Consider the following 72,089-nt stretch of genomic DNA (forward strand, 5'->3'; position numbering starts at 1 on the left):
CATGTTCTTGGAATGTGTGCTCAATTCAACAAATATTCGTGGGCTTTCCATGTGCAAGGCATCTTGCAAGGTCCCATAGGGACCACATAGGGACCTCAACATATAAGGTATAGCGTAGGGCTGACGTGTAGACAGGTGACAGCTGAGGCATTGAGAATGCTCTCAAAAATACATATTTCCAGGCCACACTGGAAGCCAATAGAAATCATAATCTCCAAAGTAAGATCAAGAATCTGTATCTTAAACATACTCATGAGATTAATCTGATGCTGAGCAGGTTTCGGTTAGGCGAAAGTCTGTGGCAAGCGACAGACGTCCAAGTCCAGCTGGCTTAAACAAAAAGGGAATCCATCAAGTCGAGTTACTGAAAAGTCCAGCAAAGAGAACTGGTTTCAGGCACAACTGTATTCGAGGGCTCAAAAACTGTCATCAGGGATTGACTGTCCCTCCATCTGTCATGTGTTCTCCACTGCAATGGCTTATTCTTTACCACCACTGAAGCAATGATAATTACAATAATAGTAATAGATTTTTACTATGTTTCAGGTACTGCACTTTAAATGGATTGTCTCATTTAGACTTTACAGTGATAACATATGGGAGGAAATTTATTTCCATTGAATCCAGGAAGAAACTGATTCTGAAAGGTCAAATGATGTATCAAGGTCACACACAGTTATGAGAGAGATAGTAGAGTTGGAGAGGAGACTCGAACACAAGGTTGCCTGATTGCAGCACCTACTCTCTTACCCATTCTCATATATTCTCAGGTAAAACAGGCCTTGGATTAATCAAAATACTGAAAGAAAAATAAGTATTAGAGTGCAAAAGAAAGGCAGGAGAATACAGTTCAGAGTGCAGTCCTTATTTATGCTTATAAAATAGTCCATAAGCTCTCAGAAATCTGGAGATTCAAGTTATGATAGATTCAGAAGTCTGCATTTTGTATATTCCCCAGTTGGTTCTGATTCACAACCCCAACATCTGCAAAGCTTTTGCGAGTGCTGCATCACAGCTCATAGGAGGTCTGCTAAAGATTTTGCATCCATAGGCATCATGTGTAGGACTATTGCTAAACTTTTAACAAAGATCTGGGGAATCACCCACTGAAACAAAGGCAGAGAAAATGACTTGAGGGCTGCTGAAGATAGCAAAGTCTCTGTAGTCCTCACTGATAGGAGCTGATAAAGCCTGCACTGGTGATCTGGCTATAGTAAAAAAGAGGAAAACAGGATCTAATAGTAAGAGGAAGCATGAAGACAGCTGTTAAAAACAAACCATAAAAACAGTTATGGGTAGCAGTGAGTCACAGATTTCTAACTTGGTCTGTTCCAAGAATCTGTGGAACACTGCAGACCCCATGAACCATGCCTCCTGGTTTTCTAACCTTGTGTTCCCCTGGGCTTGGTCATATTAATTTCATCGATGGGACATTAGGAAGCATGAGCAGAGATTTGATAAGCACTTGCATATTGGAGCTTGGAATGCTCCCTCTTGGATTGCTCCCTTGAGCCTGCCATGCTGTGAGGAGGCCCAAGTTGTCCATGGGGAGATGATCTAAGATATCCCACAGCACAGCCCCAGCTGAGCCCGGCCTCCAGGGATCCACCAGCTGTGAGTCGTCACATGTGTGACTCCAAACAAGGGCAGCAGGACTACTCAGCAACCCACAGAATATGGGAAATTATAGATCATTGTTGTTCCAGCCACAAGTTTTTAGCTGGTTTGTTCTGCAGCTACTGATAACTGAAACAAACCAGAATGCTTTCTTCTAGATAGTAGTGTAAGCTGTGATTTAAGGGATTGTGTTTTCCCCTTTGTCCTGGCTACTACCAATCTCATAGCTAAGTTTTGTGCTCATCGTCTATAGCTTTCTTCAACCAGGTATTCTCATTAGAGTTTATCCATTTCTCCTTCAGGTTTTTGTCTTTAATATTGGTTTGGGTCTTATTGTGTCTGTCGCTTTGTTTTAAACTAATTGAAACTGTAGGTAAAGTAGTTGGGATATATGTAAAATAATAAATATTCTTGATAGGTAAGTAAAAGAAAAAGGACTAAGGAGGAAATAACAATAAACTACCAATATGTACGAATTTAACAAGTCATATTTTCTAAGCCAGGCCCTGTCTCCTGAAATTTGCATGCAGTCTGTGATAGTTTGGAACTCATGTTCTTAAAGCAAATCCATTCCTTTGGGTGTGGGCCCATTGTAAATAGGATCTTTTTCATGAGGTTACTTCAGTTAAGGCGTGCCCAGGGTGGGTCTTAATCCTCTTACTGGAGTCTTTTATAAGAGAATGAAATTCAGACACAGAGAAAGCCACAGAAGCAAGAGGCTGAAAGCAAGGAAATCCAAAAGAGAAGGGAGAAATCAGCAGATGCCCCTGGTGCCTTGCCGTGTGGCAGAGGGGTCTGGGATTTTTCAGGAAGAAAGCATCATCTTGATGATGCCTTGATTTAGGCATTTTCATAGCCCCAAAGTTTTTATGGCTTACCCAAAGTCTCTCAAGTAGTAAGTGATAGAGCCAGGGTCCCAGTTCAGGCTGCCCAACTTCAGAGCCCACATTCATGACCATTAAGGAGCCCTCCTTTAAATGTTTTTTTTTTCTGTTATGTTTAGCCTATTTGCTGTTGATGGTGCTGGTGTTTTTGTGAAATAAAAAGGGAAGTGATTATATCCCTTTTTAAGTGCAGTAATTGTCACCAGGTTATTAAGTAGTTCTAGAAGGAAAAAAATTTTGCCTTGGATATAAAGCTGTGCTTACCTTGGTAAGGCAAACGTTGCATTCAAACAAAATTAACTCTATCTGAATTAAGAACTTGAGCCACAGCCTCCAATGACACAGTTTTTGCATTGCCAAGGCTGTTTCACTGACATCATTTTGTCCTTTGATAGACAAGTGTCCTTTCAGATGTGTATTCTCAGAGAGACATAAGGCTTTCCTAAGTCTATCCAAAGCACTTCAAGAAGTGAAAGTAATGTAAAAATACAGGATGTTATTACATGCAGGTGTTCCCTACACTTTCGACAACCAGTGCATTCATTACACACTAATGACATTGCACACTAATAACCTTTAAGCTCTTAAAGTATGAGGCAGTATACACTTTACTACATTGACTGAAAAGCCTATAATATTCTATGGTGGCTGTGCCTTTTAACCACCTGAACAACAGGATCACAAATTTTGCCTATAAAAATGCTTATCTATTTCTTTAAATACTTTATTGAATTTAGTTATTAAATTTTATTTTTAAATGAATGCAAAGTAGAAAGCAAGCATCCTGACTCTTATGACCAAATGCTTTAAAAATTAATAAAAACCACAAAGTTGAAATAAGCTATATGGCATGCCAAATGTGGAGAATTTTTAGCCTCAGTAGGATAATTTTTGCTCTCAGGGAATCAAATGAGAAAGAAAAGAACAAAATTTTAAAACTTATATGAAAGTGTGGTAATATGTCATCAAATTTTATATCCAAAAGGTGAAATATAATTTGAAATTTTATAATTTTTACATTATGAAGTGGAATGTTAGCCTAACAGAATTCTTTTCTTTAAACCAGACTGAAAAATTACTTAGCATTAATGAGAGAAACAAATTATATTTCTCAATTTAAATGCAGATCCAATGCCAGATTGTTAAAAGTTGTCCTTTCAGGGAGGAAGCCTCCCCTGTAGGACTTTCAGTTTTCCTGTCTCCTTTATGGAGTTCTACCCTAAGGCAGGGGACTGGCCTAGTTGACCTCTTGAGACTCATTTTGTCTGAATGACTCCATCCACCAATCTATGAGAACTGGCTTCCCAGTCCCAGAAGAAAACTTGAACATCAACAGCCCAGATAGGGGAGACACTGCTCTGTGCTGATTTATTCCGAGCAACCAAGTTCTCACAGGGCAACTGGGCCAGTGAAGAAGACGTCCACCAATTCTGCCCAACACAAGTGTTGATGGGGATTGTGCCCTACCCCTTTGGTTTTTTCCAAACTGCAAGTGAGGGCTTTCATTGCATGAAGATAAAACTCTCCTCTTCTCAGATTCTAACTGACCGAAACATGGACAAAAATACCTTGGCAGAATTATTTTAAACGTTCACTCTTAATGTAGCATGAGAAGCAAATGTTTGCTAACATAAACGTAACGCTAATGAAATGCTAACACTAGCTCAGCCTACAGCATATAGTTAATAATTCACAACTTGGCCACCTCATAAATGATTGTGAGTCTTCTGATCAGAATTTGTGAGTGGTGGAAAGCAGATCTTTCCCAATTTCCCTTTCTGCAGTGTATCATTTCTCCTTGTCTGTCTTCTTTCCAACATCAATACATTTCAATCACCCCGGGTAGGGAGAAAGAGTTCTGTTGAGAAGCTTGTGACTTCTTCCCAAGGATAAGAATGTTCAAAGGAAAAGAAAAAGCAGTCTGTCTTTATTTTTAAAATAAGCTTCACTACTCCCTACACTGGAGAGAGCAGTTTCTTCTATCAGTAAGGAATAAATGCAGGAAAAGTTAAGTAACTCCCCAAGGTTGCCGGCAGCTTTTGCTCCCATCCTAGCATCCAAACCACAACAAAGAGTCACTTCAAAGTTACCATACTACAGAGTTCTCAAATTTTACCTAATAATAAGGTTTCAGCCCACAGAGTCCATTGGAAACAAGAAAATTTTTCTCTAAATGAAAAAAAGTCATGTTTAAAAAAATGTGTATATCTTTCCCACCCCCCCAAAAAATATATAACTTACTTTAAAATATAATATTTGAAGAGAAAACAGAGATAGCTCATCCCACACACAGGATTGTTTTTCCTATGTGGTTTGGGGAACTGGTAGCTTGATTCAGAGCAAGAGAATGTCTTGAAATTTTGCAGTGTAAGTGGGAACTTTTTCTTCTAAAATCATAGCTGTTGTTTTCAGGATGAAGGTTTAGAAAAGGATGAAGAACTTCTAGAATTGCTACTTGGCATGACTAGACAAAACTTTAAGTATGAGCAAAATATCCACACATACGGATGCTACTAAAACAATGGATGCTATAATTGCAATACTTTTAAATCATAATGGCAAAAGTAAACAGAAAGGTGATCCCTCAAACTTAGAAAAAAGTCAGAGATAAGATAGAAATAATTTCTTCCAGATGTTGACTTGCTCTCAGAAAGAGCGGATGCTATATGTATCTCAAAGAGAAGAGCTTTTCTCTTATTTTATTTTTTATCCCAAATTGAGTGTGATAACTTTGTCTGGGTTGAGGAGAAAAGAAAATAAAAGCTCACAGCTGATCCCATATATCAATTTTCCCGGTAGGGGGCCACTACAGATGGGAGTGGGAAATATGTCATCTGAACCATCAGCGACCATGGGCAGGGCTGGAAGTTCAAAACTCATCCACTTTTCTGGAACTAAAACAAAACCAAACAAAGCAAAAACTTTTCTATTGTGGAGCTCCCCGCATGAGAATAAATATTTTGAGTTTTCAAGAGACAAGATGTCAATCCACTAAATAGTTTATCAGATCTTCTTCCCCTTCTCTCCCCACCCAAACCCCTAACATCCCTCCATGCATCCCCATTTCCACCCCATTCCTGCTACATACCCAGACATTCATAGTTGCTACAGTGGGTTCTATAATCACATGGAGAAAGCCACATAAAAAATGTTGACAAGAATTTAAATCCCCACCCTGTCTCCCATGAGCTCTGTGACAAAGAGTCAAGTCGCTTAAGCTTTCTGAGTCAGTTTACCATCTGGAAAATGAGGAAACTATAATTTTTAACATTGGGGATTGTTGTGAAATTTCAACCACATAACCCATACAAATATCTACCATAAGCCTAGTAAGTAGGAAGGGTTTAAGGTTAACTGCCGACCCTTGTCCCTTTCTCCCTTCAATTTCTAACTCCATTTTGACCAGCCCCTACAACACTGACTTAACATTAGGGGAAACATGGAAGGAAATAAAAGAGATCAAAGGAGGATGAGAACTAAGCCAACAAGTGAAGTAATCTACACTCTCCCTCCCCCCGCCACTTCTTTTCTCCCTCATGTTAACAATAGCAAACAACAACCAATGATAATAATAACATTTATTGAGCACTTGGTAATACCTAGAACTGCATGCAATATTTATTTAATATTCACAAGAAATATAATTTGTTAGTTAATCACATACCACATTAGGATGTTGGCAGCCCTATCCCACAATTGATTTCACACTGAGCTCCTGTCTATTTCAACTCTTAAATTCTTTTTGCTTCTTATAATTGCACAGGTAGTGTTTGGACCCAGTGTCAGAGCTTTACACTTATCCATGAGAGGTTTGACATAGCTAGATTTAGTTCATTGTTTCAGTCTCTTAAACTCCATTTGTAGTCTAGTTATATGACAAAGTTTTCCCTTTACCTCCCAGACTAATACCATTCATAGATTCAGGATGTCTGTCTTCTGAATTGCCATATAAGTCACTGATAAAACAGGCCTCTTTCTAGATACTCATTCAGGTAGTCCTTGTTCTTCCAGGGGGGATATTTGGGTCTCCACTGGAGTTTGTGGATAATTTCCACAATAAATCCCCACTGTTACCAACGGTTGTCTAGGAACACCAGCTATCTTGGGTCTAATGGTGAGTGACAGCATTTCTTTGATAGGAAAAGGAGCCCACTGGCACAGGAGAAACTATGTTTGGGTGCTTCTGCTCCCAGTGGGAGTAGGAGGCCATGAGTTCCAGCTGGTTCTTTTCTGGCCAGCCAGTACTGAGCTCCCAAAGCCATATTTGGACAATTCTCCAATCTTAAAGATTCAAAAATATGAATCTCTATGGGCTTTCTTGGACCCTATAAAGAGTACATTTCTGCTTTCTTCCTTCCTCTCTTTCCTTGCTCCTACCATCCCCCCCAACACACATATATATCCATCTTTTCCTTACCTCTCAGAAAGGGACCTTGTCTGCCTCTTCCATGGTTTTCCCTTGTAAGAGTTTCTCCTTGCTTCTCAGTTCATGACAGTGTAAGACATGCTTCAGGTCTTCCTCTTAGGAAAACTCAGCAAGCTTTCCTCTTTGCTTCCTTCCTTTGCTCTCTCTGGACAAGCTCTATTTCCTATCTCCAGACAGATATTAATCTTTGAGATTATGGAAAAGTTTGGAATTCTTAGGGATCCCCAAATCATAAGTTTCTATTAAAATACTTCTAGCTTTCTTCATACTCTTAGCGCATTATGAATATCCTAAAATACATAAAGTTTAGTGTTATAAATAATTAACTGTAACCTTGATTGAGTATACAAACCCAGGAAAATGTCAGCAGATACTATTAGGTGGTTTTCAAATAATGTAACTTTCAGATCTTCTAAGAAAATGAACAGCACTATACAGAATTACATATAGAAATTTCCAATTTAAAGATGTATTTTGCTTCCAAAACCTTTCTTGTGATACCACTCGTAGGATTAGTATAATATAACAACGTAAATAATCCTATTAGCATTTACTTTATATGTAAGAAGAATTCATGTTAGCAGTAGATAGGGCCATGAACATATATTATTTGAAACATGGCACAGCAACAAGAAAACTGTTAAACTGTGGTCACTTCTCTCTCCTTGGCCTCCATCCCAGTTCCCAGAGATGTTAACCCTGACCTTTGCATGTGAGCTTTTCCTGCTCTTGCTTTCGACTTGACATCAAGAGATTTCTCCAAAGAGTAATATCTTGATGTGGAAAATTATTCTTTAATTCTTGCAGGGGGTTTATAATACTTTTATCAATTTGTGGACTATTTTTTCTCAGTATATGGGATTCAGAAAAGCCAGAAGGGAATTCCAATGTGGAAACAATTATTATAAAAGATATCTATTGTTTTGATCTAACCAGGAATATTTTCCCCCTTCTTGTAGAAGCAGCACCATAGTTTTTGTTATAGAACTTCCCTGTCCCACTCTGTGTGTCTGTCAACCATGGTGCCCTACTTTCCATTATAGTACACCATTCTACCATGTTCATTGTAATTGCTACATCCTAGTCTATAGACTGTGTGTACCATGATGTAGTTAACTGGTCAGTTATTGAGAGTCATTTAGTACTTCTTAGTTGTGGTCATGGAAATCCAGCCACGGTATGAGAAATGGAGTCAAAAGATACTTGAGAGGCCCCGCTCCAATCAAGATGGTAAATTGCAAAGCTTCAGGGCTCCATCTCCCCAAGAAATCTTGGAACAATCAGCAAGAACTGGCAGAAACTTATTTCTCAAATCTCCTTAAAACAGTTAAAGAACTGCAATAACAGGATGAATACTGAATCAAGCAAAAGACTATTTAAAAGTAGTAGGGCCCTCCCTCACGCTTCACTGGCTCAGTAAGGAGCCTGCTCACAGTCCTAATGTGGATCCCTGGTCCTAGGTCCCGCAGGAGTAGAGTAGCCCTCATGTCTGATGGTAGTCTGAGAGACTCCCCATCCCAGAATGTGCTCTGTTTGTAGAAGGTGACTTATATAGCTCCCCTCCAGAACACTGTAGAGCAGTCAAGTCATGCTCCGTAGCAGAAGGGATTGCTGGCTGTAGGACATATAGTGTAATGCCTGGGACTTTGAGGGAACTATTTTCTTGGAAAGAAGAAACATTCATTATCTGTTGAAAAAGAGAAATTCCTAGAGCCAAATGTGCATGCCCAAGACAAAAATATGCACAGAAAGGTCCAAAGAGAACCCTACTCTTGAGTCTGGAGCTATTCTCTAAATTCAATTATAGATAAACTCTGAAGGAAACACTGGCAGAAGTCAATCTACGAAGATTAGGAAAGTTGTTTCTTTTCTCCCCCTCCTTCTATTTTGTCTATTAGCTCCAAGCATTCAAAAAAAATTCTTTCATAACACTAGCTAGATAGAGCCTCAAGGAAAAGATGCCTCAGAGTCTAAATTCCAGCAGTAATACATTAAAATATCAAAATGTCCAGATTTCAACAAAGATTACAAAATGTACAAAGAAACAGGAAGTGGTGACCGAGGCAAGGGAGAAGATTAAAGCATTAGAAGCCATCAATAATGACGATCAGACTTGGGACATTCCAGAGGAAGATATTTTTTTTAATAGTTCTAAATATGCTCAGAGAGCTAAAGGAAAATATGGGACAGAGAACTAAAGGAAATTAGAAAAACAATAGATTAACATAAAGAGAAGAGTAATAGAAAGATGGAAATTATGAAAAGCCCTCAAACCAGGTTGAAGACCATAATAACATAAATTTAAAATTCCCTGGAGGGGTTCAACAGCAGATAATTACTCAAAGAAGGAATCAGTGAACTTGAAAATGAGACAATTGAAATATCCAGTCTGAAGAACTGTAAGAAGAATGAATAAAGAAAAGTAAACAGATCCAGAGGAACCTGTGGGAAAACACAGTGCATACCAATATATGCATATAGTTTATGGGAGTTCCAGAAGGAGAGGTAAGAGAGGAAGGGACAAAGAGAGTATTTGTAAAAATGGTTGAACTCTTCCCAAATTTAATGAAAGACATGAATATGCACAGCCAAGATGCTCAATGAACTCCAAACAGGATAAATCCAAATAAACCCACACCATGCCATGTTATAATCAAACTGTCAAATGCCCAAGATAAAGAAAGAATTCTGAAAACCACATGTAACATACAAGGGAACCTCAGTACGTTAAGTTCTGATTTCTCATCAGAAACCACGGAGGTAAGAAGGCAGTGGGATGACATATTGAAAGTGCTGAGAGCAAAAAATTGCTAACCAAGGATTCTATATCCAGCAAAACTGTTTCAAAACTGAGGGAAGGATTAAGACATTCCCAAATAAACAAAAACTGAGACACTTCATCACCACTAGACGAGCCTTTAAAAAAATGCTACAGGAAGACTTATAGGTTGAAAGGAAAGGCCATTAGACAATTGACTGAGGCAAATTGTATGATCTACGGTAAAGTAAATGACATGGGGAAACATAAATGTAACTACTATTGTATATTTTATTTGTAAGTCCTCTTGTTTATTTTCTATAGGATCTAAAAGACAAATGCATAACATGTAGTGATAAATTAATGGTTTTGGACTAAAAGTGTATAAATATATAATTTGTGACAAGAACTACATAAAGGTGAGGAGAAGGAGGGATAGAGGAACAGTTTATGTATGCTTTTGAACTTAAGTTGATAACAAAACCGATGAGATTGTTATAGATTTAGGATGTAAAATGCAAGACTCATGGTAATGCAAGACTCACTTAGAAAATATCAGGGAATATGAAAACTCATAGGGACAGAAAGCAGAGTACAGATTACTAGGAGCTGGGGGAAAGGCAGGGAAAATGGAGAGTTAATGTAAATGGAGTAGAGGGTTTCTATTTAGAGTGAAAGGAAAACGCTAATAATGAATGGTGGCAAGGGTACTGCAACATGGTAAATTTGATTAACCCCACTGAATGGCATGCTTGAGAGGGGTTGCAATGGGAAGATTTATGCTACATATATTTCCACAATTTAAACAAAGATAAACTAAAGAGGTAATAACAATTAAATGCAATATGATCCTGGATTAGATCTAAGAATGGAAGAGAAAAGTCTCAAAAGGACATTATTAGGACATAATGAAAAATGGAATATAGAATGTAAGTTTTATATTGATGTTAAATTTCTTGAACTCGATGACTGTACTTAAAGTGATACCATAAGTGAATAGCCTTGTTTGTAGGAAATGTACAAGGACGTGTTATGTGGTCAAGGAATACAATGTGCAAACTGCTCTCAGATGTTCAGAAACCAGATGGAGGGAAGGAAATAGAGAGAGAGGGAGGAAAGAAAGGGAAGAAGGGAGAAAGGGAGAAAGGAGAAAGGAGAGAAGAAAAGAGGGAAAAAAGAAATGATAAAGTATGGAAAAGGCAGCAAAATGTTAGAATTGGTGGATCTGGGTATCTGGGGGTGTGGGTGTTTGTTGGTGTTCTCTGTATGTTGTTTGTATTATTTTTTTCAACTGCTCTGAAAATTTGAAATTATTAAAAAAAAAAAAAAGTAAAAGAATGAATCACAGCAAGTAAAAAAACAAAGAATTAAGTATCCTATAGAGGCAGCAACTTTAACCAGCAAGTGACAACTGACTCCATAAATGTAAAAAATGATAAAGTAGAAAATTATGTGGTAGACAAAGGAACAATAGCCTTTGTATTTTAGAGTCTTTTCAAAAAAAAAGCCAGTAGTTAAAGTTGAGTCTTCTCATTGACTAAACCTAGATTCCTGGAGTTTCACAGTTCCTTTTCTTCCCAAATTCCTTGTTGCTTATTTCAGTGACATCCCAGTCAATTACTGATTTTGCTTGTTAGTGAAAGTTCTTTTGTTTACAACTGAAGAAACCAAACTAATTCTGCTGACAAGAAAACAGGCTTGGCCCAAAAAGGTTTGCCCAAGTGACCCATAACATTTCTACTCAAGATACCTAGACTCTTTCCAACGTAGGGTTTTGCATCTTTTAGCTGGCCTGAACACTCTGCCTGGAGTAGACTTAGCCTACCAACAGAGTCATAAGATTGAATGTGCAGGCGTTTACTGTGGATTTCAGGGAACAGCTTAAAAGTCTACCCTATGGCTTTGCTTCTAGATCCCAGACTAGCTTTTAGCCCAGGCAAAAGGATCCAATCCTATAAAGCTTATTTTCTTTGATATGCATAGTATTCTCTCTTCAACTTTCTTTTTAAAAATTACTGTATTGATTAAATGGATTTAACTTTTAAAATCTGGATTTTAATTTTCATTAAACAGATAAAAATATCAAGAAATCCCAAGCCCATATTTCTATATGATAGTCTTTCAGGTAGACCCTACATTCGTTACTGCACCCTGGCTGTACCCAGTAAGCTTTGCCTCTTTGTATTTATCTGCCCAACCACTGTAGGTGACTGAGTTTGCAACCTCTCCTCTACCTGATCTAGTCGAGGTCAGGTGAGGATTAGAAATTGAGGCCAAATCCTCATATGCTCAAACATTTCCCTTGTGGGTTAATTGGTGATCAGTTGAATACAGAGTATAAAAACCCATTGTTCTCAGCCTAAGGCAGCTTTTCCATCTTTTCTCATTTCCAGCAGGATATTGGTTAGTGTTTAAGATGAGATGCTGAAACAAAGAAACAAGCAAAAAAACCACAAAAATTCAGTGGTTTAGATAAAAGCTCATGGAAGAGGGGAAAGAGAGAAAGTGCAGAGGAAGCAAATCACATTTAAGGAAGTTCTCAGAAGGTGCACATGTTACTTCTGCTCTTACTCCATTGGTGGTAGCTTAGTCATATGCCTCACCTAGCTACAAAGGCACATTTCTAATATTTCCAGTTGACAGCCATGTGAAGTGAAGTGCTATTAACTGAAAATAGAAAGGGTGAATGCACGCTGGAGAATGTTACCAGTCCCTGGTCTAAGACACCTCTAAGAGAAAACTGGAGGCAGACGTGACTTCCTTCGTGGAGACTACACGCACACACACCCACAAACACACATACTCAGATATATGCGCACAATCCACACAAACACATGCACAAACCACAACCACCACAGTCAGAGATATCTAGCTCTGAGTCCTGGACATTGTTTTTCTTCCCCCAAGCAAAGAGCAAAAGCCATGAAATCATCAGAAAATGTTCTTTCTATCAACTGTAGATTAGACGCTAAACTCAGACTCTCCATATCTCTTTTCATATTTTCCCTTCTCTCAGTTTTCCTGATGAGTAAGACTTCTATTTTCTCCATCTAGAAATTACACATTTTCTGAAATGCTTAGAAAGTGGGAGAAGTAACTCCCCACCCAAGTTTTATCTTCTTTATTAAAAACTATCCTTAAAAAAACAAACTAAACCTTAAGCCGCATATATGCATGTGTTGGTGTATGTAAATAAATATATATGAATGCATATAGTACACCATATTCATTAGGAAAGAAATTACACAGTGATTTTGCCCATCGATTTTCCAGATCTTTGATCAGAGTTGCCTAAGAGTCCTTTGGATCAGCTGGCATTCTCATCCAATAAAATACTTGCACACACCATTTATTTTTCAATCCTTTAAAGCTACCCCTTATGGTTTTAATTCCACTGGGAGTGATTTAAGAAACTTCACATTTAATGCCAATTTTTTAAGATGGCTCGAAAGAAAAAGTATTTGGTCCTCACTGGGAGCCATAATTTTCACACCTTTTTCAGCCTTTTTGCTAGTCCCAGAAATCTCATTTAGGGTGCCCCATTATGTAAGACAGATGAAAACACTGTTGCTCTGGTTAAAGCAGGGGTTGGCAACCTGGAGCTCTAACAACTTAACTCCCCATCATATCTCCCCCCATGAAGCCTTTTTGAGGAATTTGCTGTGGTTCTGTGAACACAATTTGAAAATGATGTTTCTTTTATTCTTTGTTCATGGAATGAGGTTCAGGGGCAGGTAAGAAAAAGAAAAATATTGAGAAAACCAGAGCCTTTTCCATAGGATACTAATGCAACTTGCTATTCTGTCAATTCAGTATAATAAAGAGAAATCATCCAGATCATGCATTATACAGACAGAGCGATGGTGTGGTAGCAAGCATGCAGTTTTTCAGGTGTCAGCTGGATTTGCTGGCCTCTGCTGGTTACAGTACCCATCTGACCTGCATCATTTTATAATGTAAAACAAATGCTGTGGTCGGATCTGGTTGGACTTGACACCTCTTATGAAATGAGACTTTGGGAAGCTCAGTTTTTCCATCTGTAGAAGGGGCTACACCTCTGCTCTTTCTGCATGGAATGTCATCCCCTGGACCTGCATGGGGCACCCTCCCTTGCTCCTTTGACCTTGCCAGAGAGAGCTCTGTGACCTCTCTATTTAAATAATTTCCTGTAATTCTATTTGATTACCCTGCTTTACTTTTCTTCAGGGTACTTATCACCACCTGACATCTTATGTATTTATTTCTTTATCATCTCACCCATCACTATCACCAGAATTCGACCTTATGAGAGTAGGAACTTTTATTGTGTTTGCTGCTATTTCTCTGGAGCCCAGGAAAGTGCCTGGCACATAGTAGGTAGGCAATAAATATGAATTAGCTGTTGAATAAGTTATGAAGTTGTTGTGAAGGAGCAAAGCATGTGTATAAGTATCAGCATGGTACCTGTCACATAGAAAGCCCTCGGTACAAATTAGTTATGTGCGTTATTGTCGTTAGTTTCTGCATAGATGCTAGGATGATGCCTGACTTTGTTATTTCACCAAGTTCCTTCTTGCTCAGTGGAATTCTTTAATGAGTTTCCCATAGTACCAAAAGATACTTGCAATAGATACATTGTTTCTCCATTTCTTAAGTCAACACATGAGGTGAAAATCACATGTAGTTTGAATTACCCTTGAAAACTCCTTAGGAAGAGATTATTTTGGAGCTAATGCACCATTTTTCAGTAAGTCCAACCCAACCATGTTTTCCTCTAGCTTTGAAACAGATCAGCAATTCCTTGGTTGAGCATGTGGTGGCTTGCATTATGCACCACAGATTTACGCATGTTCTTGGTCTTGACCTGCATTGCTGTGGATGTGAACCCATTATATAGGATCTCTTGGAGATGTCATTTTTTGTTGTTGTTAAGATGTGGCCAACTCAAAGAGATTGGGTCTTGATCTGGACTAGTGAAGTCCTTTATAAGCAGAAGAAATTCAGTAACAGTAAGACTAAGCCACAGTGAGGAGCCAGAAGCTGGAAGTCAATGGAAACTGGCAAAGAAAGTAGAGGACATTGCCACATGACAGAAAAGTCAAGGACCCAAGGAGCTCTGGTAGCCAGCACCAGAACCCCACAGTCTTCATTGCCTTGCTGATACCTTAGTAGTTTTGGACTTCTCCTAACCTCAAAACTGTGAGCCAATCAATTCCCATTGTTTAAGCCAACCCATTGTGTGTGGGTTGTTTTTGTTTTTGTTTTTGTTTTCAGCTGGGAAACTAAGAGTATTTGGCTTGTGTTAGAGAGTAAGCTATACCAAAAATAATAAAAATAAAAAATTTCAAACATCAGAATCTTTAACACTAAGTCTGTTTAAATGCAAGAACATTTCTGAGCAAGAGGTTGAGATGCTTAGATGATTTGGGGCACTTAGGTTCTAAAGACCAAATGTGGGAGATAAAGATGCAATTCTCACACCACTCTAGGTATGCCCTCTTACGTTTGAAGACTGGCTAGAATTATCATCAGCATTGTATTTATGTGTTTGTTTCTGCCTCGGTCTTCATCTTTTCTCTCCCTTTCTGTCCCCTCTTCTGGTTTTCTTTCTGCCACGTATAGAATTGAAATAGTATATGAGTTAAATGTGTGCATCATAAAATCATAAGCAATGTCAAAATAGTATTATATTCTGAACATCTCCCACTTGAAGGATCTTTAGAAGATATCTCATTCAGCTTTTATATTTTACACAAGGCATATAAGAAAAGTGGAAATAATGTGTCTGAAGGCCCACAGTCAGTGATCCGGTAGGAGAACCCATTTCTGTGGCTCTGCAATCCAATACATTTTCTCCATCTTGCTCCTCTGCCTTCCAGGGTATCCCATGGAACACTTCCATTCTCCTTTCTTCCTTCCTCACTCCTAAAAACATTCACCTTAGAGGAATATAGCTGCTGTTAGTTCATATCCCTCTTAGCTCGGGGCCTAGGCATGCCTTGTTGAAGGCAGGCATTCTCCTTCTTTCTTCTTCCTTCAGTCTCTTGGCCATCCCCACTTCCCCAAGAGTTAGCTGGATTTCCACTGTAGCCTCCGGAAACTCTGACTCATGGGGCCTGTAATCAGGCCCGGGCCCCCTCCTCCAGCTTTTGGCAGCTATTGCAATTCTTGGTGGGAAACATCATGCGTGAAGTCTCTGGCATGGGACTCATGACAACACGGGGCAGCAGAGTCTAACTTTTTTTTTTTTTTTTGAGTCATGCTGAGCAGAGCAACTTCCTCACACAAAGATAAGGAAACGCATCCAGACACACAGCACGAATGGGTAATGAAGAGGACTGAGAGTCTCCAACAGTATAAACAGAACTGCTTTTTTGAAATAATGAGCATTCCCAGAGAATGCCAGATCATTGTTCTACATTAGATTGTGGCTCAGAATGACCTCACATTGCACTTATGCCCCGAGGAGGGTTTTGATGGGGTGAGACATTACACAGAAGAACAGTTTGTTGTCGGAGAGCCAACAGAGTCCTAGAAAATGTTTGACCACTTCTAAATTGGATCCTTCTTTTGTGTTTCAGTTGGAGCCACTGGGCCATTTCCCCAATGATTCTAAGCACGAATCCACTCCACCATCATCTCTCTCTCTATTTACTCCACACGCACAACCACACACATGCATACACACCTTCTCTTCCCAAAACTTTGCCAACAAATACACACATCTCATTTCCTCCTCCTCCAGATGTGGTCTTTTATATATTCCCTAGGGTTAAGCCCACAGAAACTAAAGGGAAGGTAGAATCATAGAAACTGAAGGGAGCTTTGAAGGGAAGGCTTGTTGGAGCATTGCTGTTCAAGTACTTCCCCAAGGTCATTTGAGGGTGCTGGGGGTTAATGACCTAGCCCCCAACCCCTTTCCCCAGATTTCTCTTTCCTTTGGATTTCTATTAGTGTTCTGAAGGCTTCGCACATGTTTCATGGACTCCTTCCCCTCCCTCCACCAAGGAGTAGTAGAGGAAAAGAAAAGGAGAAAACTGCCTAAATTTTCCATCTATACAACTCTTCCTTTAACCTTTGCTAATGCTTTAGGCAACATTTCTAATGGTCTTTTTGAAGGTGAAAGTGGATTTGAGTATATTCAGAGCCTCTTTGATGACATTTGATGTTTTAAAATAGTTTTGCTTCAGTGGATGGGAGTCGATGGGAGAACCCTGATACATGAGGACCACTTATGCTAAGTGGATAATAATCAATGGGGACATGTAATTCTGTGCAAATCAACTGTATGTGTTATTTTTAGAGCATTCACGTGATACGATTCATCTTAAAAGCATTTCTAAGTGTTAGGATCTGAAACCATCACTGTGATTTACTGAAGTCATGGAGAACACATGTGACTTTCTTGTTTTAAAACTGGCATTACGTGAACACCATTGCTTTTTTCCTAACCCTTTCAGTTTCTTACGGAATTGTTGGGCCAAACCAAAAGGCCAGCATAAATTCTCTCTGGTACCCTGCTGTCTGTGTTCAAAGACTTGGAGTATTTGGTGTACATGATCTATGTACCAAGGTGATATTCTAACAGAGACAAATTTATGTTCAAACATCTGAAAGTCATCATTTCTATGCGTATGCAGGCATTTTGAGAAAACTCTACAAGAGGATCAAAAACAAGATTAAACCACATCTGTTCGGGTTTAAACGACAATGTCTATGTAGTTCAAAGTTGTTTCCTTTTGTCCAAAAAAACCTGCCCAGCTGTTTTTTATCTTAAATTCTTAGCCATTATCAAAGAAGTGTTTTCATTGGCCAGCCTGGGTTATTTCTTAAAATTTAACTAGTTAGGAAAGGGGGCTAAGAAAAAAAAAATACACTTTATTCATCTAAATCCTATCCCCAGAGCCTTTCCTTAGCACTCACAGATGGCTAATACAGTCTTATTAAAGGGGTTTCATTCAATTCTAGGCAGGATCGCTGTATCCACTGTGTGTCATCATTTCATAAATTAGGTCGTCCATCTTTTTAGAGAAGTAATTGATTACAACCGACACTGATAAGAAACATGAAACTGAAAATGAATCCTGAAGAGTGCTTTAAAAACTATTGCTTTTTTATTTCTTTGCTTTGCATATATGTTATACTATACAATAGAAAAGTTAAAAAAAAAAAAAAAGAAGAAAGAAAGAAAGAAAATGAATCCTAAAAGGCATGAATTATATAAGAAATAAACATTAGACTGCATGAATGTTGGGCATTGTTGTACCGGAAAGGAATTGTTCTTGAAAGCCACCATCTATCGGTAAATAGTCTTATTTAATAATGACGTGGATGTAGAGAGAGATTAACCTGGTAAAGCGTTTCCTTTGGACATATGACACATTTATATCTTAAAAAATCATGTCCGATTACAAAGTCTTCCTGTTTTATAAGGAATAAATAAGCTCCGCTAAATAACTTTTTACAATGACCCTGAAAAGGGAAACATAAGAATGACTCAAAAGAGTATACACCACCAAGCCATTCTAAGCAATTGCTTACTTGCTTTTTGGTTAGTTGATTCTTTGTGTAATTTCCAGCAGTATTTATTATGATGATTAAGCAACATAATGCAAACAGGTAGATTTTCATATAAATAAGCACTGTACAAATTGACCGACGAGGCATCAGTAATCAGCAGGTAACTTTAAGGAGGATATTATCATTTAAAAGACAACTTTTCATTTTAGTATTTATACTCAGGTCTTTGTTAGCCACACACAGAGGCATTTTTTTCTTCATCAAATAAGGATAATTTCTAGAGTTTTTGTTCCTAGTTTGTGTTGAAAATGTGGTTCCAGTTGTCCTCAGAAGCATATTCTTCAGAATTCAATAAATATCAAGTCTTAGGGATGAGTGAAAAACACACTGCACTTTCCAATTCACTGTTTTGTTCACCTTTTATCATATATTTGGAATGCTGAGTTTAGCATTGTGCCAGAACTCCAGAGTCATAGATCCTGGCCTCAAATCTTGGTTTTGCCCCTTACTAGCTAACTAACTTTGGGCTGCTTAATTTACATCGGTTTTCTGGTCTACCCAATGAGATGAAAGAGATGGAGGCAATAAATGGTCTAACTTCCTATGGTTATGGTAAGGATTAAATAAGAAAGGATTTGGAGAGAAGGTATCTAGCAGAATACTTAGCACATAATATTTCTTAATAAATGTTTGTCATCCTTATTCTGAAAAGAGTAGTCTAAATCTTTTCTCTGTTAATCAGTCCCTGCTGCCCCACCTCATTGCTGTCCAGGAGCTCAAACCACAAATGGGTTCCTACATGAGATCAGGCAGATGAGATAATCCAACAATTACCATCTTGACATATCTCCCTCCCTTTCCTCTTTAGCTTCTACTTTCAGAAAAGTAATGTTCCTTGAAGAAAGAGAAAATCCAATTGTCTTTTAAAAAGCAGGAACATTTCATTGAGCTTTCGGCTTGCCATTCACTGTGCTAAGTGCTCTGCCCGTTCTATCTCTTTTCACATTCCCAAGAATTCTATGACATTGGCTTTAATAATGTCCCCACTTGATAGACAAGCAAACTCAGGCTCCGAGAAGCCTAAATTGCTCAAAGATGCATGTGCGGTGTCCTGCTGATTAACCACTCTATGTGTGAGTTTTGTGCCTCCCACACACATGCACACACACAACCTCCACTCCCATCTACCTGACAAGAGCTCTGGCAGCAGGGAATGCATGCTAAATGCGGAATAAAGTGCCTGACAAATTCCTTTCAAATCAAATTGGGCCAAAATCATCAAATCCCTCATCTATTACAAAGGGTTGCCGCATAGCTCCTCAGAGCATTCGTGTTTTTGGAAGCTTGCTTTACTTTGGGCCTTTTAGTTCTCAAGAAACTTTCCCAGGCTTCATATTTTGTCCTCAGAACAACCTTAAGATGCATGTCTGAATATTTCCACTTTGTGAATGTGGAAAATGAAGTTCAGAGCAGTCAATTGATTTGTCCAAGGTCATACAGCAAATTAGTACCTGAACTAGAAAATGGACCCAAGGTCCTCCATCTTAGCTCCAATTTTCTTAAGCTAAAGTTTTAGCAAACCCACCCCAAGGTCAGGACCAAGAGCTCAAAGGCTACTGAAAGGTGGTAAGTTCAAGTAATTTTTCAGTACAAATAACCACTGAAGATCCTAAAAGCTGAGTCAGCTAGTCAGCGTGTTGGCTCGCAGCATGTGCTTTCTTTCCCAGCTTGCCATCTGGGAGGTGAGTTGAGAAGAGAGTCATGGCTTCACAGTGAATATCTTGGTTTTCCTGAATTTATTTAACAACCACCCTGGATGTTATTTCAACACAGTTTATCTTCCTACACAGTAATATCCCCCTTTATAATTTCAAGGCAGATCAACATGGACAGGGGCTTTTGAGGTTTTTGGACAAAGGTGGCAGCTAGGCTTATACAAGGGATTTGAATTTCAAACGGGCAGTGGGAGGACTTGGAGAGAAGCCTGCCTGGGACATTGAGCCGAAATGCCAGCAAAGGAACATTAAAGCTGCTTCTGTGTTTGGCTGATCTTCATCCAGGGAAAGAACAAGTAAGCACAGAAAGGCTTCTCGGAGTTGTCTGAGGTAATCCAATGGTTTTTGAAGAGTTTCTGGTCTCTTTGTTTCAGAAAGGTTTGGTTATGTGATTTATCAAAAGAGATCTAAATAAAAAATCGGGAGGTGTTTAATTCCTACCTCACCCCAGGGATGGCAGCAAGCACCTCTGGTCCTTTAAAACTTGAACCAAACCAACACTTCATCCCACGGGAGCATTTCCTTGAGCCTCCTGTGGTAGATGGAAGTATTGGTCCCAGGTCTTCACTCCCCTGTAATAATGTTGATGTCCACACTTCGCTGTGGCCCAGGTTGAGAAAAGTATGCTTTGGGCTTGGCCATGTGACTTTGCTTTGCCAACGGAAGGTTAGTCGATGAGACGATGGCACAAATGAAATGTACCTGCATGGTTGGTCTTTCCCCGCTGTCATTGGCATGACAAGTATTTTTGAGTCCCTACTAAGTGCTAAACACATGCAACATTCTGGGAGTCTTACAGTGAATAAAGCATCATGCTGACTCTCATATTGTTTGGATCTGATGGGGAAGGCTGACAGGGAAGCAGGGAAGTATGCTGCCTCCACACAGAGGAGGGGCTTAACAAGGATTTGGGAACAGAAGACTTCTTGAAGGTGATGTCAAAGATGGGCACCGAAGAATGAGAAGGAATTCACCAAGCAAAAAATGAGGACATGCATTATGGACAGAAAAAGCAGTGGGAGCAGATGCCCAGAGGAGAAAATGAATACAACACATTTGGAGACCCAAAGATATAAAATGGTAAAAGGATAAACAAAGGGTGTAGAGTCCAAGATTAGAGGATAGGGAAGGCTGGGAGGAGTCGACACTAATCAGGTTGACTCTGTTCACATTAGTAGAACATGGAAACAACCCAAATAAACACCCTTCAGCCATGGTACAATCAGAAAATATCATACAGCACCAAAAACAACCAAAATACAGCAATAATACAGTAATATGGATGAATCTGAGTAGCACAATATTAAGATTGCACACAGCATGATTCTCTCCTTATGCATTTTAGGAGAACTAAAATTTTAACAACATGCTTTTGGGAAAGAGACACTAAAACAATATGGAAAGGAAAATGAAGAGCACAGGATTTATAATGGTTACCTCCAATGAGGAGAGGTCAGAGCATGGGATGGAGAACCATATGGTCAGATACAGGATATCGTCACAATTTTTGCTTTTATTTTTGGTGATGGGATTACTGGTGCTTATTACATAATTATACATAAAGATATAAATAGCACAGGACAGGGTTACATATGAACAAACGATGACAGTGGATCATGAGTCAGCATAAAATTAATCTGTCATCACTGCTGTGAACCTGATAGCCCATCCAGGTGGTAAGGTAAGGGCAGGAGGTGGAAAAAACGAGGTGAGGTCGAGTTTAGTCCAGATTGGGGAATAAGTTAAAATGCTGCCAAAGGCAACAGGAAGCTTAATTGGCTCCCAGCCTTTCTCACTTCTTCTCCTTTCGAGACTAGCTTTCTCTTTGTGTCATCCTGTACAGCAGCCTGCTCAGCACTGACACCATATCTTCATTTTTTCCTTGGATCTCATCAAAATGTGCCTCCTCCATAGTTCTTCCCTCAAATCTAAAATAATCCCGCTAACTATTCATTTCTCTTTAGTTGTCTTCATTGTGGTGTGATTTTGTGTAAAGATAAGAAAAAGGATTATGTTTTATAAATACATAATGAAATGCCTATAAATAAAATATACGCTGCCTGGGACTGCTTCAAAATAGTCCAGCAGAGTTGGTGGGGACAGCGAGGAAATAAGATTGACCATGAGTTGATATTTTTCAAGCAGTTATACTTACGTGGGGGGTTGTTTTATTATTCTCTCCACTTTGTATATTTGAATTTTTCCACAATAAAATTGTAGGTAATTTTTAAATGGATATTAAACAACTCTTCACCACTCTCTGCTGATTTGTCCCATTTTATGTTATTCACAGCACCCAGCTCTGTGGAATTATCTTGTCCATGTCATTTATTTACCTCACTATCCCCATTAGAATTCAAGCTCGATGAGGGCAGCCTCCTGTTCTGAATTGTGTTTTAGTAGTAAGAACACAGATGATTAAACATTCAGAGTAAGGTTTATTTTGCAACCACAGAGTTTTCTAACTATGATACCTGAAGTAAGCTATCTAATTTCTGAGCCAATTCCATCAGGAGTGTGTGAGCTTTGAATAAGAACACCTATACAGAACCAATTAGAGAACTCTTACTAGCTTTTCAGCAAATTAAACTCTTTAAGCTGTTTCTTCCTTATGAGTTTGGGATATTTACATTTACATTTTAATTGTGTCAAGCATTTTGGAAGATTGGATAACTAAAGATATTTCTAGTCACTGTATAAATAGAAAACAAAGAAGTCTATTCTTGGCTTCACCAGCTCTGACTTGATCTATAAATTTCTCTTTGCTGGATTTTCCTCCTGTCAAATGGAAAACCAGAGTACATCAGCTGGGGTGATTATTAAGAGGAGAGAGATAAAAACTATTTGGAGGCCCATATAAATGCCAAGCCAAATTTTATAGAAATCCAAAATGCATTTGAGATATTCAGCAGTTCTCCTAAGACTGATTACAGGCTTGATGTCCTTAATTTTTCTCTAATATATAATTCTCTGTTATAGTACTCTACAAAATGCTGTAGCATATCATTAATGCTTACAGAATGTCATAAAAGTACACAGGGCAGAAAACCTCCCAGCTCGAGATATTTTACAATCTGAAGATAGAGGCACATGACTTGAATCCAGGCAAGCTGAAATACAACCGCAGAATGGGTGGGGATCCTGTAGAGAATGTTCCTTCCAATTTTTTTGAAGTAGGGGACAGCATTTGAGAACTGATGGAATGTTAACTATAGAGGAAAATCCAAAATAAGGTCTAAAAGTACTTAAGGTGAGAGGAAGGAGGAATAGCAATGAGGGAAAGACATTCTGAACAAAACAGAACAGAGCACTGTATTGAAATTGATTAAGGAACAAAACAGATAAATAATTTGGCTGCAGATAGATTTTGCCCCAAAGCAAACCAAAGTTTGAAATTGTTGGAAAGTAGAGGCAAAAACAGCATTGTGGAGGGTGGGCCACGGTGGCTCAGCAGGCAGAGTTCTTGCCTGTCGTGCTGGTGATTCAGGTTCGATTCCCGGTGCCTGCCCATGCAAAAAGCAAAGAAAATACCTATGATGGCTCAACTGTTAAAATTAGTTGATATTTTAACAACTATTTAACAAGTGTTTATTAGGTCAGGCAGCAAGGTAAGCACTGGGGACCTACAGAGGGGAACTGGGCAGACATGTTCCTGCCCTCGTAGTGTTTATCGTCCATGAGAAAAGATAAATAGAAGATAGTTAACTATGGATAACTAAGCAATCATGACTTGGGAAAATAACTGTCGAGAGAGCCTCAGGAGTATTTAATAAGGAGGTCTAGCCAAGCTGGGGGTGTAGAGGAGGGGACAAGGAAACACAGGGAAGTATCTGGGAAGAAGTGACATTTTGTTCAAGCTACTCCTGAAGAAGTGGGAGTTGGCTAGGTAAGGCTTTCTACAAATAGTGAATGGCTTGTGTGAAGACCCCGAGGCAGGAGAAGGCAGGATGAGGGTGAAAGTTGAGAGAAGTGAAACTGAAGCAGAAAGATATTGGGGAAGAGGAGGCCAAGGGGAGAGAGGGAAGAGGGTAGGGAACAGGTCACACAGGGCCTTCCTAGGGATTTTGGACATTATTCACTGGGTAACAAGAAGTCATAGGCCATGAGACCAAAGAGAGCTCACGGACCCTTCTTGTAAAAACTCAATTCCATAATGAAGTAAATTGTAATTGAAGCATGCTGAAAAACACATTGGCCAAGACACCCAGATACCTCTAGAACCAGAGGACTCAGAAAACTCTTTGTGATCTGCAACTGAAGAATCATGGTATACCCTGCCAAAAGGAAGACAAACACATTAAAAAAAAGCAAAGTCCTTGCTCATTGCTGGAAACCAGACAAAATGATTCTGAACCACATCTAAAGCACAAGTGCTTATGAAGAGATGTCAACGGGTGGAGTTGATCCACCCCTGAGGCTTGTTGGGTAATTGCAGTAAGTAGCTCGGGGTGGAGGGCTAATAGGAATGACTGGCATCTTCTGAAAGTGCCACAAATGGGCGTGGTGGACTACATCCCTGGAACTTCTGGCTTGTGATCTATTGCATAGGAATCTGCTTAGCACACCTTGTGAAAGTTCCGTCTATTTGCTCAAGACAAAAACTGGGGAGTCATCCTTGGTTCCTCCTCCTTCTTTATTCCACACATTGACTCCATCGGCAAAGTACTTGTTGCTCATATTTCCGAAATACAGACTCCATCTCCACTGCTATCACCCTAGGTTCAAGCCACCAGCATCTCTGCCCTTGACCACTGATATAACATCCTCTTGGGGTCCATCCTCCTTGCAGTAAGTGTGAACATAGAGAAAACTTTGCTCTTGTCACTCCCCTTCTTGGCATTTTTCAATGGTTTTCCACTGCACTAAAATCTAATTCCATTTTATTTCCTACAAATCTCTGCCTGATACAGCCTCCCTGCCTACCTCTACATCTTCATTCCAGGCCACCCACAGTAGTTCGCAACTAGCCTTCCTTCAGTTCCTTGAATGAATCAACTCTTTTCTGCCTCAATGCTACTCAAAGTATAGTCCAAGGACCATCTGCATCATCTGGGAGCTTTATAGGGAAATGCAAATTATCAGGACCTACTAAATCAGAATTTCTGGGAGTGGGGTCCACGAACTGTGTTTTAACAAGCTCTCTAGGTGATGTTTTGCATGTGTGCTAAAGTTTAAGAATCACTACCCTAGAAAATTCTGTTCCCTGTGTCTGAAATGCTCTTGTTTTCAACATTAGCCATGATTAGTTTCAGCTGCAAGTTTACCAAAAACCAAAAACATGTAGAAATATTTTCTTTTTCATGGAAAAGTCTTGGTAGGTGGTCCAGGGTGGAATGGTATTCTTACTATTTTTTCAGCAATTTAGATTCCTGCTATCATTTTGCTCCTTCATTCATGGCCTGTGTTCCCAAGTTCATGTCGTGATCTAAGATATTTGTCCTGTCCTTAATCAACATGCTGGGACAGCTGTCAGACACAAATGGTTATTCTGAGTGGTCTCTATGTCCAGCTTAAAAAGAAGAAATGTCTATTGGGCAACAACTGTCAGGCTCTGCCACATCCCCCCATCCTAAATGTTGTTTAACTTAAATTTATCTTTCTCAAAAAGGCCCACCCAGCAGGTCAGAGCAAACATCACTCCACCATTTTCTCTCATTGTACCCAAATGATTTCCTTTATAGCTCATAATAAAATTTGTAGTTTTGTATGTATATATTGCATATCTTCTCTACTGGATCTCATAAAGGTTATTGATTATCAACATGGACAGTCCATTAGTCATTATTAGTTAAATGAATGAATTAGTTAAATGGCTAACTAATGAAGAAGTAACCAAATGAGAAGATTGTGCTGTGGCAAGTTGTAAGGGATGTGCAGAGAAGGTGGTGTCAGCGGGAAAAGTCACTAACCCCACCCTTGCCATAGGGACCACCACACACTCCAGTTAGGGAATTTTTGGTCCCAGCATTTTTAAGGACTCAGTACAGATCCCACTTCTGCTTTAAACCTGCATCCTCTCAGCCATTCTAATAGAAGGTGGGAAAGAAAGAAAAAGGTAAAGACAAAGTTCAAAGTCAAGGGATAGAAATAAATCCAAATATATCAGTAATCACAATAATGTAAGTGAATAAAATTTGCCAGCTGAAAGCATAGGTTTTCAGATTTTGATAAAAAATAAAATTCATTGTTTACAAGAGACACACTTAAGAATAGACTCAAATGTTGAAATTAAAGCAATACAAAAATACATACAAGACCAACAATAGCTGAAAGAAAGCTATTATAGAAAATGGGACTATCACATAAGGCTGAAAGAATCATTAAGAACAAAGAAGGGTGATTCTGAAACTCCATGTACCTAACAGAATTTCAGATGATATGTCAAAAACTGAGAGAACTAAGAGAAATTATCCAATCTATAGTCATTGAGGGAGATTTAACACATTTACTTCATAAATCATCCTATCTAGAGCTAAAAATTAATGAGCATGTAAATCCTGTGAATACAATTAACAAGCTTTTGCTCTACGGCTTATTTAGAACCCTGCACCCAACAATATAATTTTTATGCTCTTCAAAAGTAGATGAAAGATTGATTTTTTTTTTTTAATTCCACATACAGGGGGCAACAAAACAAGTTTCAACAAATGCCAAAAATCTAGAGCTTACAGATTATGTTCTTGGACCAGAGTACAATAAAATCAGAAATTAAAAGAGGGGAGTACTTCCCCTAAATACATACATTTAGAAAATGTAATATATACTTCTATTGATCACTGGTAAAAGCAGAAAGAAAGTGAAAATTATTTAGAACTAATTGACAACCCTCCATATACATATATTTATGTATAAATCTCTATTAAAGGGGAATGTATTAGTCCAAAAACATGTATCAAACAAACAAAAAAAAAAATTGAAAGCCAACAAGCTAACCTTCAGCTCAGAGAACTGGAAAAGGAATAACAGAGAAAACTCAAAGAAACAACAGGAAAGAAATAATAAAGACTAGAGCAGAAGTTAAGGAAATTTAAAAGCAAAATTTTTTAAAGTAATGAAAATCAACACAACTTGCCTCCAATTCTTTGGGTAACCAATAAATGAGACAAACTTTTTATTGCAAAATTTATGGGGGATAAAATAGAAAAGACTACTGATGATTGCGCTGAATGAATGGGCCCAATAGGTGGAGATGATAGAGATAAAATGGAATTACATAGATGAGAATACATGGTCTAGTGGCTGCAGTTGGTTAGGTACCCCATAAGTATCAGCTTTTCTTCTCTAAATAAAAGAACCCATGAATTAAAATGAAGTGTTAGTAGGCAAGGATGATTTAGTGCGGTGCCTTTGAAATATAGAGCGCTTTGTAAAGAACAAACCTAAATGAAATCACTGTCTCCCAGCAGCCCCTTAAGCACATCCTGGGAATCCTTAGAGCTAACTGAAATCCCAGGTTTAAAACCAACAATTTAATTTCACTCCGAAAGCAAAAAATATCTTCTGTGGGTCATCATGTCCGAAGCACTTGGCTCTCCAGGGTTTTCATTTATTAACGCAGGGACAGTTTGAGAAGGTGGAGATATGTTGTAGGCCAGTTGTGAGACCTCCTCTTTGACTACATGAGTCTTCTGGTTTTGCTAATGAAAGCATAAAGGTGTTTCCTCCCTCATCCTACTCATTATAGAACACAAGTCTGAACCACAAATACCATCAGTAGTGAGTGCATCTGTTAGAGTGCTTGGGTTGCAACGAAGAGAAAACTCTGACCAATGCCTTAGCATATAATTTACTGAAAGAATATTCTGTAACTCACTGATCCATGGACCGGATAAACAATGATGCACTAGAAATGATAGGAATCAGGCCAGCTCCACCATTTAGACAGTAGGAAACAGTGTTACCACAGGTGCTGCCATGAGATGAATCAGCTCCAAAAAACCCCACATGTTCATGATGTACTTTCCCAGCAGAGAGACTTCAGTGGGTCCAGCATCAGTGACAGGGTGACCTTCCTGCCATTCCTGTCACTTGCAACCCAAATCCTGGCTAGTACAAAGGCCCTTTGTTCAAAGGGTTGTGGATTGCTAATATCCAACTCTTTGGGGGAGCGAGGACATCTCGACCTCATAATAATAGGCTATAATAGTATCAGTCTTTTATAGCTTAATAATGCTAAAAATAGTAGGGGCTGTGAACTCAATCTAATTGAAACCCTCTAAGCCTGAGGATCCTCTGGCAAACCTAAAAGCTAAGGCTGTAATTTCTACTATTGGTTGGTGTTGTATGTTTATACCCTACCCTGTATTCTGGGTGAACGGTTTTCCTTGATTACAAATTGTCTTCTTGCCACTGGTTATAAAATCTTGAAATTAAAGCAGAAAGGATTGCCATAAACCCTGCCCCTGCCAAAGTGAGTTTGTCGAAACAACAGACAAAACACCATTCAATTTGCTCATCCCAGGAGGAGAGAACTTGGAAATCCTTTGCCAAAAGTATTTTCAGAGCAAGCCTTCAATCAGAAGGTGCCATTTATTTTTGGAGACATCAGTAGGCTGATCTTAAGAAAATGTAACCATGCTCTTTCTAGCCTAAATGTGTGGGAACCAGGCACATGTCTCCAGATGCTAGAATTTTTATTACAGAACTAACCCAAACCCCTCAAAGAGTATCGTAAATTCACGTAACATGTCCATTGAGACTTGACCCAATAAATGTGTGGGAAAATACAAATATCGTCCAGGCTAATCTTCGCCAAACAACATCCAAGAGACCATTAGTGACCCAGGCAAGGCACTTCAGTGGCTTTCTCTCAGCGTGTCCTTGACTTTCTACATTTATTGAACCAGTTGCTCATAGAGAAAGTTTGTTTCGGGAGAGCCACTGTCTGAGAAAGAACAGAGCCCCACAAATCTAGAGGGTGTCTATCTTAAAATAAATAATGAAAGCCATGAACTTGGAGAGTTGAAAGCAGACTGTACTAACGTTGGAAACTATTTGCACTCATCCTTAAGGCACTCAGCCCTAAAATATATGCCCAGAATGGCCATCTGAGAAATAGTACTGGGGAAAAATGGACAATTAGACATATGAAAAGTTACGCCACATCAGTGGTCATCAGGGAAGTGTAAAATAGAAATCAGAGCGGGATAGCACGAACCCACCAGCACAACTAAAGTTAAAAAGATTGGCCATACCAAATGTTGCGGAGGATGTGGAGAAATTGGAACTTTCATAAACTGCAGGTGGGAATTTTCATTGGTGTCGCGTGGGAAACTGTTTGGCCTTATCTAGTCAAGTTAAACATGTGCACACCCTGTGACCTACCAGTTCTACTCTTAGGTATATATCTGACAAATTCATTCACCGGTACAGCAAGGAATGCATGTAGATTCCTACCTTATTTGTAATTGCCATAAGCTGAAAATAATTCTAATATCTGTCCATCACAAAGGAGATTAAAAATAAAATGCAGCAATGCAAATGAACAGGCTACAGGTGAAATGCATGACTCTTACAAACTTAATGTTGCGCTAAAGCAACAAAACACATACAATATTATTCCACGAACCCAAAGTTCAAAGCCAAGCAAAACCTAATTATGGTGTTAGAAGTCAGGATGGTGGGTTACGTATAGGGAAAAGGGATGGGTGTGGATTAGGAAGGACTGAAGGGTGACCCTGAGCGTTCTAAGTCCTTGATTTGGGTGGCAGTTAAATGGGTCTTCTCTCTGTGATAATTTATTAATCTGCACATCTGTGTGCTGGGCACTTTTCTGTATATGTACATTGCAAATTTAAAGTTTTGGGTTTTTTTTAATGCACGGAGACCACTGGGGAAAATATATTTCCAGGCCTCAAATTGGAAGATACCCACAGTGGCTGAATTCATGGATTTATCAATCAGCATTGGATTTGCTACTTCTTAGCCTCAGCCCCCTAATAAGTGAAAATAGGAGCAACAATTCCTATCTCCAAGGATTGTCTTCAGCCTGCAAATGTGTTATTCCCTCTTCCAGGAATCCTTTTTCTGATCTTTTCCTTCAATGTCTTTAAACCAGATGATTCCTACTTATCTTCAAGAGAGAAATACTGATGTCACTTGCCTCAGACACCCCCTCCCCCGGGTGCTCACTGCCGAGCCCACCCCGTGTTACAGAGTGCAGCGTCAGAGCACTGAAGCCCCACGTAACGCAAACTGACTCAGACTGATTAATTAGAAAAAGTTATTAGAAGAATAAAGAGAACTCGCCAGCATCACTGGGAAGTCTGAAGAATCAAGCATAAAGCAAGCAGCCACTAAAAAAATTCAGAAACTATGCACCTGACAGATTTTGGTGAGGAAATAGTGATCCCATCACAGCCGTTATCAGAGAAATCAAGTGCCTCGTCTTTTCTTTGAGGCACCAGAACTCTTCTCAAAATCTGACAAAGTGCTGTCTGATTGGTAGAAACAATGTCACATGCCTGTATCCTAGCTGCAAGGGGTGCCAGGAAAAAAATATGACTTTTTAAACTTTTATAGCTATAGGAGGTCTTTACCCCCTTATAGACTGATAAGGAAAGGACTTTCTTAATTAAGAAAACAAATCAAACACTGATTGGCCAAGATGAATTGCAGAAGTTAAACACACTGTTGTAGTTGCTTCTTTACTTGTCTGCCTTCCTCAAAAGGCAGGATTATCTATAAATCCAGGAACCATGCCTAGTTTTAATAATAATTTTATCTTTGCACTCAGCACAATACCTGGCACAGAGTAGGCTCTTGGTAAGTATTGTTGAGTGAATGAAGAACTAATGTAATTGCTTTGTGTAGTCTAGTGCCTGGCACACAGGAAGGGTTCTTTAAAAATATTCAGTATAGTGGGTGGGCCACAGTGGTTCAGCAGGCAGAGTTCTCACCTGCCATGCCAGAGACCTGGTTCAATTCCCAGTGCCTGCCCAGGCAAAAAAATAGATATAGATACAGATACAGATATAGATATAGATATAGATAGATATTATATATATAGTATATAACATGAAGCAATGGATCCTTTGAAGCCAGGGGCCATTTCTCATTTCATTTGTATCTCTGGCAATATATCAGGTACATAATATGCGCTCAATAAATGTTTGTGGGATGAGGGATTAAATGAATGAAGGAATGAATACGTGCCAATGCATTTCATCTCTAGAAACTGTTCAAAGCAAAGACTGAATAGGTGCTTGAAGATTAAGCAGTTTGACAGTGAGTTAGCTGGGTGACTAGGCGGGGCATTACTAGGGAAGTGTTTTAATGAGGGGTTTCCTACCAAACTGGCACAGAAAGTCCATAGAACCTCATATTTATATATAAAATCTGTCTGTAACCAAAGACAGTAGAAATGCTTCTGTTCCTTTCATTATTTCTCACAGTTCATATTGCTTCCCTTACTCCCAAATGCCTAAACAGGTTGGGACAAGGGATATGCAGTGTGACCTTCACTATAAAATCCCCAGATATTCCTAGATCCTTCTGCAGAAAGTCCAACAAATAGAATATCAAAAACCCAGGTCTAATTTTACCTTTGGAGTCGTTATGGCTGATCCAGGTGGCAGCATTTCTAGCAGGTAACATTGGTTAATCCAGCCCAGTCCACGATGACTAGAACTCCCCTTCAGATTTCTTTAGGTTGGGACTGTCTGACTCAGTATTATCACAAAACCCCCAAATTTAGGTTCATCACATGCCGTCAGGTGTAGCTATTAACACGGACATAGAAACTGTTTTGATCCAGAGAAGAAGAAAAGGCTGTAAGATCCCATCAGGGGGCTATGATTATGGGTCATCCCTTCAGAATACAGCCTATTGCAATCATTTGTCAAGAGATAGAATGTAAATCAGAGAAAAGCCAACTAAAAATGCTATTGGATCATTTTCAGCAGGCAATCCGACTCAATGAAGAGAGAGAGTTGAAAAGCTGCAGATGGTTATATTTGTTTACAAAAAAAAGGAATGTTTGGAAGTGTAGTAACTGTTTTTTGAATTTAGACTAATCTTGGAACTATTTATAAAGTGTAATTCTAAGTAATGACAAATTTAAAGGATGGATAACTGTGACTACCCCTTGAGCCTGGAACTTTTTTTTTTAATTGTGAAGATCACGACACATCCTGTAATTGCGAACGACCACCAGTAGATGGCAGCATTCCCTCCACCATTTTGTTTCTTCATCTGCCAAAATCTGAGGCTATCAACATTCGAAAGTTAACAATCCCAAATTATATACCAGCTGCCCGAAGTGTTGGCTGTTATAACCTTTCTTTTATGGTACACTTCTTCTTGAAAAGGGATCCATTTAGCCAATATCTTCTTTAAGTACGTGTGTGGTACTAAGGATGCATAATCAATGTGCCAACTTTCCTTTTGTTTTTTCTTTCTCCTGCCTTTTATATGAGCAAGTCTTTGCATGTCTAATTGTATAGAGACAATTATCTGTTCTATAAAATGTTGCCTCCTCCTATCTTGCCTGTACAGCCACTTACGTGCAAATTTATTCATCGGTGCCTAGACACTGCCAGTGGAAACAGAAAGGATGGAGGATTTTAAACAGATATGGTTTACAGCCTAGCTCCATCACTTACTTAACATCCCAGAGCCTTGTTTTGTTGTTTGGTTGCTGCTGTTGTTATGCTGCATTGTTGCTTTTTGTTTGTTTGTTTTTGTATATAAATATGAAATTACTGGAGTTAGCAATATCTGCCTGGGAGAATTTTTGTCCTAAATATATACAATAATTGAATTCAGTGAATGTTTACTGAGCCCCTACTACGTGCCAGGCATTGTGCCAAGCACTAGGAATAAATAATATATGGTCTTATGTTCTCAAGTCTAAAGCTGTGCTGTCTAGTATAGTTTCCACTTGCCACATACAACTTGTTAAATTTAGATTAATTAAAATTAAATAAAATTTAAAATTCAGTCCTCAGGCACAACAGCCACATAGCCAGGGCTCCATGGCCACATGTGACAGTGGCCACCATATCAGAAAATGCAAATATGGGACATTTCCCTCATGGCAGGAATTCTACCGGACAGGTCTAGTCAAGAAGCCTCAGCAGACTCACAAACACTTAAAATCAGTCTGCAAACTGCTCTCAGAGAACCGAAGACAAAACACGGAGGTGAGACAAGGAGGTGAATGTTGAACTCTTCCCAGGAATGTGAAAAAAGTTTTATAGTTTACAGACAGATAGAGGTATCGTTTTAATGGAAGCCTTTACACAAAAGATGGTACTCAAGAAGGAGGTTGATGAGGTCTCAAGGTGGATTTGAGGAGGACTTGAGGGAACAAGGGAAAAGTGTTCCATGAAGAGACACATCACACACAAAAGCACCCAGGAAAGCATTACACCACAAAGCAATTCAGGGAGGGCAAGTTGGTTTATATTATGGATGGATAGAGATTGAGGGGCGAGAAGTTTCTATGGGGGATGAAACTCAAGGAGGAGGATTGCAAACGAGATTTCAAGTATTTGTAGTAAACACTCTATATGCACTGGCTTTTATTTTTTCTATATAAAAGAGCCAATGGAGACCCTTCTTTTTTATGTCAGGACACAGGGAGATGTAAAAATTTTCTGACTGATTCTTTCTACTACGGCAACTGAGTGGAAAATGAAACTAACTCCTCTTCCAACCCTGTGCGGTGCCTCCCAGAACAAGGCAACTCTCCTCACAAGTCCCTCAGGCTGTGAGAACAGCCCACCCTCAGGCGGCCAACCACACAGCTGCTCCCATCAGCCTCGTGGGTCGTGTGTCTCCCCCAAATGAGCGAGGAACGCCTTTGCCAAAGCCTCCTGAGTCCTCAGCTTTGAATCAAACTCCAACTTTTTGTGGTTACAGTTCATAGTCAGCTGGCAAAATGTGACTTCCTGGTTCTAAGATAAAAGACTTGGGAAGGGGAAAGGGGGCAGCTGAAAAGCCTTGCTTGACATCAAATGGCTCTTGCAAAATAGAACTTTGATGAGCAAAATACAAATAAATCCTAATCATCCCGATTACATTTCTGAAAGTATACGCACTTTTGAAGCTTCAGAAGGAGGGGGCTTGGTGGATATGGGTTTGGGATTTCTTTGGCCCCCGGACATTTGGAGAGAGTTGGAGGCATCTGCTGATTGGGCCACACAGCTGAGAGTGCGAGCCACCCCCACCCCACCCCACCCCCACCCTCCGTTTGGGGTGGGGGTGGAGCGGCAGAAAGAAAAAGAAAAGCTCTGTTGTAATTAATGGTCCAAATCACTATTTTCGCTGATCTTTTGCAAGGTGAGGTGGGGAGGGTGGGGGGAGGGAGTGAATCTGAGCTCTTCACCCGGTTTTATTTAAACCTGAGTGGAGATCATCAGTTCTGCTGTTTATTTCCATATCCAAATGCTCAGGGTCCAGAATTCTGTCACATTCCTCACCCAGATAATTTTAGCAGCAGTCTTTCTGGAATGGAAAGTATATCAAAGACACTTCCTGGTGAAGTGTCACCCGGAAAATCTAGAGGAGACAGTCCTGGTCTCTGACAAGCAAAAAAGTTCTCCTTCTCCTGGGTGGCCAATTATCCTTGTGACAACACCTCATACTTTCCACGTGATGCCATTGACAAAGGAGAGCCAGGCTGCATGCTCACCCACTGGGGATGGCTTAGCATCTACTCTGAAAGCGGGGGAGGGGAGCTGGCCCCAAGGGTCAACTCCAAATTCTTGCTCCATGGTCTCCATGCAGTAGGGTGTGGTTTTTAAAAGAGGGAGGAATGGGGGGGCTTTGGCTTTAGACAATTGGGTTAGAGCCCTAGCTTGGCAAGTTGGAGGCATGTTACTCCATTCCTTGGCCTCAGTGTCTCCATCTGTCAAATGGGAATTCTCATCATGGCTACCTCCTAGGGTTATTTTGAAACTGCGTGTGAAATGCCAGCTGGGTGCCTAGCACAGGACATGTTGGATTAATGTTAGTATGGCTGCTGTCGTAATGATGTCATGCATAACTGGTCAGCATATTATAGAGCCAGAAGGGATGAGTACTCTCTCTTTCCGTGGAATTTATTTTCAACTCCCTTAAGAACAAATGGTGTTTCCAGCCCCATATTTAATCTCTCAGTACCTGGGAACTTTCAGAGGGGGACATTGACATGTGGCCTGTAACTTCCCCCCTTTTTAATGGGAAATCATTAATCAAAACTTTACTTAAACTTCGTTTCAACCTGTACCACCGCAGGGGATCATTCCGTACCCGTGTTATCTGTCAGGGAATGAGGCGCTTCCTTTCACTGGGATCAAAGTGAGTTTCTTAAGGTATGAGTATGCGGGGTGGGGGTGGGGGGTTGACAGAGGATACTGGGCTTTGGGAAGGGACTGTCACATTCAGCCTGACTTGCCATCCTTACATCCCCCCCTCCCCGGTCTTTCAACTTGAAAATGATCCAATTGGTTTTTTGTTTTTTTCCTTATTCTTGTAAGGGAAGCGCCTGCCCAATTCCTGGTTACTTCCTTGCTCAGCTAGTTCTCCAGGCCAACGCCTGTACCGTAAGTTTCTTTCTTTTGTAATATACAAATAGGGGCCAAATTAAACAAGGAGGGAGGACTATTAGAGCAGAGCAAAACGGCAGCCTTCAGAACGTAGGTCAGGTGTGGTCATTCCTGAGTGCCTCCCTAGGTGGGTGCTCTGCTGCCTTCCTTGTGGGCAGGAACCTTGCCTGAAGCCCCTATGAAACAGTCTAGCCACACCCAACCGAGGAAAAGAAAAAGGTCTAAGTTGAATCTGCTTCCCTTTGCCCTGACGTTGACAAGAATTTTTTTTTTTTTTTTTTTTTTTAAAGGAAAGACAGAGAGAAGGAAGGAAGGATAGAAGGAAGGAAGGGAGGAAGAAAGGGAAACATCTTTAAACATTTTCTTGTTTTATTGTATTTTGTTTTTTTGTTTTTGTTACATGGGCTGGGGCCGGGAATCGAACCGAGGTCCTCCGGCATAGCAGGCAAGCACTTTGCCCGCTGAGCCACCGCGGCCCGCCAAGAATTTTTACTGACTTACTTAGTACCCCAAAGTCAAAGCGTTGTCAAACCTTCTATTCTTAATAAACATTTGGGATATTCTGTAAGGTTGATAATGACATAGAAAATCCTTGGGCTCTCAAGGGATTTCAAACTCAAATGCCTCTAGGGGCCAGGAATATCATGTAAATGAGGGAAGCAAGGGAGTTATAAGAAAAGTTTTGGTTCCTTCTTAATTCTGTTAACTTCAAGTGCATTGATTAAAGAGAGTTGTCACTAAGCTTCAGTGTTGATGAGGGCCAACAAGAGGGAATGGCGGGGACAGTGCCACACTAGGGAGAGCATGCCTTGCTAAAGACAGTAGCTCCTCCTCATCTCCCGCTGATTGTTGCCCTGTAAGAACATGAGCCCCATAGCTCCAGAAATCTCAGAGTTTTGTGTTAAACCTTCCAATTTTTTGAGTATTGGCAAGTAAACTAATCAATGCAATTAGAAGTCAGGATACTGGTTACGTTGTGCAGAGAGGACAAAGGGAACTTTGGGGTGGTTGTAATATTTGATTTCTTCATCTGGCATTGATTGCCCAGATGTTTTCACTTTGTGAACATTCATCAATCTGCACACTTATCTATGTACTCTTCTGAAGGTATAGTATAATCTAATGAAAATGTTTTCAAGATATCAGCAAATAATTCAAATTTTATAAGAGTCGAAAATGTTATCTCAGCCAACATCACGTAGACCAAATAAAGCCCATTGGTGGGCAAAACCAAGCTCTCAAGGCCACTAGTTGGGAAACTTTACTTTAGAGGATTTAGGAAGGAAAGAAATGGCTGCCATTTATGTCAAAGATAGAAGAGAAAGGAAAGCACCAGTCAGCTCTGCAGGGTTCTGGCATGCTGAGCTCAATTTCCAGGGCCTGAGTACAAATAAAAAGCCAAATTCTTCCCACCTAGGAGATCCTGTCTTCTTTTCAGTTGCCCAGTACTTGCCTTGGTTAACCTTTATTGGGACCCCCAATTCTTGCTTCATTGAGTCTCCCCTTTTGAGCTGCAGGTTTCATGATTCCTCTCATTCAACTTTAAGGCAACTGTTCTAGTTTGCTAGCTGCCGGAATGCAATATACCAGAAACAGAATGGCTTTTAAAAAGGGGAATTTAATAAATTGCTAATTTACAGTTCTAAGGCTGAGAAAATGTCTCAATTAAAGCAAGTCTATAGAAATGTCCAATCTAAGGCATCCAGGAAAGATACCTTGGTTCAAGAAGGCCGATAAAGTTCAGGATTTCTCTCTTAAATGAGAAGGCACATGTCGAACACAGACAGGGCTTCTCTCTCAGCTGGAAGGGCACATGGCAAACAGGGCATCATCTGCTAGCTTTCTCTCCTGGCTTCCGGTTTCATGAAGCTCCCCAGGAGGCATTTTCCTTCTTCATCTCCAAAGGTTGCTGGCTGGTAGACTCTGCTTCTCATGGTTATGTTGTTCTGCTCTGCTCTCTCTGAATCTCCCATTCTCCAAAACGTTTCCTCTTTTATAGGACTGCAATAAACCAATCAAGACCCATCCAAATGGGTGGAGACATGTCATCACCTAATCCAGTTTAACAATCACTCTTGACTAAATCACATCATCCAGGGAGATGATCTGATTACAGTTTCAAACATACAGTATTGAATGGGGATTATTCTACCTTTATGAAATGGGATTTTGATTAAAACATTTCTTTTCTAGGGGACGTACATCCTTTCAAACCAGCACAGCAACTAAGTTTTGAGGGGGAAATGAAGGTAGTGCAAGAGGGTAGAAAATAGGTAAGCTTTGAAGTCAGATCCACCAGGGTTCAAATATCAGCCCTGGCACTAGAAGAAGCTGAGATCATGACCAAGTTATGTAACCACTAGGAACCTTTGTTTTCTTATTTAGGCAGCAGTGAAGTGAATACCTAATAGTGTTAAATGTCTGAATAAAATACCTAGCAGAGGGAGCAGTGCTTCTCCAACTTTAATGTGCATGAAACGTTTCCTGAGAATGTGGTTAACTGATGTTCTTATCCGGGAGGATGGAGTTCTGGGATTCTATCTTTCAAAGAGGCTCCCAAGTTGTGCCAGTGCTGCTGGGTCATGGGCGCACTTTGAATAGCAAGGAGTAGAGTAGTTGGATCCACAGTGCTTAGTAGATATTAATACCCCAGACCCCGGAAAAGCATGCACCTCCACCAAGGAGTTAGAAATGGAAAATTGGAAGGGGTTAGCTCGAGGCACTGGCTTTGTTCACTTTGCATGTGATTCCAGTCAGCCCTGGGCAACTCGTTTCCTTTGTAAGGCTGACAACAAACGTCAAGTCTTGGCCACGACGGCTTTCACATGGAGAAGGCTGGGATTCATTTCAACCCCCGGTGGCGGTCAATAAGGTTCCCGAATTTGGAAATGAGACAAGAAGAGTTAAATGTGCTTCTCCCTAGGCGGCTTCTTTTTGTTTCCTCAAAATGACTACCAAACTCACTGGTTTGTTTTTTCATCCCAGTACTTTAGTCCCCGAATAGCCTAACAATATAAATGTGTTTCAAGTACATGAATAAACAACATAATAATAAAAAGCACATGACTTTCCCAAGAATTTATCCCTGCCGTTCCGAGTTAACCAAGACAGCAACTTTCACTTTGGGGGAAGGGCATGAGGACAGAGTTTCAAATGTGCTTAAGAGACTAAAAGAGCAGAGGAAACGGGAGGCAGGGCGAGAAATATCGGGTTTGCTTCTCATACGTTCCGCAGAACTGTTTTGGTGGGGCTGGGGCAGAAGAGGAAAGCTATTGTGGAAGGAATTAAAGTGGCAAGAAAAGATGCATCTGGTTTTGTACTGACTTTGAAGGCGGGAAGGAAGATATGTTTTCCCCAGACAGCACTGGAGTATGGGAAAGAGTGCAGGCTTTGGAATCAAGCTGGGGCTGCTGCAAACAGGTCTCTTCCCTTTTACAACTCAGAAAACCTGTGTAGGTGGCTCACGGGAGTCTGAGTTTCTTTGTCTTAACTTAGGGGTAGTCATATTTGCCTTGTTGAGCTGCTCTATGCAAGAAGTAAAATCCCATGTGGGGAAGTGCCCGGCTCAGTAGCTGCTTAGCATTAATAGGTGTTCAATAAATGTGGGTTTCCCACCTTCCATCTCTGTGATCCATTGATCACAGTCCCTGAACCCAAAAAGAACACCCTATCATAATCCTTGGGTTGCATCATCAGGACACCTCTTTGGTTAGGCAGATATTCCTCCCCAGTGGATGCATTCCATCTCACCCCAGCCAGCACTTTTGCCAAACACCCGCTAGGCCCCGCGTTCAAGCCCTTCCTCTTGCAGTCCCACCTCACCCTGTTGGCCACGGAGAGTGTCAGATCAGACTCACAGAGCTCTGAGTTTGAATCGCAGCTTCCCTACTCACTAGCTCTGGGAACCTGGGTACACCACTTAACTCCTCCAAACCTCAATTTCTCCATCAGTAAAATGGGGAGATAAGGTCCCCTCGTAAGTTATGTGAGATGGAAGTAAGGCTGTATTTAGTCGAGCACCTGACACAAGGAAAGCACTCTGAGTGTTAGCTCCTGTCGTGGCCATGATCATTACTGTCATCCACAGTGAACTTTGCCTTTATTTATACGTGAAGACACCAGCAGTCCAGGTTAGTGAGCCAGGTTTTGAAACCTTCTCATTCCAAAGCGCTAGCTCTTTTTGGAGGCTCATCTGCCTGGCGCTGAGGAAGGTTGGAGAAGATTAAGATAGCCGCTTCTGTAAAGATGCTTTCAGTGACGCAGGTGTCCGTCCTGACCACAGCAGAAAACCATGAATGGCGAAAGAAGTGTCTGGATGATTTATCAATGTCATTGTCGATGGGTGCTCTTTTCTCTACCATGTCACTCCTTGCTGTAGCCAAGTACTTCCATTTACCTCCACCTACAAACCCCCAGTCTTGTTCTGTTTTAATGATTGGTTACGTTTCTCCAAAAAAAAAAAAAAATGTATGAAAGTCCCCTGAGTGAAGCAAGATAAAACCCACTTATCAAAAGTATTTAACTAATTAATTGATGTAATGGAGTCATCAAATCTGTTCTGATTTTCCTTCCCAGGTTCTGAGTATTTACTGGGTTCCTGGATTGGCACCTCCTACTTTTTCTCCTTTTCTTAAAAAAATGTAGAATTTTAGAATCTTGGCTCCTATAGGTTCTTTTCTAACTAGTTGACATCTTACCCATGGTTTCCCCTGACCCAGGTTCTCCATGCTCCCTCATGTCATGTTTGCCTGCCTTCTTGGTTTTGACTCGCCACCTGGCTCTAACCCTAAATATTCACCCAGTTCCTTGAAAATTGCCTCAATTTTCATCTATGGCCTGCTTTTCTATCTGCATTCATGCCTCACTGCTATAAAGACTGTAGTTTCATTAAAGCTGATTTCTTATGCCTTGATTGAAATATATTTTCAGAGAAGAAAACTTTGTTTTAATAATTCTGTGCTTATAATCTGACTTTCCTACTAATTAATGAATAAGTACTGTGTTAAGTGAAAGGGAAGTAGTATTAAATAAAACAGGGAAAAACTAGAACTGCAAATAATTAGTCCTTTTGTTTGTGCTTCTGCACTCCTGGTTACAAAGCATCGTGGCTCTAACTTTCCATCTGTTTCTTTTATAGCAATTTCCTCTTCTTCCCAGCCACCAAAATTGGAGTGTCTTAGGTCTCCATCAACCTCTTTTCTCCTTGGGTGATTTCATGCAGTCTCACCTTTAAATACCATCTGTCCTTTGATGCCTCACAGATGTGTATCTCCAACCCAGGCCTCTGCATGGAACTCTGGACTCATATGTCCAACCACTCACACCCTCCCTCCCCTGAGTGCCTACCAGGTATCATGCACTTAGCATGTCCAAGCCAAATTGTTCTCCCCCAGGTTGCCCCATCTTGGTTAACAGCAGCTCCATCCTTTCATCTGTTCCTCCTTGACCCCATGGTTTCTCCCCCATGCTGTATCTAATATAGTAGCAAATCCTTTGGGTTCTATCTTCAAAATGTATCCAAAAATTCAATTCCATATTATTATGCTGATTGTTACACCATCAGCTGTTGCCAGGACTGTTGTAATCACCTCTAAATTGATCTTCCAGTTCCACCCCTGTCCCTTAGCAGTTTATTCTCAATACAGCTGCTAGAGTGAGCCCAATAAGTCAGATCATGTCTGTGAAGCAAGTTGCTATATGAGGTGTCATGGAAACATATGCTTAGAAACAACAGAGGCTCCAGAAAATGTCCACTTTATGACTTGCACAGCACACAGGGTCCAAAAGAGCAGGGGAAGATAACCATCTTGGCTGATCTTCTGGGATGCCAACTGCTTGGGTAAGGGTTGTTGGATGGCAGTCCTACATGCCTCTCTTCACGTTGGAGATAAGGGACCAATTGTCACTGGTCTTTTGGGGAAGCCAACTACTTGGCAGCTCTGCATGCCTTTCTTCAGGTTAGAGATGACGGACAACTGCAACTGCACTGACTGTGTACTGAGCTTTTATACACTGGGACAGGGGTTGGGGGGAGGGGGAATAATGCTTTTCTGTTAACAAGGAGCTGGAGCTGGTTAAGATTTAATATTTCCTTTGGATGATTGCAGTCTCTTATGAAATAGAAACATACCACACACTTGCACACAAACCAGCACAAATGGAAAGATACCAAACATCTGCATACAAATAAACAAGAGGGGAACCATAAGAAATACCTTCACATAAACAAGCAAGAAGGGAAGATGAGAGGGATAGGTGAGGGCTGGGAGATGGCCACTGAATGTGTCCTTCACTTCCCTTACAACGTCATTCTACCAGCTTCCCATTTCTTTCAAAGTTCTAAAAATAGCCCACAAGGCCCTGTGTGACCTGACATCTTTCTGATCTAATTCCCCTGCCACTCTCCTCCTTTATCAATGCTTTCCTGCCACACTAGCCCTCATGCCAATTATGCCTACCAAAGGCCTTTGTATTCACCCTTCCCTCTGCTTAGAACATTTTCTTCCAGATGTCTACATGGTTTGCCTCTTATTTCATTGCATCTCTGCTCACATTTCATTTCGGCACAGAAGCCTTCCCTGGCCACCATATGCAAAATGGTGTCCACGTGACTCAGCGCTGTGAGCCCTCTTGAGCCATTACCCTGCTTTGTCACTCAGCGCACTCATCGTCATCTGCCCTATACATGGATAGGTTCATTTGTTTCTCATCTGCCTCCTTCCACTAGACTCTCATATGCTGCATGAGAGCAGAGGAGAGTTTATCACCGTATCTGCATCACCCCCAAACAGTGTCTGGCACGTAGAAGGTACTTAATACATATCTGCTGAATGAATGAACATGGTTAGTATTCTGACTCATTTTCTCCCCTGAGCCCATATGGATCAGCCGTGGCATGACATACAAGTAGGGATGACCCTGTCTGTATCTATGTTGACTCCGAAGGACTTAGCAGCCTGGAAACTTGCTTGTGACCCTCTTCCCTGCTGATCTAGGCCTGCCTTGTGGCCGGGTCTCTGGGTACTAGCTCTTTAAAATTCCTACATTTTACCATCTTTCATAAAAAATTCAGACTTTTTTCAGTTGCGAGTTATAGAAACCTAATTCAACCAAGCTTCAAGTTTTCCAAAAGGTGGGATTTAGGGTGGGATTTATTATCTAATCAATATGAAAACCCCAGTTCTGAATCAGCTGGAGCAAAGTGGTCAGAATATTTTGTCACACAGATGCCTCTTTATTTCTCTCAGCTTTTCTTCCCTCTACTTGGTTTTATTCGAACTGATTCTCCCCTATTTGGGGAGGATGTTCACCTGTGCCCCTAAGCTTGTAGACTACCAATTTAGCAAACTCAGTGTCAGACCTGACCTGAAATGGGGACAGTTACACCAAGAGCAAAGGGATTGGGGATGGGTCAATGTGGTTTCCCCAAGAAAAGTAGAATGTTGAAACCAAAAAAAGTGAGGGTAGTTGGTGAGCAGATGAAAACTACCACTACCTACTACATTTATTTTACCTTGTTGTTGCTTTTTAATCTTTTATAATCTATTTTCTAACTCTCTAATACCTGAGTATAGAGGCTAAATTTTATCTCTTTGTATCTCAAGTATTTCACAGAGCACCTTACTAAGACTAGACATGCAACAAACATTTCATAAGAATCATGAAATCATAAATCCAACTAGTCCACCCCAAAGCTGTGACTTGATTTTAAATATTTTGCATCCCAGAGGAATTTAATTTCCTTTAAGAGACTGAGTTCCCATATTCTAAAAAGTCTCATCATTCAGACCTGATCCTGCCTCCTTCCTTTCATGGAGTCTGCAAGGATCTTGTTGTGTCAGCTATCTTTTGCTGCGTAACAAATCATCCCAATACTTAGTGGCTTGAATCAACAGCATTTATTATCTCATAGTTTCTATGGGTCAGGGATCTAGGCATGGCTTAGCTGGGTCCTCTGGCTCAAGGTCTCTCACGAGGTTGTAAAAAAGGCTCTCATCTCAGATCTCAGCTTGGGAAGGAGAGGCTTCCAGGCTCACTCACGAATATACTCTGCTCCGTTTCTAAGTATGTTTATAGTGGGAAACCATATGCACATGCACAGCATGGTTCAATATTGATTTGGGCATATGTTAAAAAAGCAAATAAGCCTCGGCACCTGTTGTTAAGAGTGACTCAAGTGGTGTCGTTCGGTTAGAGCACATTAAGAATTCTATGAGATGTGAATTTTAGCAGGCTCACTTCTAAAATTGGTAGGATTCATTTGCTCACTGTCTTTTGGACTGAAGATCTCATTTCTTCACAAGTTGTTAGTTAGAGGCCTCCCTTGGTTCCCCGCCATGTGGGCTGCTCCATAGGGCAACTCATACCATGGCAGCTGGCTTTACTGTAACAAGAGGCAAGAAACATTGCCAGCAAGACAAACATCTGCCTTTTATAACCTATTCTCAGAAGTGATGTCCCATCACTTTTGCCATATTCTATTCATTAAAGCAAAGCACTTGGGCAAGTCCACACTCAAAGAGAACGGATCACATGAGGGAATACATACCAGAAGGGGCACTTGCAGTGGTGGAAGGAAAGGTAGCTATCAAAAGTGTAGAATATTTTGTCATCTGGACACAGTCCTGTAGGTTTTCACAGTAACGTCAGCTCCAACACTGACAGACTGATTACCTTGAGCCTCATTTTGAGAAGATTCTGAGGCCTCATCGACGCAGTGGGAAAGTGTCACAATTGATTAGTGATGTCTGCATGGATGAGAGATGGAAGAATGGCAGCTTGAGTCTACGTATTCGCTGGCCCTATTCTAAAAACATCAAAGTCAATTTGCCCAGATCTAAGATACATAACAATCTCTCTATGGCATTAATAGGAAGAAATGGTGAGCTTGCTAAAATTCACATATCTCATAGCGTGTCTTAATGTGCTCTAACCAAATGGCACTGCTTGAGTTACTCTTAACAACGGGTGCCAAGGCTTATTTGCTTTTTTAACATATGCCCAAATCAATATTGAACCATGCTGTGTATGTGCATATGGTTTCCCACTATAAACATACTCAGAAACGGAGCCGAGTATATTTGTTCTGTTTTTTTCAGTTCAGTTTCTAAGGTTGTGAGAGGAACTTGGCCCAGCTGCTGCAATCAGGGCCTACAGTACACTGGCTTCATGACGGCAGATGAGCACCCACCACCACCACCCTCCCCACCCCCCACCTCAGAAACAGTAACTGTGAATGCTGAGCCTGTGGGTGACACGGCACAGTGAGTTGAATTGCATTTCACCTTCGCCTTTTTCTTCCTCAAAAGAACTCGCAACAAGTTTGGTAAGTGCCAAAAAAATAAATACAAAGTCAAAGGAGTCTGATTAAAAATGTGTTTATAAATGCCCTCTTCTTAAGCAAGAAAATAAAGCTGGCTTATTTTTACTTTACTCCAGAATAAGTTTCTCTGAAATAAATGAAAAAGAAGAGCAAGTATCTGTCAACTTAAACTATGAAATGATGCTTCTGAAATGAAAATACTGCTATAATCACTGAATGTTGGTGCACGGGGTCATGTTTCACAAGTTTCTTTAAAAGATCAGTTATTTAAGATTATTATTATTGTTTCCTTCCTTCTTTCCTCCCTTCCTTCTTCCTTCTTCCTTCCTTGTTTTACTTTCTTGCTTTCTCTAATTCTCTTTCTCTCTCTTCTTTCTCTCTTTCTACCTACTCAGCTGTGTCAGGGTGTGGGAGTTGACAGTGGAATTTACAAAATATAAAATGAAAAACCAAGGTCAAAATAAGTTGTAAGCATTCTTTATTTTAGACTTTATTGTCTTGTCCCATTCTCTCTGGATTTATTTGTTTGCCATATGGAGACCAGGGTCATCCCAAGATTAAAATTTGCTGAGAGAATGAAATCTCCACCCCCAAACTTGCAAATGGCACTCCAGGCAATCCGTTTTTCCAGGGTTTCCGTGTTAGTATGGCTACATGTCAAACTCAGTCTCCTACAGAGTATTACAACCCCTGAAATCAGCATCTCAGGAAATGCAGCATCCGTCCTGTGAACATCTGGAGCCTGCTTGGCTGAGCGTCTATTTTTCACCAGATAAGTTGCAGAAAGGGTTAATCAATCACAGTGCCAATTCAAACACAAAGCCTTCCTCCTGTGTGCTGAAGCTCACAGACCCCAACACCAGAGACGGAACAGGGCCCAACATCAAAGCCAGAAACTCAAAGCAAATGTGCCAAAAGCCCAAATGGAAGTGGCCGAATTGGAGAAGGCTTTACGAAGCGTCACTTCTCAATATAGCCCACGAAACTGGCCGAGGTGCTGACAATCACACCCAGAGCAGAATTTAGGCATCCCAGTCTGGAAGGAGACTGGGACTCCTGACTGGGATTGCTCATCTCCCCTTAAAGATGTTTCTTTAATAACTGTCCTTGCAACTGCAACAAAGACAAATGACAAAAGCACCATTTCCCCTGGGATGCCAGAATGAGCCATGGCCTCATTGTATTTTTTTCATGGACTTCCACAAAAATATACAGACTGCTTGACCACTGCCCATTCTAGAACATTGCTTTCGAGTTGGACCCAACTGACAATTACTTGACCATTCCATAGGCTATCTGAGAAAGTGAGGCTGGCATAGTTCTGTTATCTTTTTTGACCCATTCTTTGCCTTGAATTAGAACATTTTCGTTGCACTTTAGGGTGGAAAAAAAAATGTGTAGTTCAATCTTCTAGTCTCATGATATCTTGTGAGCAATGGCTTCAGAGTCAAATGGACTTGGGTGAGAATCCCAGCTCTGGTAACTTTTCAAGCCACCATGCTATCATCTGTATAGTGGGGAATAATGGCATTGAGTTGTTGAGAGGATTGAGTGAGAGATGGCATAGAAAGGGCTCAGCCCAGCACCTACTGCATAAGCAGTCAGTTTTCTGTTTGGTTTCTGCTGTTGATCATGTATTCATTCAACAAACGTTCACTGAATTTCCCACTCTGTCAAGCACCATTCTAAGCACCACGGGCAGTGGCAAGCAAGAGAGTGTCCTTGATCCCATGGAGTTTGCAACCTCATCAGCAGAAGCAGAAGATAAACAAAATGAGCAAGTAAATGAACAAGATAAGTGGTGAAAAGGTAATGAAAAACACAAACAGAGGGCAGTGTGAAAGGGAAAGACCTCGGGCTGGGAAAACTGGACCAGGGGCTCTGGGAAGTTCCTCTAAAGATGTGAGGACAGAAGGGTAGCAAGGGAAGCTAACCAAGAGACGATGTTAGAGGCGCACATTCCAGGCAGAGGGAACAGCAAGTGCAAAGGCTGTAAGCCAGGACCAAGAAGGGACAAAAAGAAGGCCGTGTGATTATGACACCATTCTGAGAAAAGGGCTCCTGGAAAGGACCAGCAGGATGGTGTGGTGGTAGCATTGCTTCTGTACAAGTTCAAAGTTTTAACGTGACTTAGGTATAGTTTTGCATTTCCCTTTGGTCACTTCCTTCTGGAATTTGCCAATCCACCGCACTGAACAAGGAGAAAATGTATCTATTCTTCCAGAGCCTACAAGCCCCTGAAGCCATTCATAAAGGCACAGATTGTTTTCCAGAGAAACGTAGAACCTGAGAGTCAAATCGCTTTGAAATCCCTGAAGAGACATCCACACACATTCCAAAGAAGGCAGAATGGAAACATGTTTTATTTTTCCTTCCCCAGAACTAAATGGATGTTTTAACCACAAGAATGCACAGTGACAAAAATCTCACTTTAATTCCATTTGGTTTGTCATGTTTTAATGAAAGGCCTTGATTACAATCTGTGTTGTCTCTTCTGTGAGGTGCAGTGTGCTGTGACAGAGCATGCCATGCAGAATCAGCTTCCATGATTTGCTTCCTGGCTCTTCTACTTAATCGCTGTGTGACCCAGGTGGTTTACTTATCCTCTCTGAGCTGAGCCTCTATTTTCTTATCTGTGAAAAAGGGATGATAATAGTATGGATGTTGTGATATTCATATTAAGAGTACCTAGCACTATCCCAGCACTGAGGAGGGATGTCCAGGCCACGGCAGTACATTACTACCAGTAAAAACACAGATCTCTTAGCTCAGGGGGCAGCAAGTTACCTGCCACAGGCTCAAGCTGCTGCCTGTTTTGGTAAATATCATTTTATTGGTGCACAACCATGCCGTTCATTTACGTATTTTCTGTGGCTCCTTTCATAGTATGACAACAGAAATGAGTTGTTGTAATGGAGGCCATATGGCCCACGAAGCCTAAAATATTCCCCATTTGGCCTTTCATGGAAAAATTTTGCCAACCCCTGCTCTTAAGTCCAAGTATCACTACTCTTTGCAATACTTTCAGCTGCCTGAAAACTCGCTCCCTGTCAGGAAATTCTCTTGTGCTCCCCACTATAACTTGCACATAAGCAGGCAGTCACTACAAAGTGATTTAGCCGAATTAAAAAAAATATTTTTAACATACGATTTTGTTGTAGTTGTTTTTGCTTGGCCTTTTAGTCTCCCCCAGCATCTTGTTCTCTCCTTCAGTGGCATTTTTGCCCCTTTATCTGTATTGCTGTCAGACGTTATGGGTTTGTGGCTATGATGGACCAGCTGATGCCTGAGCCTTCTATTTTAATTCCCTCACCTCCAAGGAGTTTTGCCATTGGCATAGAAGTCAAATGCTGGAAGTGGTTGTGGAAATCTTCTAAATGTCCCCAAGAAGGAATTGCAAATAATGGACTGGACTTTAGGGGTCAGGAGAGAGGATCCTAAATAACACAGCCCCATATAGCACCCACTCCCATTTTCTCCCTGTCACCTCGGTGACTTCATTTCACTTGCTCCCATGCATACTCCAGTCCAATCACACTGGCCCCCTTTCTTGTTCCTCAGTCACTCCTCTGCTCTAGCCTTTCCAATGCCAGAGCCTGTCCCCTGACATAACCACCAGGTTTGGCTCAGATTCCACCCTCTGCATGAGGCCCCTCCTGACCATCACACTAAGTCCTGCAACCCATGGATATTCCTAATGCTTCCCGCAGCCCCTGCTCTATTTTTCCCATCCCACGCCTCACCTTCCGCTATGTTCTTCTTCATTTTACTATGTTCTTCTGTTGTATGTGAGCTTCACAAGACCAAGGTTTGCAGTATGCTTTGTTCACTGATATATTCCAAACAAGCCAAGGATTTGGGTATAAGTTATCAAACAGATACAGGTTATACACTTATTTTGTACCTGACACTATTCCAACCACTTTTAAAATATTGACTCTTTTAATGGTAGCCACTTGTGAAATATTTGTAGAAAGGACTACATTAAAGGGAAACAGTAAAATTATGGCTAACACTGGCCCTGGAGTCAAACGTAGTAATATTCAAGCCCTCACTTTGTTACATTCTTGCTTTGTGACCTTGGGCAAGTTGCTTAACCTCTCTGAACTTCTACTTTATCATGGAGAAAATAAGAATGCAAATTCTCATTCATGGGTATGAGGGAAGGTTAAATAAGATATTGTTTATAAGGTCCTAGTAGAGTTTGCTGCAGAGAAAGAGCAAATGGTGGTAGTGATCTGAGGGTAATGGTGTTGAGTCAATAGGCAGAGTTTTTAAAGTGTCAGGCTGACCTGATAACTTTGTTCCCATCCCTATCTCAGTTTCTTATTAGCCTCAACCATAAGATACCAGCTGTTCAAGTCAAATTAATGAGGAATCAGAAATACTTTTTTTTGGTAAAGCTGCCTTTACATTAAAATGGAAACAACTTCAAAATGTTCAATTCTAATGCATTCTGTTTATACTTTCAACTAAAACCCAAGAATGGATAGACTATATATAAATGTGGATTCAATTAGCCATTCAATTAGCCATTCAGCAAGCCTTTATTATATTTACTCAGTGCCTCAAGTGTGCTGAAACTTTTGCATTAGGAGCTGAGGACCCAAAAGTGATCAATACAGGTGGGGTGCCCACCGTCACAATGTCACACTCTGGTAATGGGATGGACAGTTTAGCAATGTGACAAATGCCATGTGGGGGAGAAACCCTGGGCTGTGGGTACGTGCAGCTCATATGGCCTACTGGTGATTTCACATGGCTGATGGCTATTGATCGCTGTCTTCCAAATACCATGCCAGACATTCACATGGATTAACATTTCATTGCATATGCCTGCCATATCCCTGAGGTCATTTCTGTCATTACCCACTCATTGCAGGGGGTAGAAATTAAAATCTAAGAGGTTAAATTGCCCAAGATCACAGAGTTAGTAAGTAACAGAGTCTGGAATTAAACCCATAACCCTGCTCTTTAACCCAAACACAAATTTGTAAAGTAAGTGGGTAACACTAGCCCTACCTATTTATAACTGATGGGCACTTTCTGAAATTTCTTACCTTTTTAGGATATATTTTTTCATCTTTGGAGACAGTAACTGTCACCATAGGATCATTAGAAGAATCAAATAAGGTCATAAATAGAGAGCAGTCAGCATAAGTCCAAGCCGATGGTAAGCACTTACTATATGCTACTCTGTGCTGAGCTCTTTACACAAATCAACTCATTGCATTAGCAAAATAACCCTCTAAATTTGTTCTATTATTACCCCTTTTTTTCTGCAAAGGCATCAGGGGCACAGGAATATTAACAAAATTGCCCAAGGGCTCAGAATTCACACACACACACACAAAACAAGATCCAGCCCCTGGTGGTCTGGTTCTAGGGCCGGCTCTTGACCACTCTGCCATATATGCACCATCAAAGAAAGGACCGCAGCTAGCTTTAGAAGTGATTGCTAGGAAGGTAGGTCCATGACTGGTGAGATTGAAAAACCCAAGAGCATAATTCAGGCTCAAAACAATGAAATAATTTTGCATGCATTTATTTCCAAGTTGGATAGAGCTTTCTGTGTCACCTACAGTTTTCCTGTAGCTGATGACCTCATACCTTGGTTAGCATCAGTTAATGCCTGAATAAGGTCTGAATAAGTTTTCTGGGTACTTGTGCTACTTGCTTAGTATCATTGCACAACCATGTATGGGAAATGGCCTTCTAGGTAATTGCAATGAGTTTGCAACTCCTACTAATATTTGTGATGCAGCTCACGATTTAATGCTGGGATGAAAGGTTTGAAAGCTGTCTCTGTATTGTTAGCCTCAAACCTGCTCAGCAATTTACATTTCATTAGCTAAAAGCCATGTCAACTTTCTCAAGGACTCTGTTCAAGTCAATAAAGTGTGTAGTCCAAGTTGTAGAAAATACTTTTCCCTCACAGGGTTACCAAAAGAAGACTTCGGGTAAGGTGGGGGTAGTTTTTCCTTTGTGATCCCTTTCAAAGTTGCAGAACTCAGCTGGGGACTCTAGAGTTTGAGTCAGACTTCACCTTACACTGTTTTACAAATGAATTGGTCTTTTCTCATGCAGTGAAATTGTTCTAAGGTCTCCTAATGAGTATGCTGTGCAGGCTGTAATTTCTATTCAGCTACATTGCCAGGGCAGGTTTGGACTGAAGTATGCAAACAATAAAGCACAACAGGGCACAGAGAACTGGGTCATAAACGCACACACTTCCCCTGTGTGTTTTGAGGCAAGATGCCAATGGCCTTGTGCCCTCAGCCACCTGTGTACGATTCCAGCCGATCCTCTGTGACTCAGTGGAGGCTGATTAGATTGTTTCTGTCCTAAGGCCATTTTATTATAACTTTTGGTTGTGAATTTCATTAAGTTTTACAGTCCTGCTCCACACGTGTGTTTATTGCACGCGCTATCTCCCCTTGTGGGATGACATTTACTTTTATAAAAGAAAAAATTAAATCAAATTCCAACCTTTTACAGAGGTTGAAAAAGAACGTGTGAAAAACAATAGGCAGAAAATAAATCCTGGGCATAAACTAGCATGAAAATGTAAATCAATAGCAATCAACCGGGCTGGGGGAGCTATTTTTTGGCATTCTTCAAAATCTGATATGAAACACATCGGAGACGACATGGAGGCAAGTTCAATAAAGTGCTGAGCATTTGGATATTTCACTCTGAGTGTGTAAAATTTTATCTAGGGAACAGAAAGGAGCGTTTTCTTTCTTAGGAAACTGGTGGGTCAAAGTTGCAGTGTGTGGAGAGTGTAATCGGAAAGTCGGGATCATTGCCTCTGCGTGTGCCACATACTCAAAATGATGTAGACTCGAAGGAGCAAAGGCGCCCCTCAAATACTGGATTCACCTCTCAGTCTCACAGTGCAGAGATGGTAGGCTATAAATCTTTTAAGAACCGTGGAGAATTCTGGCATTTTATATCCAGGTGAATCATTTAGCTTGGGGGCCGACCAATTTTTTCTGTAAAGGGCCGGATAGTACATATTTTTGGCTTTGCAGGCCATGCGTTCTCTGTCACAGCTACTCAGCTCTGCTGTAACATAAAAGCAGCCATAGAAAATACATAAACAAATGAGCATGACCTTATTCTAATAAAACCTTTTTTTATGGGCACTGAAATTTTACTTTCTTGTAATTTTCACGTCTCACAAAATATTATTCTTTTGTTTTTTTATGGCCATTTAAAAATGTAAAACCCATTCTTAGCTCACAGGCTGTACCAAAACAGATAATAGGCCAAAGTTCGCTGATCCCTGATGTAGCCCAATGACAAAAACCCCAGGATGGGATGAAAAATTGCCACATGCAGCCTGGCTGGCTCATTTGTCTCAGGGTAGCTACTTCTCAAATGGGCTAGCTTGGAAACATTAGAGAGACTAAAAGGTAATAATAGTTTCCTCATTGACATTCTTATATCTAATAATATAATTAGCCTAAACTATAATTTTTATGGAGGCCATTAAATCCATTTAATTTTGAGTTTTAAAAATACAGTGAATAACCATTGTTTCCCGATCTGAGCTTTAGCAGAATACAGACCTCTCTCAGCCCATGTGGTCCGAAGCCCTATTCCACAAAGCAGAAAAAGAAAAAAAACCAGATACAGTTGTGCTTTTTAAATCAAGTTGTGGCACATTCTATTATCGTTCAGCCAATATTCAGTCCTCTCTCTCCTCCGTGGGAGCGGTGCGCTCCTCTCCCCGCCCCCAGCGCTGCTTTGATCCTTGGTTTGGCTAGAGAGGGCGGTAGTGGTGTGTGGCAGGTCCAAGCACAATCCTTGAGAGGGATCGCGTGCTGCCATTTGCCCCTCCAGGAGTTCCTGGGCTTCTGTATGTGCAGAATATACCCCAGGGAGCCCCGTCCAAGCCCAAGAGACCCATGGCACAGGCCTGCCTGATGAACGGCCTGGAGTAGGGCCACCCTACCTGATCCAAAGCCCCACGGCCTGAAAGCACAGCTGCCTTGACCAACCCACTGGCCTGAAAGTGAGAAAGAAATCCTCACCATTGTAAGCATCTGAGATTCGAGACCGTTTGTTTGATAGCATTAAGTAAGGCAACAGCGGACTAAAGTACTGTTCAGTGGCAGAGCTGGGATCAGACCCCAAGTTTCCTAAACTTAGTCTGTTCTACCCACCCCAAAGATAGGAGAGAAATTTTATTTACATGAAGCAACTCTCAGCTGTAGAACATCCTGTCTGTGTGGCCTCACAGTCACACTTTCCAGAACAAGATAAACGATTAAGCAGTTATAGGCTGAAACTATTGATGCCCACGAATGCTCATGTGAAACTTTGGAGTCACCTTTGGGTGCCACCCTTGAATCGCCTTCAGACGCATTTTCAGTAGACTTCCTATATCCTGCTTGGAGTAATTGTTGCTTTATTTATTTTTCTTTCTTCCTGTCTTTGCTTTTATTCCCAACAAAGTCTGGCGCATCGTGAGCAGGAAATTTCATTTTGTTTATCTTGAAAACAGACTTGAGAGAAAAAGATCGGGTTGCCTTTAAGTGGAAAAAACAGTAAGGAGCAATAGAAATGTAAAGAGCTAAAGAGTGATTCAGGTAGCATCTAAGAGCCCAAAAGGAGCAGTAGAAAAACCCTCTACTTGGAATTGTGTACTTCTGGAATTTTCTGAGAACATCTCTAAATAGTCCATTTGTGCTGAAATGGCCAGCATTGTTTTCCTGAACAATCATTTGTATATTTAGTGCCAGGCTCTATTTAATGGTTGACCAATACATGGCATGCTGACTGTATAGCGAGAAGGAAAATTCAGGTGAAAAAGAAAACTGACTCAATCAAGTACAATACTTTCCTCTCTTGCTGTTAGTCATTTTCCCTGAGCTCAGTGGTTGGAGGAGAGAGCTTTCTTAGCAAACCTTTCTATTTGTTCCCCCCTAAGTCCTTTAGTAATTAAAACCCATTTGAAAACCAACTTAACAAATTAATCAAGTTCACTTTACACCAGTACAGCTTGGTCTTACTGAAAGCACAGATTAAAAGGCTGTGAATTTGGGTCCTTTTAGACCATGTAATAAAGAGAAAGAAAATTGTCTGGAAAGAAAAGTTATACTTCTACAATAATTTAGCTGAACACTGTGAAAAGAAAGCAGAGGCTTTCAAAGAAACTGTCTCCTGAACCATAACTAAAGCAGGGTCAAATTTGCTGATCTTCCCTGTGAAAATAAAATGTCAGTTGTACAATAAGACTTCATCTTCATCAGTATGAAAAATAAGGCCAGGTTTTATATCAGGTAAGCAAATAGAAGACACGGTCCTGAAATCTTGACTTTTTTTTTTTTTCTATTTTTCACTTTTTCTGTGGGCAACAAAGTGAGAGTAACGCTAGCAACTTACAGAACCGCTAGCGTGGCTTTGCTGATTGTGCCCAGAGAAGGGGAAGAGTGAAGCTGAAGTGTAGCCTACATACCCCTTGCCAAGCTGTATTCCTAAGCGTGATGCTACACTGCCAGGCACTGGTGGGCAGGGGGAGGGGGCAGCTGTCCTAATTCATAGGGACACCATATAAGCCCACCAAGTCGGGCACCTGCCATAGGAGTGCCATTTTCATTCACACAAAGGCACAGTATGGGCTAGTGGCAGCCCCAAGGCAAACAAAGCAAAGTGTTTGCCAAGTATGAGGTTGGAATAGTAAATGGTATTTTCCTTAGAAGTTTCACCAGTATTGTCAACAAAGAGTGATGTTGAAAAATGTCTGAAACGTTCAAGAAAATATGTTCTAGTTCTGTACCTTTCCCAAGAATAAGTCCTCTTAACTGAGCACTAGCCCTTTGTGCCTTTAGTGCACATTGTTTTGCTCTGTAGATGCCGTATTTTTCCTGGCTGTGAAGAGCCAGGGCCCAGGATTAGCGGCTGGCGGCGCAGTCCTTTGATGGAGCCTGCCAAAGGTGACTGCGCCCATCTGTTTATTTGGCTGATTTGTTCAGCAGGTGATGTAGGAGACTCCTTGAGCCCAACCCAGATGAGACTTCAGGTACGGGCTGTTAAAAGGAGTCGTGAACACATTAAAGTGGTATTTCTCATATGGTTTTGCAGATTCATTCAGGCTTACTCAGCCTTCTCAACACCATAACCATAACCCAATTGTTTGTTTATTTAAATTTGCTCATTAGAATGGCTTAGTACATTCAAAGGGGCGTCTGAAATGTAACACAATTAAATGTGATACAACATTTCTTGAGGGCAATTTTAATTAAAACAAAGCCTGGAAACATTATATCCTTTGAATCAGCAGTTTCTTGCAACTGCCTCAGTAACTACCCTCATCATCCTGACCTTCATTTAGTCCTTTGTTCTAGCTCGTTCTCTCCTGCTCTTGAGCTCTTAAACTTGCTTTTTCTCCCTGTGATCCTCTTCCCTCCTCTCTTTGCCTACTTAATTCCTGGTCATCCTTCACATCCGAGCCCTGCTGTCACTTCCTCAGTGGAGTCTTCCATGATTTCTCTCAATAAACTAAGCCCCCAATATCCATGGAACCATAGTTCTTCTTGGAATAGTGCATTTTGCAGTAGTTAATTTAATATCATTTTTGTGTAATGATTCAGTTAATGCCTATGTCTTCCATGTGAAGGGAAGTGGGTCTGTATCCGTAAAACCTCACCCAATCCTCAATACCAAGGAAACATTCAGCAAACCTTTGTTGATGGATAGATGGATGAATGGGTAGGGGGGAGGAAACAAGGGAAGGGGGGAATCTATCTGAAGGAAATGATCAGATAAGTGTGCAAAGACCTATTGATCAGGATATTTATCAGACCAGTGATTACAATACCAAAAGCCTGGAAATCAACGTTTCTACTTATACTCTATGCAGCCTTACCAGTTGTACCCTAAAACTAGAGAGATGGTTCCAGAATATTGTTGAACAAAATAAAAATTATGAAGCAGTATATACTGCATGGATCGCATTTTTAAAGAAAATATATAAATACACAATAATTTAGAACAAGGACCAAAAGAGAGCAGCAGATTGACAATGGCCACCTTTGGGTGGTAGAAATCTCGTTGGTTTCTTTCCTTCCTTTTTCTTAACCATATTTTCTTATTTTTCCACAATTAGCATATATCACGTCTGTAAACCATATGTTGGTTTCCTTTCATGCAGGCTCTGTTCTTGCCTCAGACCCAGCTTCAGACAGGGTCAACACCTCTCTGCATTCTCCCAAAACTCTTCTCAAACCAAGGACTCTCGTGAGGAATATGAGTTCTACAGAAGGTTCCTATGAAAGAGGAAGGATGCTTTCACCGCAGAGCCCACGGTGTTTATCCCAAAAGCATCCCTACAACACTTTCTCTTGTGCCAGGCTCTTTTTGCACTAAGCAGTGTGCTTCCCTCTCTCTCTCATCTCATTTCCCATGCAGCCTTCTCAATCTCCCTTGGCCCTTTTTCCTGACTCCAGCTCCTGATTCATACAAATGTTGTCACTTCCATCTTCTGTATGCAAACTAGTCCCAGCCCTGTACTTTCTCCAATTAACCCCCAGCTGGCTGAATGTAACTTCCCAACAAAGATCATATTTCCTCATTAAAAAAAAAAAAAAATTCCAAACCAGCTGCTAAAAAAGATGCACTTTTATCCACATTGTCACCCATAAACAATAAAAATTAAACCAAAATTATCTAACAGTTCGTGTGTAATGTATCATTTTCCCACATGGTATTTTATAGTCCCTAATAAAGACCATTGCTAGCCTTTTAAGGAGAAATAGTTCAATTAAGAACAGAAGTATCAATTACAGCCTAATCTAAGACTTTGCTGATTTTTGAGAAACATTATTTAGTACACATTTGTCTAGTTATCAAATATCCCATCATGCTCTAAATGTTGGTTTTCAAATTCTCTGACCTAGTAAAACTCTGAAAACCCAATTCTTGGAATGATTTTAGGACATCTTAAAAGACCTGGTACAAACACAAATAAATACAGCTACCAGGACCCTATTTTCTTAAGGGATTCCCAACGATTGCACTCTGAGACTTGGTGATGTCACAGGACACAATGTGAAACCACAGTTATTGACAATAGCTCAGAAACCAGGAAGGAGATGGCCAAGTTCTAAAGCAAATTTCAATCCTAATTAACCTGAATTTTCACCAGAACTCCCATGTATAACTAAAGTCAGAATTCCTTTCTTTTCTATAAATTATAACAAGAGCTAACATTTGTTGGTTTCAATAGCAATAGCTATCACTTATTGAGCCTTTGCTATATGTCAGGCCCTCTGCTAAAGGCTTACCACAGATTATCTCTCCCAATTCTCCAAACAGCTCTGTGAAGTAGATGCTGTTCCTGTCCCCATTTTATTGGAAAATTCTGAACTGAAGGTTAAGTAACCTGTTCAGATTCCCAAAGTTAGTGATGAAGTCTAGATTTGAAACCATAGCTGACATAAAGTCCATATTCTGCAACCCTTTGAAACACTCCTGGCTTCCCCCATAAATTTAAATTTTTTCTACCTTCATTTTAGCATATAGCTACAAAAATTATATGACATCCATAGAACAGATGTGCTGTTATTACATATTTGCGAAAAGGTTTCCTGTTGTTTTAGCCAAGCCAGATTTTTCAAATGACCTCTATTAGTTAGCAGTTAAACATCTGTGTTCTCAAACGGCTGGCATGATCACCATCATTTGTGTTTCAGCTCCTAACCATGTAACTAATAGAAAAGAAGTAGAGTAAAAGTAAATTCCAGAAAAAGTGCATTCCAAGACTGCTATTAAGAGATTTATTAATACTATATCTTTCCACAGTCTTTCTTCTGAATTTAAACCTGTCATATTAGATACATAGGAGAAATTGGCATATACCTAGACAAAAGCATAAAGTTGCAATTTTCCTGAACAAAATGACTAGAAAATATTTATTAGTATTTTATCCTTTCTTAATTAGTACTATAATAACTTAAAAATTATTTATCCTTTATATTTTATATGAAGATATTATATTTTGCATTTATTTATCTTTTTATTTTATATTTTATCCTTTATATGTTGTTTATACATTGCTAAAAAATATAAAGGAAGAATATATGATTTGTTCTTCCATATAGACTTTTATCAGAATGGAAATCTTTTGACTTTCCGTAACAACACATGTGGAAAATTTCCTTCAGGTCAGAGCTAATTAACCCTCTGCATGTCTTCGTATTAGAGCTGCTTATAATTCAGAAAAGAAAAAAAAGCCATAGGAAAAAAAACACAAAAAAACCCTGAAAGTTCAGTCAATGAAAGTAGTAAATTTTTGTTCTAATTTTCAAGTACAAAATTGATGATAAAGTATAAGAGCATACTCACTATCCCAAGTCTTGACTTCCAGTGTGAAATATTATCACACACACACATATTATTTATGTATATAATTTATATATATTTATTTATGTACATATATAAATTTTGAAGAGGAAAATCCTTTTTTGTGTGTCCCAACCAATCCCCCTAAATTTTATATGTTTTTATGGCAGCAAAAACTAGTTGTCCACAATTACTTTTTTACAGAGCCCCATTTTTTGTGCTTTTCTCAGTAGCATATTCTGATGTCAATCTAACTTGATTTCCCATCTCAGCTCCCCTGTGCGCTAGCTGTATGAACTTGGGCAAGTTACATGATCTCAGCTGCTGTGCTTGTAAAATAGGGATAATTATAGTGTTTAAGTTATGATTAAATGGGATAATATCTATAAAAGTAAACGGCTCAGCATGGAGCCCCACATACAGTAAGGGCTTAATGTTTAGTAGCCTTCATTACCATTTCCTCTAACCTTTTCTCATTTATCTTATTGCCCAAAGATGAAAGTGACATCTACAAGCCCTCTGTAGCCCCATCACACTGGGACACACAAAGTCACGGTCATTAATAGCCATGATGATCGATGTGGTGGTGTTTAATGAGCCTTTGGGGAATTTCCCACCATCTTTGGGATAAAAGTGCCATCATAGGAAGACCTTTAGCATCATGCAAAGGTCTGGGATACCACCTCAGCCCCTATGAACACTAGCTCTTTATGTTACCTAGCTCTCATGTGGCAAACACTCTGGAGAAAGAAAAACACAGGATAGATGGGTTTTGATGAAGGAGAGAAACGGGAAAATACTGAGCAGGAGGTGAAACCAAGGGAGCAGATGAATGAAGGCTTGGCATGCTCACCACTTTGTACGCAACAGAATCTTGTTCCCTACCCTACTGATGGGGCCCATGGTGGCCAGCATCCTTCCACTCACTAGCCAGGCTCCCCTTCTAATGCTGAGTTCTCAGGGCTGAGCCCAGGATCATTTTCCCTAACACACATGGACCTTAACAACAGCAACTGCCCCTTATATAGATCTTTAGAGTAGTGCTTCTGAAACTTTAACATGCTTGTAAATTACCTGAGGACATTGTAAAAAGGAAGTTCTTGACTCAGCAGAATCAGCGCATGGGTGATACCAATACTGCTGTACCAAAAATCATAGCAAGGACTTAGAGCTTACAGCTTTTGTTCACAGTGACCTTGTGGCTCTTGACAACGAACCAGTGAAGAGGGAGGGCTAAGCACTCTCTCCCTACCTTACAGGTGCATGGAAGGCAAATGACCTCCTTAAAGTCAGATGGGCAGACATTCTGTGTCCTAATCCAGTGTTCTTTCAGCAGCATCATGCTGCCTTCACTTTCCTTTCAGTGCCCCAAAGTATCATCACTGACTTAAGGTCAGTTCATAAATTCACTTTAGAAGAAAGCAAAGTATTGTAGCTGACCTTTCTTTCTGGTGATCCTAGTACTGCTATTTCCTGTATCTTATCCACATATCCCACTGAAGTCTCTTACCGCCTTCCCACAGTCTCCACTTTATCATATCAAGACAGATGAATCTCTTCAATTCCACCCCCCGAAATATTGCCCTTATTTGGACAAGGCATTGAATCATTATCTAGGGAAAACAAGATAAGACTTGGTCCTGGCCCTCAAATAGCTTATACACTAGCAGACAAGACATGCATCTGTACCAACTGCGACGGAAGAGGGCATGTTGTGTTGATGCAAGGCGTGATTTGACAGAAGGAAGAATAAATAAAGTAATAAAGTAGGAGCAATTAGTTCCAATTTAGGAGGATCAAGGATGATTCTTCAGTGGAGGCGGTATTTGTGGTATGACCTTTAAAGTAAAGAATTTCGACATATGGGAAAAAGAGGTGGAGCAGGAAGAGAAGGAAGAAAGAACAAATTCCGGGCATGAGTAAAGGTTCAGTAGAAGTGACATGCCAATCCGAGGTCTCCTGAACCTCCAATTACCCATCAGGCTTGGACATCTGTAATACAGTCTGGTGAAAAACTCAATACCTTGCCTCTAAGTTATTGGCAGCAGAATGTAGTCCAGTATTATTCCCTTTTGGAATGGAACCCATCCAGGTTCCCACATCTCATTCTTCCTGAGTCCAATCTACCTCAGGAAAAGTATCATTTTTCAAGAAGGGACTTAGAGGCTCAGCTAACAAATCTCTCATTGGTGAGTCATGTTCTTCTTGGCAGTCCACAGTTCATAGATATTTCCTTTACAGCCTTTTTCTCTTCCAATCATCCCTAATGGAAACATTGCCTCATGCCGTCCTTTGCCAAGCCTTCCAGTTTACCTGCAGCCCAGGTTCAGACATTTCTTGTAGGGACTCAATCCTTATCTCCTACAGACACATCAGCCAGGCTGTCTTTGAGCCATTTTGGTGCTGAGCACAGAGGTTGATACTAAATCACTGCAAGACAGTTTGTATTTTTAGCTTTCCTGGGCCTCCCAGTTTAGAAACAGTTGAGCAGTAAAGGGGGTGGGGAGGGCAAAACACTGAGCCCCATATCTGGCACAGAGGAGAAACTCAGTAAATGCTTGTTGTCCTTCACATCTCACCTTTGTTTGGGTGAACCTAACCTTCAAGACATTTGTGATTTTGCTTAACCAATGCTCCCCTTGTGAATTCCTCTCCTGAAACCTCCTTTCGGTAAGATGGGACATTCTACACAATCACAGTTATTTTGAAAGCGTCGGGGTCCCTGCACTAACCAGCTCTGAAGGAGAAATCCTCAGTACTAGAAGTGTCTGATTCCAAAGAAATGGCTCTTCAACAGTTTAACAGTATCCCTATCTCCTCCACTGCCATGAGATTTTAAGGTTTCAAATTACATATGAAACTATATTTAGTGACTTCTATAATTATGGAGATCTGTATGTTAAGAAAAATACATCTACCCATGACTAGCAGCTCTTTAAAATATTTCTATGTGATTTCCAGTCAAGTTCACCCTGTATCAAAGTTTATAAGCTCTTTGAAATAAGAGAGAATCATTGCCAGCATCCCTCTGGTGAAGTCTCCTGTACCCTTTAGGAAGCATCTGCTGGTTTACCAGAAATCACCTCTCTACCTTTCCTTACCTTCTGAAAGTTATTTCGACTTTGCATTTATTAGAGGGAAAGCCAGTTTGAATTAGAGAAAGCATGCATTCCAGGAAATTTAAGTATAATCATATTACTTTGAAATACATGCAATAAAAAAGAATCAAATCATCAAAGTGTTGACAAGTTGTAATCTGTAATTAGCATGCTAACTGGTTGTGAATTGAAGTCTCTTAAGTGCCCAGTACTTGAAGTGATTTTGTACTTGAAATCGTTTTTCTGCTTTTTTGAAAACCTAGCCCCTGCTCAATTTAAGGAGAAATTGAACATATAAAAATATAAACTATAAAAACAAAATGTTTTTTATCTTTCTCATTAGAATTTTTTTTCCTTTCTCATTAGGATTTTCCTCATTGTGGACAAACTTGAAAATCTAGACATATTTAAAGAAGCAACCTTCTTTAGTTCTTTATTAATCTTTTCTTTAAAGAAATACTCCATCAACGGATTAGTATGGCATCCTTTGTGTCTTTAGTTTGCAAAATGGGAATCATATTTATAGTAATTTCTCTAGCATTCTCATTTAATTTTATCTATATGAAAATCTTCATTTTCCCAACTACAAGTGTTTGTGATATGCTTTTATCTAATCACTTAACCAAGATCCTATTATCCCATATCTACATTGTTTCCGATTTTTCACCATTCTAAATATTGTTATGATAAACATATTTGTACATAATTATTTATCTGAATCCCTCACTATTTCCCTAAGAGAAATTCTTAGAAGTGAAATTACTCAGCAAAACTACAACTTTCAATAATTTTATCTTTACCTTGACTTACAGGCAGGTTGGAAGATTAGTATAAAGAATTCCCATGTACCCCTTCACCCAGATTTCATCAATTTTAGTATTTTGCCACATTTGCTATTCATTCTCTTGCTCCCTGCTCATTTGAGAGTATCCAGGAGACATAACATAGCTTTATCCCTAAATACCTCAGTGTATATTTCCTAAAATGAAGGATTTTTTTCTGATACAACCATAGTATAAGTATCAAAGTCAGGAAATTAACATTGATCGTATATGTTATCTAATCTATAGAATTTATGTGGATTTCTCCAGTTGTCCCAGTAATGATCTCTACAGCAAAAGAAAGTCCTGGATCACATATTGTTCTCTGTTGCCATGGGCCTCTGGTTTTCTTTACTCTAAAGCTATTCCTCAGTTATTCCTTATCTTTCATGATTGACATTTTTAAAGATTAAAGGCCAGTTATTTGTAGAATGTCCTCAGTTTGGGTTTCTTTGATTTAGCGCATGTGAGTAGATTCAGGTTATGCATGTTTGGCAGGAATAGTGAAAAAAGTGATTTTGGATTCTCAGTGCAGCCTATCAGAAGGCACCTGATGCCAATTTACCCCATTACTCGTGAGGTTAAGTTTGATCACTTTGTTAAGGTGGTATCTGCCAGGTTTCTCCACTGCAAAGGTATTGTTTTCCCTTTGTAATTAAAAATATGTTGAATTAATGATAGGGTGGTATATGGGAACCCTGTATTTTATGAATGATTTTTCTGTAAACCCACAATTTCTCTAATAGCAATAATAAAGGAAGCAGCAGGAAAAAAAGCATTTGTGAAACTGTGTGTGTAAATATCCCATTACTCATTACTCTTTGACCACTGGTTTTTAGTATCTATTGACCATACTAGCTTGAATTAATTATATCATTATTGCTAAATGATGATTTTTCTGATATCATAATTCCTTCTACCTTTATCAAATATCATTGTCCTGTAGGAAGGAACTTTCCTTGTCCTTAATTAATTTCTTTATTTATAGCCATATAAACTTCTAGTTTCCTATTTTATTCAGGAGGTCATAATGTTATCAGCACTATTTTGATAATCAAATTATCCCAGATTTGGCCCATGCGAGCCCCTTCAAGTTAGCTCCAGTGTCCAGTTGTCATTTCTTCATAATTTTTTCAGCCCGTTCTAGTTTGGCATTCATCTTACACTTTTTCTTTTCAATTTTTTTTTCCTTTGGGTACATGGTCTGGGAATTGAATCTGGGTCTCCGGCATGAAAGGTGAGCATTCTACCACTGAACCACCAATGCACCCTTCATCTTATACTTTTTTTTGGACCCTCCATTGGAATCAGCCATTTTTCCAAGGATCCTTAGTTCTTTTTAAGGGGAAAATGGTATTTAGGTACCAAAATAAGTGTGCTTGTGGCTACTCTGATGTCATTGCTTCTAGGTCCTCTCAGCCAAGAGAGCTAGAAAATAAAATTATGCATATATATGCTCATATGTACATGCTTCTTAATATAGATATATTATCTCTATTTCTATCCATATCTATATCTGCATCCAAGCCATGCATATTAAAAACCACAAGTACCTCCATTTCCAATCCAATAGCCCAGGATTTAGTCTCACCTCTATCCTTTCCATATATGTAACTCTCTTCTCTAGCAACCAGAAATGTGGTTTCCACTATCTACAATCTAGTCACCTATTTGCTGAGTCCTAGTTTGCACAGAAAGTAGTTTCAAAACTGTTTAACTCTGTTGGAAAAAGAAACTCTAACTACAGTTAAATATTTGTGCATAATTTTTTTTTTCTTGCATGGGCAGACACCAGGAATCGAACTTGGGTCTCCGGCATGGCAGGCGAGAATTCTGCCACTGAGCCACTGTCGCACCACTCTCATAATTCTTTTTGTTTTTAATCAGAGATTCTTTTTGTTTTTAATCAGAGGGTTTATAGTCCAGCTATGTTATTAACAAATGTACAAATGTTTTGAAGATTCTCCATGCATTTTGTCAAATTTGTTTACATTCTTTCCAGCAGTGGTTGAGAGAGTGATTGATAGCAACTCGCCCAACATTGAATGTGGTTATTTAAAAACTAATTTGGTTGGTAGAAAACTGTTACTATTATAAGTTGTATTACTTTGGTCAGTAATGCAAGTTGTTATCAGAGGAAATATAATTTTGAAATCCCAAATATTTTCTATGAATCATCTTGCATGTAATTAGAAGATTAACTCTTAAATATGCCTTAGGGATTTTGCCAAATACTGAGGAAACCAGGCAGTAAATAGAGTCCCTGGAGGGATATATGGAGAAGTATGATGATGAAAAAGATATGAGGCTCACTGGCATATTCAAGCCATCGCCAAACTGTTTCTCCCCAGTGCCAACATCCGGGTTAAATGTTTTGTTTTTGGTGATTTTTTTTTATATCCCTTGCCCTGAAAATTCAGTTTAACCTGAAATTAATGAACTCAAATGTCAGGTTGGAGGAAAGACCACCTACAGTATGATTTGCCACTTACACCAACCCCTGTTAGGCAGGCCTCATGCAATAACTCTGGTGTCCAGAGGAGAACATTGTCATTCAAAAGTTCTGTGGGTTATTTGAGCTTGATAATAAATATTAAATCAATTCGCAGCTATTTACCCCTGGATAATGTTTTGAGTCTCTAGAAGACCACCATGACCTTAATGAAATTAAATGGGATCCACCCAAATCTTCTTAATTTGCTGATGTTTACATAGATTGTGCCCACTGACAAAGCCTCGAGACCCTAAAAACACTAAGACAATCCCAACAATCCAATCAAACCCAGCCAGAAGCCAAAACAATTCCCTAATCTTTAAGAGGATGAATTCTATGGCATGTACATTATGTTTCAATAGAAAAATAACTACTCCTTAAAGCTACCCTTTTAATGATAAAAAGTAAAAACTAACCTTTGCAGTATGATGATGTTATACCAAGTGCTATAAGACAGGACCTCCTATTATTTCCATTTTACGCATGAAGAAACTGAGGCCCAAAGAGTAAAAAAAAAAAAAAAAAGGAAGCCTAGGGACATGCAGCTAGTAAATGGAAGAACCTGGACTCAAATTCAACTTTTTTCCTTTCAAACACTCAGACTTATAACCAATATATTATGACTTGAATAAAAACATATAAAAGGTGCATTCTGTTTGTGCATGAACCACAAGTCAACATAGCTTTCCCCCAGAACAAGGCTTTGTAAGGGGAATAATCAATCACACATGTTGGGATTTTAGTCTACAATATAAAGAATAATTGTTTTGGCTGATGGTTTGGGAGTTTTGTAGGAGTGTGGTGTGTGTTTATATACATATTTGCACAGATTTGTCTACCCATTTGTCCAGACCATTTCAACCAATAACTTCAGTGTTATGAAATCACCATCCCTAAACTGAGATTCAAACTATGAATTAATAGGATATATTTAGTTGCCAAAAAAAATCAAAATAATATAAAAAAATTAAGTTTAGGATTATGTAAACAGAATTCTATTATGTATAGCAAGGACAGCGGTAGTCCTGTTTCACATTATGTTAGTAGAGAGCTGTGCCTCCCAAATTTTAATGTCCCCATGGATCACCTGGGGATCTTGTTAACATGCAGATTCCTACTTAATAGGCCTGGGGTGGGGCCTGAGAAGCTGGGTTTCTGCCTGCTGCCAGGTGATGCTGATTCTGCTAATTCATGGACCACACACTGAGCAATGGCTCTAGAGTGGTGTTTCCATATACTGCCCTGATCACAAGATGCACTGGAGGCACCTGTGAAAAATGCGAATCTCTGGGAACCACCCCATCCTACTGAATCAAAATTTCAGGGTGAGGCCAGGAAAGCACATGTCTATTAGGCATAGGAAGAGACTAGGGTGATTAGCCAGGTTAGCATCCCTGGTCTAGAGGAACTTAACGTCCCATCCAACTTTGAGACTTTACAATTCTGTGAATTTACAGGAGCAACCATCTATTTTAAAAATCAAAGTCTTGGCCCCTTTTCAATGTGTCATTGCAACTGATCCATGCCATTTATGCTAAGTGATTTATGGAACTTCGTCATCTAACTAATTGTATGTATATTCGGCCATCTTTTTTAACATGAAGATTGTCTGTCTCAAAGACCCAGCTGTAAAACTTTGCTGGGAAATGGATTACATTTGACAGATACTGTATATATACATGCTTGGTGTTGGCATGCATGTCTGGCTGGGGTTTTATTTGTACAAGAATGTGAGTTGCTCAGGGATTAAAACTGGAGGGGAAGAAGGAAAAGAACAAGAGGGACGGTTGTAAGATTTTCAAATCCGTAAGAGCTGGGAATATTTGACGAGACAAAATAGGTCTTAATCGTAGATTGTCAGACTGTTTGACATGTGCCAGGTTCTCATTGATTAATTAAAATATGTAAATGTCTATCTTATTAGCAAACTCTTATATATGTCAATTTTACGTTTGTAATGAATGTTCTCTGGAAAACCAGAAAGTTTATCGCTATAAGTTGTGTTTAGGACTTCTCTTTTTAGCTCTGCATCTCTCTCCCACTCCCACAAACCCCCATTCTTATAAAATAGAATTGTTGGGATTAATAAATTTATCTGTCTTACATTACTTAAATGTATACATATACTATTATTAACTGTATTCCTCAGCTTTCTGAGACAAGGGGAAAAATACTTTCTGGTATGTAAGTTCAAAGAAATCAACCTCTTACCAGACGTGAGCAGTTGTCTTGGGAATGCAGATTTATGAAAATTGATAGCCTGTCTTTGTCTGGCAAAACAAAATGCCTTTCTTTCCCATTTTGTTCTCTGCCTGTGTAACAGAGACAGTTTTTTTCTTTTTGGGGGGAGTGGGGGACATGTGAATTTTTAAATTAAACATACCTTTTGAGCTCATTGCAAGGAAAATTCTTTGAGATTGCTGCCACTCCGTTTAGCCTCAGAGAAAAGGATGTTGACTTCAGGTTCAAGCTAAAATGAAAACTGAAAGCAAATAAATTGGAGTAGGAGGAGACAGATGTTCAGACCTTGTGTTTAAATTGACAGTGAGTAAACAGGTTATTATAAACAAAGCCAGACAGCTGGATATAGTTAGAGAGTGCGTATAAAAAAATTTTTAAGTAAAATAAATAAAACTAAAATTCCTTCTTTTAAAAAATGAGATAGTGGGAAAATGTCAGAAAATAATTTTGTTCTATGTTGGTGTCAACATATGCTGGTGTCAGGGAGAGAGGCAGTGTCAAAGATTTTATATTTTTCATTTTCATAAATTATGCTTATATGCATGTTGTGCTTGCATAGACTTAATATGCTAAAAAATGATAAGGAGTTTTCATCTCTTGGGACATGTTACATGTTCTTCGAATTGCTCTGCTTTCAATTTCAGGGTGATGAGCAGAGCCACTAAAAAGGTAAACAAGCAGCTGAGATAACACCACATATTTAAAATATCTCTTGAAATATCCATTTTTTTAATAAGGAGACAAAGATCCAGGATAGCCTTTTTTTCTATCCTAAATACCTGGAAAGCAACTGGGTTTTCTATCACACTTTTGGGGATTTGAACAGCATCCAGACATCTGTAAGAGGTGTACTTTTAATCACATCTGACTTTCACTCCCAAGCTTTGTGTACCCAAAACTTAAACTGCCATGTGGCCTGCAAGCCTGAAAAGGCTCTCACCCACACCCACCCCTGGCAAAAACATGTGAAGTTTCAAAAAGCATTTGTTCCCAATTTCCACAGTTTGGACTAGAATACATCCATAGAGCTCCCTGACTCTTGGAAAACTGAAAACTTGATTTGATTTGGCAATGTTTCTGCTAGCTGCACCCTCCCAGGGGGCTTGCCATAACTCAATGTTTGACCTGAATAAATTGCATGTATATTTTCCTTTGCCCTGAATAATGTAGTAATTTTACTACTAAACAAGGAAAACATTTATTGGGTATTTATTAGGTATAAGACATTGTACTATCACTGAGATGAAGGAAAGTCCATCAAAGGTGGATAATTGAGTGTCTGCTGTTACTGAACTGAGCATGGCACATAGTTAAGAGAGAAGACACAAGCACATCAAATGGTCAATAACAGTAAAAAATGTAAATAACACTCTGGAAAAGAGCAGATAACAAAAGATATGTTTGTAACTATTGCCAAAGGATGAAAGATACCAATGATTGGAGTTCCAAAAAGGGAAAGAGAGTATTATGGAGGGGATACAAGCTGAGCATGGGATTATAATAGGTTGACCAGATGTACTGATTTGGCTACTTCTATACTAGATGACACTTGCTGTCTTGGCATAATGTTAGCCCCTTTCATTCTCAAAAAAAATGATGTGTCACTTTGTATGGAAGAGGGAATTTAGATAAAAAAGAATGGAGAGTGGGAAAGGTATTCTAGAGGAAAAGTGAAAGAAGATGATAGCGAGAGCAAGAGAAAAGAAGGCTTGTACCAAGTCTCAGAGAGTAAACCAACTTTTAACTGCAATTGAAAGTTCAACTGCAATATAGAAAAGTATATGTAATTTGTATATGAGGTTTAGTGTCACCAAACCACTACCTACATAGCGAGAATGCTTTGTAGATTAACTTCTTAAAATTACATGAAGTAATACTCTGGTGTTTGGTAGAATAATCAAAAAATACAGACGAGAAAAAAAATTCATAATTGTCACGATTGCTAGCACCTAGTGTTCATCATAGTTAATTATTTAATATATATCAGTTGAAAGATTTTTTTTCTTTGCAGATGTAACCAAAAAAAAAAATGGCATCCTCTTGTCCATACTCATCTTAAACCTGCTTTCTTCACTCAGTACTTTATGAACACCTGTTAATATCAGTAAATACATTTATTTTACATCTTTGATAATTATCTCATAAAATGCCATTATTCAGAAGAATTTTGATCTGCTAAACAATTATCAGAAGTTTGGATATTTGGAAGGTTGAAGAATAGTTTTTTGGTATTAAAAACAGCATTGCGGTGAATCTGCTTATAGGAAAATCTGTGAACATTTGTCCAATTATTTCCACATAATACATTACTAAAAGTGAAATTTCTGACCACTTATTCTTTTTAGATGAGCAAGAGATTATAATTTATCATTTTTTATTCTAAAAGTTAATTTCTAACTTTTAGAATTTTTAAACTCACAGTGGAAAAGTTGAGGTGAACAGACTATTGACCTATTGTCATTTCATTCCCACATGATCAGAAAAAAATAATTCTGAGGGATCTCTGACTTTTCTCCATTTCTTCTACAAGCATCTTAGTTTTCCTGAGGTATTGTGATAACTTCTTAGGCTTGTCTTACTTCTTTCACTCTGGCTCTTTCCAAAATATTCTTCACACCACAGGAAAACCTGTTGTTTCCAAACTTTGCCCAGATTATGTCATTTCCATGTTTAAAATGCTATAATGGATTCCAGGGAACCTCAAATAAAATCCATACTCACTAGCATGCTGCTGCACAATCTATACTTTGCCTGCCTTTTCCATTCAATCTCCTGCCCCATCCCCATTGCCTACTAAGGTCCAACCCCAGTGGTCGCCTTTCAATTCTTTGAACAAGCCAAGCTTTTTCCTGCTTCTGGTCTTTACATACACAAGCCCCTTCGCCTGCAACGCTCTTTCCCTTTATAGCTTTGCTAAAATTATATTTGTATTGATTTGTTTCTAACTCTTTTATTTTTTAACCTTCTCCAGTAGACAATAAGTTCCATGGTGGTATTAATGAAGTTGGCTTTTATCACTGTTGATTTGGCAGTGCCCATAAAAAGGTTGTTTCGCACATAATAGGGCTTCAGTAACCATTAGAGAGGTGGATAAATGGATGAACTCTGGGGTTATGTGCAGTAAGGTTCCCCAGTGAGGCAGAACCAACAGGATATATATAATCATGTGACCATGGGGGAATTGACAAATCCAAATTCGGTAGGGCAGGTTACAAGCTGGAATCTTTGAAAGAGGTAATTCTGAAATCTGATACATCTGAACTCTGTAAAGTAAGCTGCAAGCTGGTAACTCTGATGAAAGTGAAGGTGTATTCCCTGGGAGAAGCTGGCTGGCTGAAGTACAGTCAGAATTCTTCTTTCTGACTTCTGAAATCTTCATTTCTCACTTTAAGACCTCCAACTGGTTGCCCTCATTGCTGAGGGCAATCTCTTTTGTCGATTGTAGATGCAATCAACTGACTAATAATGTAAAGCCATCCATCACACTAAAAATCAGGCAAGTGCTTGCTTAACCAAACAAGTGGATACCCTAACCTAGCCCAGTTGACACATAAAATTAATAATCACACTATGGGCCCAAAAGAACCACCTCCAAGTTAACTGTGTCCTTCATTACTTCAGCACAATATTCTAAAGAACTTAGCTAACCATCAGGAGCTTGAGTGTTGTTGGTGTCTGTCTCAGTTTGCTAAAGCTGCGAGAATGCAATATACCAGAAGTAGGCTTGGCTTTTACAAAGTGGATTTATTCACCTACAATTTACAGTTCTTGACCATGAAAATGTCCAAAGTAAGGGATCAACAGGATGATACCTGGACTCTGAAAAAAGGCTGTGGGCATCTGGGAGACCTCTGTCACATGGGAAGGCACATGATCGGCCTCTGCTGGTCCTTCGCGCCCAGTGTTTCATTGCTCTCAACTGCGGTTGCAGTGGCTTCCTCTCTGTCCTACAGGTCCCCAACTTCTCTGGGGCTCTTCTCTCTATGCTTTCTTGGGTTTTTCTGTTCCTTGTCCTCTCATAAAGGACTCTGGTAAAAAGATTAAGAACTGTCTTGCACGGAGTGGGTCCCATCTCAAATTGAAATAACTTAACCAGAAGGTCCCACTCACTATATTAATAGGTCTGTACCCACAAGAATAGATTAAAGTACATGGCCTTTTCTGGGGTACCAGCACAGTACCAGATGACAAAATGCCAAGAAGAGTAGCACTCAGAGATAGGCTAATGTTGTCAGTAAACTACCTAGAGGGTGGCACCAGAGATATTCCTTTTGTCCTTGCAGAGGAGGGCTTTTCTGGAGAAGGCTGACCCAAAGCCAGAATGGAAGCAAGCAGTCAGAACACTATCAGCCTGACTCTGGGAAGAGAAGCCTCTGCAGAAGTACTCGAAGGGCCAGGATGAGTGGCAGACGCAACACAGCCGGCACTAGGATGACCGACAAGATTAGCTGGGTCAAGGCATGGGCCAGCCAAGGCAGCCGCGACAGCCCCAGCAGATGCCTAGGAGTGATCAGGTGTCACCTCTGCTCTTCCCCATCTGTTCACTTAGCTGACCCCAGAGCTGGCCCCAGCTTTCTTTCCGTGCTCCCAGGCAGCTGGGACCAGAAGAAAAGAAGTCTCGTGTGGGAGTGTTTGGCAACTGTGTGCCTGGTGTGTGCGCATAAGTTATGGAAGTGACCATAGGGAGGTGTCAGCTTACAATTTCTGCCTGTTTCCCCTCACTCCAGAGCCCACTCCTCTACCCTCACCATTGCAAGCAGAGAGAAGGGAGATGGCAGTGGCAGGAATCTCCACACAGATAATTTAGGGGATAAACAAATCTCAGGGAGCTGGCCAGAAGTCCTCTGGGTCTAAGCCTTCACATCACCCCATGTTCACTGAAACTGAGGCCATGATCTTGAGCCCAGGTCCTCAGGATTTGAGTGTCAGCTTAAAAATGATGCTCTGGAGTCAAATTTCTTGGGTCTGACTACTGGTTCAGCCATTTCCCAGCTGGGTGACCTCGGGCAAGTTTCTGAACTGCTCTAAGCTTCAGTTTTCTCCTCTGGAAAATGATGCTAAAAGCAGATCCTATCATAAAAATTAAATGAGATAATCTTATTAAGTGACTTAGCACAGGCTTGGTACATATTAAGTCGTCAGTAAGTGGCAGTTACTGTTGCTGTTAGAATGTATGCAGACACAAGTACTCATACACAAGTGAGTGTTTGGCCCCAAGGACCTCATATTCTTTGAGGAAATAAGAATCATGGTACTTTGGATGCTGCTTTCTCT

Source organism: Tamandua tetradactyla, chromosome 15, assembly GCF_023851605.1.
Source record: "Tamandua tetradactyla isolate mTamTet1 chromosome 15, mTamTet1.pri, whole genome shotgun sequence".
NCBI lineage: Eukaryota > Metazoa > Chordata > Mammalia > Pilosa > Myrmecophagidae > Tamandua > Tamandua tetradactyla.